The following is a 72089-nucleotide window of genomic DNA, read 5'->3' as shown; positions in this document are numbered from 1 at the left end:
TTTTTAGTTGCTATGGAAAATGGTATCTTTTTCTTGAGTGTCTCTTCAGTTTGTTCATTTCTAGCATATAGAAACATTACTGACTTATGTGCATTAATCCTGTATCCCGCTACTTTGCTAAATTTGTTTATTAGCTCTAGTAGCTGTATCATCGATTTCTCAGGGTTTTCTAGATATAAGATCATATCATCTGCAAACAATGACAGTTTTACTTCTTCTTTTCCAATTTGGATGCCTTTTATTTCTTTGTCTTGCCGGATTGCCCTGGCTAGCACTTCCAGCACAATGTTGAATAACAGTGGTGACAGCGGGCATCCTTGTCTTGTTCCTGATCTTAGAGGGAAGGCTTTCAGTCTCTCACCATTGAGTACTATGCTGGCTGTGGGTTTTTCATATATGCTCTTTATCATATTGAGGAAGTTTCCTTCAATTCCTACCTTTTGAAGTGTTTTTATCAAAAAGGGATGTTGGATTTTGTCAAATGCTTTTTCAGCATCTATTGAGATGATCAATTGATTTTTCCCTTTTGACTTGTTAATGTGTTGTAATACATTGATTGATTTTCTTATGTTGAACCATCCTTGCATGCCTGGAATGAACCCCACTTGGTCATGGTGTATGATTTTTTTAATGTGTCTTTGGATTCGATTTGCAAGTATTTTGTTGAGGATTTTTGCATCTCTATTCATTAGGGAGATTGGCCGGTAGTTTTCCTTTTTTTGTAGCATCTTTGCCTGGTTTGGTATTAGATTGATGTTAGCTTCATAAAATGAGTTAGGTAGTGTTCCATTTTCTTCAATGTTTTGAAAGAGTTTGAGTAAGATTGGTGTCAGTTCTTTCTGGAAAGTTTGGTAGAATTCCCCTGTGAAGCCATCTGGCCCTGGGCATTTATTTGTGGGAAGATTTTTGATGACTGATTGGATCTCTTTGCTTGTGATGGGTTGGTTGAGGTCTTCTATTTCTTCTCTGGTCAGTCTAGGTTGTTCATATGTTTCCAGGAAATTGTCCATTTCTTCTACATTATCCAGTTTGTTGCCATACAGTTGTTCATAATATCCTCTTATAATTTTTTTTAATTTCTTCAGGATCTGCAGTTATGTCATCTTTTTCATTCATTATTTTGTTTATATGGGTCTTCTCTCTTTTGATTTTGTCAGTCTAGCTAGGGGCTTGTCAATCTTGTTGATCTTCTCAAAGAACCAACTTTTGGTGATATTTATCCTCTCTATTGTTTTTTTGTTCTCTATGTCATTTATTTCTGCTTTAATCCTTGTTATTTCTTTTCTTATACTTGGTTTAGGATTGGTTTGCTGTTCATTTTCTAGTTTCTTCAGTTGATCCATTAGTTCTTTGATTTTGGCTCTTTCTTCCTTTTTAATATATGCGTTTAGTGCTATAAATTTCCCCCTTAGCACTGCTTTTGCTGCATCCCATAGGTTTTGGTATGTTGTGTTCTCATTTTCATTCGTCTCTATATATTTAGCAATTTCTCTTGCTATTTCTTCGTTAACCCACTGATTGTTTAGGAGTGTGTTGTTTAACCTCCAGGTATTTGTGAATTTTCTAAGTCTCTGATGGTTATTGACTTCTAATTGTATTCCATTGTGGTCAGAGAATGTGCTTTGAATAATTTCAATCTTTTTAAATTTATTGAGGCTTGTTTTATGTCCCAGCATATGATCTATTCTGGAGAAAGTTCCATGAGCACTAGAAAAGTATGTGTATCCTGGTGATTTGGGATGTAATGTCCTGTATATGTCTGTTAAATCTAATTCATTTATCAGATTGTTTAGGTTTTCAATTTCCTTATTGGTCTTCTGTCTGGTTGATCTATCTATAGGAGAGAGTGATGTGTTGAAGTCTCCCACAATTATTGTGGAAACATCAATTGCTTCCTTTAGTTTTGCCAGTGTTTCTCTCATGTATTTTGTGGCACCTTGATTGGGTGCATAGACATTTACGATTGTTATTTCTTCTTGTTGAATTGCCCCTTTTATTAGTATGTAGTGGCCTTCTTTGTCTCTCAAAACATCCCTGCATTTGAAGTCTATTTTATCTGAGATTAATATTGCTACACCTGCTTTCTTTTGGCTGTAGCTTGCATGAAATATTTTTTTCCATCCTTTCACTTTCAGTTTCTTTGTGTCCCTGTGTCTAAGATGAGTCTCTTATATGCAACAAATTGATGGTTCATTTTTTTTTATCCATTCTGCGAATCTATATCTTTTAATTGGGGAGTTTAATCCATTTACATTCAACGTTATAACCGTGAAGGCATTTCTTGAATCAGCCATCTTATCCTTTGGTTTATGTTTGTCATATTTTTCCCCTCTGTCTATTAATATCCTTTATTGTACCCATACCGAATCTCTTTAGTACTGAACCTTTCTCCAAGTCTCTCTGTCCTTTCTTTGTTTCTCTGTCTGTAGGGCTCCCTTTAGTATCTCCAGTAGGGCAGGTCTCTTGTTAGCAAATTCTCTCAGCATTTGTTTGTCTGTGAAAAATTTAAGCTCTCCCTCAAATTTGAAGGAGAGCTTTGCTGGATAAAGTATTCTTGGCTGGAAATTTTTCTCACTCAGAATTTTAAATATATCGTGCCACTGCCTTCTCGCCTCCATGGTGGCTGCTGAGTAGTCACTACTTAGTCTTATGCTGTTTCCTTTGTATGTAGTGAATTGCTTTTCTCTTGCTGCTTTCAGAACTTGCTCCTTCTCTTCTGTGTTTGACAGTGTGATCAGTATATGTCTCGGAGTGGGTTTATTTGGATTTATTCTATTTGGAGTTTGCTGAGCATTTATGATTTGTGTATTTATGTTGTTTAGAAGATTTGGGAAGTTTTCCCCAACAATTTCTTTGAATACTCTTCCTAGACCTTTACCCTTTTCTTCCCCTTCTGGGACACCAATGAGTCTTATATTCAGACGTTTCATATGATCTATCATATCCCTGAGGTCCATTTCGATTTTTTCAATTTTTTTCCCCATTCTTTCTTTTATGCTTTCATTTTCCATTCTGTCATCTTCCAGGTCACTGATTCGTTGTTCAACTTCCTCTAGTCTTGTACTATGAGTGTCCAGAATCTTTTTAATTTGGTCAACAGTTTCTTTAATTTCCATAAGATCATCCATTTTTTTATTTAGTCTTGCAATGTCTTCTTTATGCTCTTCTAGGGTCTTCTTGATTTCCTTTGTCTCCCGTACTATGGTCTCATTGTTCATCTTTAGTTCTTTGAGTAGCTGCTCTAGGTGCTGTGTCTCTTCTGGTCTTTTGATTTGGGTGCTTGGGCTTGGGTTATCCATATCGTCTGGTTTTTTCATATGCTTTATAATTTTCTGTTGTTTTTGGCCTCGTGGCATTTGCTGAACTTGATAGGGTTCTTTTAGGATTTGTAGACCAATTGAAGTCCTTATCTCTAATTTATCAGATCTACAGCTTCGTGGAGTACACTTTCTCTAACTAACCAGCAGGTGGCGTCCACGAGCCACCTGTTCTCCACAAGCCAGTTCTCCCCTGTTTAGCCTTTTTGGTGAGTGGGGGAGTGAGTCTTGTGGGGTCCAATTGGTGTACCAAGCTTGCGTGTGTAGTTGGTGTTGCCTGCCCTGTATATGGGGCGTGTTTCTGGGCAGTCAGGGAGAGGGGGTGGCCCTAACAATCAAATCTCCCTGGTGATCCTAGAGTTTTAAAGCTGCTGCAATAGTCTAATCCTTCAGTTCAGTCCTGCCACAGTTTGTCTCTGCCACTGACCCACAAGTCCTTGGTATTGGCATATGGCTCCTGAGACTTGCAAGTGGGCCCCTCTTCCAGGCTGTGCACCCCGGGTCCTCTGTTGAGGGATGACTGTGCTATGTCACAGGTGAGTGCCGTCCCCCCAGGGCAGTTCTGGGCTGCTGGGCTGTGTAGGGAGGCTCCCAGTCTGCTGAAATGATGGCTGAATGGGGCTTTGTTAATTCACACTGCTCTACCTTCCCAACTCTGGGACAATCAGCTGAGGTTGCAGGGAAGGCTAATGTCCACGCCCAGTTTTGTGGTGTGTGCCTGTTATTTGAAGCACTTCCGTCACACTGGGTTTTCTGGGGCAGCTCTGGGCTATGGGGCTGGCGATGGGCAGGAGTGTTTCCTGTCCACCAGGATGATGGCTGTGAGCAGACACCCCCCTTTTCTTGGGAAGTTGTGGTGTTTAGTGAATTTTCTCAGCCACTGGATTATTGCCTTTTGTCTCAGAGCTCTCTTAGTTCTGCTCTTGACTTGACCTGCCCAAATTGCAAGTCTTTGAAGCTTTCTGTATTGGGCTTCTTAGAGTACTTGTTTTAGAAAAAGAAAAAAGGATTAAAAAGGATTAAAAAAAAAAAAAAAAAAGGGCCCTCCTCAGAGATCTAATGGGTTATTGAGATGCTAAGAGACAAAGCAACCAGGGCCATTAAGGAAAGGTCCACAGGGCAGAGAGATCAGCTTTTCTTCGGGATTTGCATATGCGCCTTAGGGCCTGAGCTCTGCCCTTCCCCTTTCTATGTTCACCAGAACTCCAAAAATCCTCCGCTTTTATTTTGGAGTTTTTCGTGTTGTTTTTTTTCTATGCCTGTCTCCTCTCTGCTGGGCTGGCTGCTCTCAGATTCTCTGGTGTCTGGTCTCAGTCTATCTATGGTTGGAGTTTGGATCAGTAGAATGAGTTTCCGATAAGGGCTGCCACTGCAGTTCTCCCTTCTCCTTCCCGGAGCTGACAGCCCCTCCTCCCACGGGACTGAGCCTGGCAGGGAGGGGCGCGGGTCCCCTGGCCGCAAAAACTTACAGATTTCGCTGATCTCAGCAGTTCCACGTTTTCATGAGTGTTGTATGAAGTATGCCCAAAGTCAGATTGCTCTGTGGTGTCCAGTACACGCAGTTCCTGGCTTTCTACCTACTTTCCTGGAGGAGTAACTAAAACATACAGCTCACCAGTCTGCCATCTTGCCCCACCTCTCCCAATAAGGGTTTAATATCCAGAATAAAGAAATCCTTCAACACAGCAAAAAGACAAACAACCCAATTTAAAAATGGGCAAAAGGCTCGAATAGACATTTCCCCAAACAAGATATACAAATGGCTGAAAAGTACATGAAAAGATGCTCAACATCATTAGCCATTAGGGAAACTACAATGAGATACCACTTTGCACCCACTAGAATGGCTACTATTTAAAAAAATGGAAAATTATAAGTGTTGGAGGGGATGTGGAGAAATAGGAACACTCATTCTTGCCGGTGGGAATGTAAAATGGTGCAGCCGCCGTTGAAGACCGTTTAACAGTTCCTCAGAAAGTTAAGTTAGAATTACCATATGACCTGGCAACCCCAGTTCTAGGTTTATATCTAAAAGAATTGAAGCAGGGACCTGAACAGATATTTGCACACTGATGTTCATAGCAGCATTATTCACAATTGCCAAAAGATGGAAGCAACTCAAGTATCCATCAACTGATGAAAGGGTAAATGAAATGTAGTGCTATACAAGCAGTGGAATGTTATTTGGCTGTAAAAAGTAATGAAGTTCTGATATATGTGACAGCATGGATGAAGCTTGAAGACATCATGTTGACTGACATAAGCCAGCCACAAAAGTACAAATATTGTATGATATCACTAATATAAAATGATCACAATAAACAAACTCATAGAGACAGAGTCTAGAATATAGGTTACCAGGGGATGGGGTGGGGGTAAGGAATAGGGTATTGAGGCTTAAAATGTGCAGAGTATCTATTTGGGAAGAGGGAAAAGTTTTGGTAATGGCTGGTGCTGATGGTAGCACAACATTGTGAACATAATTAACAGCACTGAATTATATCTTTGAATGCAGTTAAAAGGGGAAATGTTAGGTTGTGTTTATGTCACTAGAATAAAAACTTTTTTAAAAATCCAAGGAATGCACACAAAAAAACCAGGGAACCCTAAGCTAAACCATGAATTATAGTTAACTACATTTATGGAAATGTGCTTTCATCAATTGTAACAAATGTACCACACCAAGGCAAGGTATTAATAATTGGATTGTATATGGGAACCCTGTATTTTATGCATGATTTTTCTGTAAATTCACACTTCTTTAAAAGTGTTTTACTAACACTGACTACACTGATGCTATCTTTGAAGATATGTGCTCCCAGACCTACCTGCTTTTAGGGAGCTCAGTCCAGTGGGAGAATTCTGTTGCAATTTCATACTATGTGATAATAACAATATCCACCACACATTGACTCCCTGTACTGTGCCAGACTCTTTACATATTCAGTAGCCCTTTGGCTTTTGCCTATTCTTATTTCAGTAAATGTTCCACAGCATGTAGCCATTTGTAACTCTGATGAGGCACCGGGAGCTTCGTGTGTGAAAGGAGTCTAACCCGGTACCCAGCATCTGAAGCTCCACGTGGTTTTCTTTTCTCTACCCATTACTGCCCACAGAATAGCTCTAATTAAGGATCCAAAAGTGTCTGCTAGATTTCCCGGTGGTACTTCCTTTTATGGGGGATCCATGTGTTATAGTCCTCTTTAAACCCTACCTCTATGGTTGCAAGTATTCTGGAGCTACAGGTTTCCATCATCACCTCCAACTCTCTGCTCTTCCCAAGTGAGAGACCAGGGCCCTGAAAAAGCTCTTGTACAGGACAGGAGTCGATGAACCGTTCCCCTTCTTTATCCCAAGCACACCCTGCAGACATTTCACAGCTTGAGAACAGAATAAGGAGGGTTAATTTCTACAAGCTCCTTGTGGATTTGAGACCATTGCTGGGGGTGCCCCCCAGCAATTATGGATTCCTTCTTGGGGGGATGGACCCAGACTGGCCCAGCTGCTGAGAGTTCTGTCAGCCCATCTTTCCTCCAGCTTGACTTGCCCTCCAGTCAGCACCACCTCCTCCCCTCTTCTCTTAAGGTCCTGAAACTTTGATATTTAGAAATTAAGTTGTAGGAATGAGACACAGTAACAACCAGCCTGAGGTGGATTCAGACCTCAAGGGGAAAGAATTTTTTAAAATGACTTTTCTTTCAGGTTTTCAAAGGGACTGGTACTGTACTTTTCATTTCACACATCACAAATTTACATCTTCAAAAGCTAGGAAACGTCAACACCTCAGGAAAAGCTGGTGCAAAATATGTAGACATCTGCTCACCTGGAGCAGCAGTAATCACAGAGAAAATTGTAATCTCCAGGACTAGGGAGTCATTAGGCTTTAGTGCTTAGGACCTCACATGACGTAGGGCCATCTTCAACCTTCTTAGCATCATATAACATAAAGGCCCAGCCAGCAAGTTCCCCAAATGAGGCTGCTAGTAAAACCAGAAACTTGTTTCAACTGAAAGTCAACAATGAAGCCGTTGTTTTCCACTGGAGTGAGACAGGGTTGGAGGAGCTCAGGTTCCCACTGTGGTGTAACACCTTCAATGGAGCCCTCCTCTCCAGCCCAGGCCTGCTGGGATGGGAGTCAGCATTCCACAGGTATTTCCTGAGGGCCCCTCGCACAGTTCCCTCTCAACGTGTCCATTCATGGCCGGGTCATTTATCCTGCCTGCCACCTTGGGCTGATGAAAATGTTACTTTGACTTATGACTTGTGCACTTCCTTAGAAAGTTGGGGACCCCTTGTGAGTTCTACCCCTTACTTTTCTCCATGGAAAACTTTTCATTGTTTATAGTCTGTGAAATTTGGATGGCGGCCAATGCTGAAGCCAAGAGGAAGGCTTTCTCTGTGGGATTTTGCCTGCGTTCACTACCATGATAAATATGTGATGCTATTATCAGTACATTTGACTTTACAGAAATGCTTTCTTTGTCTGAGTGGACATCTGTGCAGTTTGCAAGTCAATACGTTGTCCTATGCTGTTAATTGGCAATCTTATTTTCTTTTAATCATTATGAAATTAATGTAACTTCTCTTTGAGCCCTAATACATCACATGGTAAAGAAAATCCAGACTTTGAGTTGAGCAGACTAGCCTGCCAAGAGACCTCTTGTCTGATTCCTTTAAGATGAGCAAACTATACTACGACTTAGCCAAAACACAAACTTATCTATGGGGTGAGGAATAGGTAGCAGATAAAAGGAGAATTATTTGACTTTGAGGACTGCTATCTTTTTAGATAAATAACTGAGGGAGGTGGTCAAATCTTTCTCATAATCTTTAGAAATAATAGAAATAGTCATGGCTGGCATGGTTTAAGCATTGTATTGTTGCAATTTGGGGGAATGCAACAATGGGAGTGCCATCTCAGGTGGTGATGGTGGGCAGGGGTTCTTCAGGGCAGCTTTCTGGTTGAGTCACGAGCTTCTGTGAATTGTGGACCAACTTGGGAACTGGAGAGAATCTATGGTTTGCTCCACACCGCCAAATGCTCACATGCACATATATGTATATTTAAACATAAAATTTCAGGGACTCCATTGAATTTCTAGAGACCTATCCTAAAGGACTGTGATGGGCCTCAGGTTAAGACCTCCAGTTGAGGATCTGGAATCTGGTTCTCAGCCTTCAACTGTCTCAGGGCCCCAGAAGTGAGGCTAGACTCGTGCTAACTGAAATGCCACGACAGTGATATATAAAGTGAAAAGTCAAAGAGTTTATAACATGGTATTCCTCTTTCCAGTGCCCAGAATGCTTTTTTGCCTCCTTCTGAGCATCCAGAGACCTGGCAAGCAGAACCGTTGAGCCAAATATGGCTTGGTGAGCAATGAATCAGAACATGGGAAGCTGGGTGATCCGTCCGGGAGGAATGGTATTTTTAGCCCAGTATTGAGGGAGCTTGATGACTCTGTCCCTGCTCCAGAACAAAGATCATCTGACCCCAGATCCAGGATTTCTCTTCCTTAGACAGTGCTGGATACACATGACAACTTGTACCTCTTTGAACTCAGTTTCCTGTGCTGCTCTGCCCCCTTAGTTGGCACATTCTTTCTTTTGAGAGTACCTATCCCCTTGGGCCCTGGAGCCATTTTTGTCTCCTCCAATTATGGGGTGCCCACAGTCTTAGTTTATAGCCCACAGTACGGAGGTCCCTGAGAGCAGGGAAGGGACCTAATTAGTAGTTTCCATTGCCTCCATCTGTCCCAGGAGCCCACAAAAATACTGGAAGGAACTCCTGGAAATTTGATGTGATTTGTGGCAGACATTTTTCCTTTGTGTATACCCCAGCTCTACACTGGAGCTGGACTTGGGGCAGAAGGCAGCAGTTGTCAAGGCTGAAAAATTCCCAGGTTCAAACTCTTGTTAGGGTCCTAATTAGGGAGGCTGTGATTCCCCGTCCCCTCCAGAGGGTGATTCAGAGAAAATATAAGCTTATTTGAATGTTGTGCATTCCTACTTAGGACCGGCTTTCCAGCCACTTTACTAGAAGTCCGTCTGTAAAATGTGCACCATTGGCTTTTATATTTGATGATGCAGGGTGGCCTGTAGAATGGAATAGTTGAGTGCCAGCTTTGGAGGTCCATAACCTTCTTGAACCATTGATATTTGGGCATTCTCTGATGTCCAAAAATATCCTCATTGCCCCATGTAGTCTAAGATGGCAGAATGATACCTTCCTACTGGGGTGTGAAGACTCTCTGAGCCTTTTCTGAACCCTAATGGGGCAGGGTCATTTGGAATGCAAAGGCCCCTGGCGTAACGTGTATTGTAGGAAAGGAACCCCCTCCCCTCCCCAGCTTAGGTTTTATTCATCAGTAGGTGAGTCAGGTGAGTCAGACATCTGGAAAGATGATAAGTATCTTAGAACAGTTATTACCTCCCTGTCAAAAGTTTGACAGTTGAGCTGAGGCCTAATATTTCTAACAATAAGAGCAAAATGTTGCAAACTAATGACTGGTCCTGGAGAGGAAGGAGTGTCCGTGGCACAGAGCACTCGTCCCTGGAGCACTGCCTTATATTTTCATTCTTTAGAATAGCCTTACACCTCATAAATCTGTCAGTCATTTCAAATAAAATTTCTGTTTGTGTTGGGCAAAGCATTTCTAGCATTTTATATGAAATATCTGGCAAGCTGGTAAGACCAGGAATACTGGATTCTACATTGAAATAAGGAGAGAAAATGAGTTTTTCTCATAACTGATCATTTCTTTGCTACCACTAATGCTGCACACCTATTACAAAGCTAGTGTCACATTTCCTTCAGTTTGGACAATTTCAGTTGAATCTTCTCATTTGGGTTGCCATCTGGTGTGCTACTAACAGTCTCAGAGAGTAAGAGGCCATCTGTTAATACTTTTTCCAGGAAGCTTTTTATAGAGCAATGAAGTGGCAACTCTCAAAAACACATTGTAATGACTTACAAGATCTCAGGTGTCTGCACAAGTTGAGGCTGAGATTTTATTTCTACCAATACTATTTTCTTTCATTGAGGTGGGGCAGAGGGATCAAGAAATAGAGTGTATTGGCATGCAAAAATGCTTGTCTCTAATATGTGGAGGGCCCCAGGGTTAACAAGTTATTGCCTTTAAGGAATTGCAAAAGGAAGATTGTAAATACATATAACGATGATGATGATGTTGAACACTCACTGTCTTCTGGCCACTGTGCCAAGTGCTTTACATGCATTATCTTCTTTTTTTTTTTTTTTTTTTTTTTTCAGTTTTATTGAGATATATTCACATACAATATATGTGTAAAATCAGCTGTTCACAGTGCCATCATATAGTTGTGCATTCATCACCCAATCTATTTTTTTTTTTTTTTACATTTTTTATTGTGAAATATATTATATATACAGAAAAGTGATAACATTCAGAGTATGATTAAACAAGTAGATAGCAAATTTCAAAGAATATTATGGGTTGCAGTTCCATCGCTTCAGTTATTTCCTTATTGTGAAATATAACATATATACCGAAAGGTGATAACTTTCAAAACAAAATTTAACAAGTAGCTATAGAGCAAGTTTCAAAGTATGTTATATGTTACAGTTCCACCTTGTCAGTTATTTCCTTCTAGCTATTACAGTACACTAGAGACTAAAAAAAAAAGATTATTTACATAAAGATTCAGTATTTGTAAGACTTTGTTAAATCCTATCTTTTTTTTTTTTTTTTAATCATCATTTTATTGAGATATATTCACATACCACGCAGTCATACAAAACAAATTGTACTTTCGATTGTTTACAGTACCATTACATAGTTGTACATTCCTCACCTAAATCAATCCCTGACACCTTCATTAGCACACACACAAAAATAACAAGAATAATAATTAGAGTGAAAAAGAGCAATTGAAGTAAAAAAGAACACTAGGTACCTTTGTCTGTTTGTTTGCTTCCCCTACTTTTCTACACATCCATCCATAAACTAGACAAAGTGGAGTTTGGTCCTTATGGCATTCCCAATCCCACTGTCACCCCTCATAAGCTACATTTTTATACAACTGTCTTCGAGATTCATGGGTTCTGGGTTGTAGTTTAATAGTTTCAGGTATCCACCACCAGCTACCCCAATTCTTTAGAACCTAAAAAAGGTTGTCTAAAGTGTGCGTAAGAGTGCCCACCAGAGTGATCTCTCGGCTCGTTTTGGAATCTCTCTGCCACTGAAGCTTATTTCATTTCCTTTCACATCCCCCTTTTGGTCAAGAAGATGTTCTCCATCCCACGATGCCGGGTCTACATTCCTCCCCGGGAGTCATATTCCACGTTGCCAGGGAGATTCACTTCCCTGGGTGTCTGATCCCACGTAGGGGGGAGGGCAGTGATTTCACCTTTCAAGTTGGCTTAGCCAGAGAGAGAGGGCCACATCTGAGCAACAAAGAGGCATTCAGGAGGAGACTCTTAGGCACAAATACAGGGAGGCCTAGCCTCTCCTTTGCAGCAACCGTCTTCCCAAGGGTAAAACTTATGGTAGAGGGCTCAACCCATCAAACCACCAGTCCCCTATGTCTGTGGTCATGTTAGCAACCATGGTGGTGGGGTAGGCGAATACCCCTGCATTCTCCACAGGCTCCTCAAGGGGGCACTACATCTTTTTTTTTTTTTTCCTTGTTTGTCTTTTTTCTTTTTTTTTTTTTTTTTTTAACTTTCCCTTCTTTTTTCAAATCAACTGTATGAAAAAAAAAGTTAAAAAGAAAACAAACATACAATAAAAGAACATTTCAAAGAGACCATAGCAAGGGAGTAAGAAAAAGACAACTAACCTAAGATAACTGCTTAACTTCCAACATGTTCCTACTTTACCCCAAGAAAGTTACATAATATAGCAACATTTCAGTGAACTTGTTCCTACTACATCCATCAGAAATTAACAGACCATAGTCATTTCTGGGCATCCCCAGAACGTTAAATAGCTTATCTGTTCTTCTTGGATTATTGTTCCCCCTTCCTTAATTGCTCTCTACTGCTAGTTCCCCTACATTCTACATTATAAACCATTTGTTTTACATTTTTCAAAGTTCACATTAGTGGTAGCATATAATATTTCTCTTTTTGTGCCTGGCTTATTTCGCTCAGCATTATGTCTTCAAGGTTCATCCATGTTGTCATATGTTTCACCAGATCGTTCCTTCTTACTGCCGCGTAGTATTCCATCGTGTGTATATACCACATTTTATTTATCCACTCATCTGTTGAAGGACATTTGGGTTGTTTCCATCTCTTGGCAATTGTGAATAATGCTGCTATGAACATTCGCGTGCAGATATCTGTTCGTGTCACTGCTTTCCGATCTTCCGGGTATATACCGAGAAGTGCAATCGCTGGATCGAATGGTAGCTCTATATCTAGTTTTCTAAGGAACTGCCAGACTGACTTCCATAGTGGCTGAACCATTATACAGTCCCACCAACAATGAATAAGAGTTCCAATTTCTCCACATCCCCTCCAGCATTTGTAGTTTCCTGTTTGTTTAATGGCAGCCATTCTAACCGGTGTTAGATGGTATCTCATTGTGGTCTTAATTTGCATCTCTCTAATAGCTAGTGAAGCTGAACATTTTTTCATGTGTTTCTTGGCCATTTGTATTTCCTCTTCAGAGAACTGTCTTTTCATATCTTTTGCCCATTTTATAATTGGGCTGTCTGTACTATTGTCATTGAGTTGTAGGATTTCTTTGTATATGCAAGATATCAGTCTTTTGTCAGATACATGGTTTCCAAAAATTTTTTCCCATTGAGTTGGCTGCCTCTTTACCTTTTTGAGAAATTCCTTTGAGGTGCAGAAACTTCTAAGCTTGAGGAGTTCCCATTTATCTATTTTCTCTTTTGTTGCTTGTGCTTTGGGTGTAAAGTCTAGGAAGTGGCCTCCTAATACAAGGTCTTGAAGATGTTTTCCTACATTATCTTCTAGGAGTTTTATGGTACTTTCTTTTATATTGAGATCTTTGGTCCATTTTGAGTTAATTTTTGTGTAGGGGGTGAGGTAGGGGTCCTCCTTCATTCTTTTGGATATGGATATCCAACTCTCCCAGCCCCATTTGTTGAAAAGACCATTATGGCTCAGTTCGGTGACTTTGGGGGCCTTATCAAAGATCAGTCGGCCATAGATCTGAGGGTCTATCTCTGAATTCTCAATTCGATTCCATTGATCTATATGTCTATCTTTGTGCCAGTACCATGCTGTTTTGGCAACTGTGGCTTTATAATAAGCTTCAAAGTCAGGGAGTGTAAGTCCTCCCACTTCGTTTTTCTTTTTTAGAGTGTCTTTAGCAATTCGAGGCATCTTCCCTTTCCAAATAAATTTGATAACTAGCTTTTCCAAGTCTGCAAAGTAGGTTGTTGGAATTTTGATTGGGATTGCATTGAATCTGTAGATGAGTTTGGGTAGAATTGACATCTTAATGACATTTAGCCTTCCTATCCATGAACATGGAATATTTTTCCATCTTTTAAGGTCCCCTTCTATTTCTTTTAGTAGAGTTATGTAGTTTTCTTTGTATAGGTCTTTTACATCTTTGGTTAAGTTTATTCCTAGGTACTTGATTTTTTTAGTTGCTATTGAAAATGGTATCTTTTTCTTGAGTGTCTCTTCAGTTTGTTCATTTCTAGCATATAGAAACATTACTGACTTATGTGCATTAATCTTGTATCCCGCTACTTTGCTAAATTTGTTTATTAGCTCTAGTAGGTGTATCGTTGATTTCTCAGGGTTTTCTAGATATAAGATCATATCATCTGCAAACAATGACAGTTTTACTTCTTCTTTTCCAATTTGGATGCCTTTTATTTCTTTGTCTTGCCGGATTGCCCTGGCTAGCACTTCCAGCACAATGTTGAATAACAGTGGTGACAGCGGGCATCCTTGTCTTGTTCCTGATCTTAGAGGGAAGGCTTTCAGTCTCTCACCATTGAGTACTATGCTGGCTGTGGGTTTTTCATATATGCTCTTTATCATGTTGAGGAAGTTTCCTTCAATTCCTACCTTTTGAAGTGTTTTTATCAAAAAGGGATGTTGGATTTTGTCAAATGCTTTTTCAGCATCTATTGAGATGATCAATTGATTTTTCCCTTTTGAGTTTTTAATGTGTTGTAATACATTGATTGTTTTTCTTATGTTGAACCATCCTTGCATGCCTGGAATGAACCCCACTTGGTCATGGTGTATGATTTTTTTAATGTGTCTTTGGATTCGATTTGCAAGTATTTTGTTGAGGATTTTTGCATCTATATTCATTAGGGAGATTGGCCAGTAGTTTTCCTTTTTTGTAGCATCTTTGCCTGGTTTTGGTATTAGATTGATGTTAGCTTCATAAAATGAGTTAGGTAGTGTTCCATTTTTTTCAATGTTTTGAAAGAGTTTGAGTAAGATTGGTGTCAGTTCTTTCTGGAAAGTTTGGTAGAATTCCCCTGTGAAGCCATCTGGCCCTGGGCATTTATTTGTGGGAAGATTTTTGATGACTGATTGGATCTCTTTGCTTGTGATGGGTTGGTTGAGGTCTTCTATTTCTTCTCTGGTCAGTCTAGGTTGTTCATATGTTTCCAGGAAATTGTTCATTTCTTCTACATTATCCAGTTTGTTGCCATACAGTTGTTCATAATATCCTCTTATAATTTTTTTAATTTCTTCAGGATCTGCAGTTATGTCACCTTTTTCATTCATTATTTTGTTTATATGGGTCTTCTCTCTTTTTGATTTTGTCAGTCTAGCTAGGGGCTTGTCAATCTTGTTGATGTTCTCAAAGAACCAACTTTTGGTGATATTTATCCTTTCTATTGTTTTTTTGTTCTCTATGTCATTTATTTCTGCTTTAATCCTTGTTATTTCTTTTCTTATACTTGGTTTAGGATTGGTTTGCTGTTCATTTTCTAGCTTCTTCAGTTGATCCATTAGTTCTTTGATTTTGGCTCTTTGTTCCTTTTTAATATATGCGTTTAGTGCTATAAATTTCCCCCTTAGCACTGCTTTTGCTGCATCCCATAGGTTTTGGTATGTTGTGTTCTCATTTTCATTCGTCTCTATATATTTAGCAATTTCTCTTGCTATTTCTTCTTTAACCCACTGATTGTTTAGGAGTGTGTTGTTTAACCTCCAGGTATTTGTGAATTTTCTAAGTCTCTGATGGTTATTGACTTCTAATTGTATTCCATTGTGGTCAGAGAATGTGCTTTGAATAATTTCAATCTTTTTAAATTTATTGAGGCTTGTTTTATGTCCCAGCATATGATCTATTCTGGAGAAAGTTCCGTGAGCACTAGAAAAGTATGTGTATCCTGGTGATTTGGGATGTAATGTCCTGTATATGTCTGTTAAATCTAATTCATTTATCAGATTGTTTAGGTTTTCAATTTCCTTATTGGTCTTCTGTCTGGTTGATCTATCTATAGGAGAGAGTGATGTGTTGAAGTCTCCCACAATTATTGTGGAAACATCAATTGCTTCCTTTAGTTTTGCCAATGTTTCTCTCATGTATTTTGTGGCACCTTGATTGGGTGCATAGACATTTACGATTGTTATTTCTTCTTGCTGAATTGCCCCTTTTATTAGTATGTAGTGGCCTTCTTTGTCTCTCAAAACATCCCTGCATTTGAAGTCTATTTTATCTGAGATTAATATTGCTACACCTGCTTTCTTTTGGCTGTAGCTTGCATGAAATATTTTTTTCCATCCTTTCACTTTCAGTTTCTTTGTGTCCCTGTGTCTAAGATGAGTCTCTTGTATGCAACATATTGATGGTTCATTTTTTTTGATCCATTCTGCGAATCTATATCTTTTAATTGGGGAGTTTAATCCATTTACATTCAACGTTAAAACCGTGAAGGCATTTCTTGAATCGGCCATCTTATCCTTTGGATTATGTTTGCCATATTTTTCCCTCTCTCTATTAATATCCTTTATTGTACCCATACCGAATCTCTTTAGTACTGAACCTTTCTCCAAGTCTCTCTGTCCTGTCTTTGTTTCTCTGTCTGTAGGGCTCCCTTTAGTATCTCCAGTAGGGCAGGTCTCTTGTTAGTAAATTCTCTCAGCATTTCTTTGTCTGTGAAAAATTTAAGCTCTCCCTCAAATTTGAAGGAGAGCTTTGCTGGATAAAGTATTCTTGGCTGGAAATTCCTCTCACTCAGAATTTTAAATATATCGTGCCACTGCCTTCTCGCCTCCATGGTGGCTGCTGAGTAGTCACTACTTAGTCTTATGCTGTTTCCTTTGTATGTGGTGAATTGCTTTTCTCTTGCTGCTTTCAGAACTTGCTCCTTCTCTTCTATGCTTGACAGTGTGATCAGTATATGTCTCGGAGTGGGTTTTTTTTGGATTTATTCTATTTGGAGTTCGCTGAGCATTTATGATTTGTGTATTTATGTTGTTTAGAAGATTTGGGAAGTTTTCCCCAACAATTTCTTTGAATACTCTTCCTAGACCTTTACCCTTTTCTTCCCCTTCTGGGACACCAATGAGTCTTATATTCGGACGTTTCATATTATCTATCATATCCCTGAGGTCCATTTCGAGTTTTTCAATTTTTTTCCCCATTCTTTCTTTTATGCTTTCATTTTCCATTCTGTCATCTTCCAGGTCACTGATTCATTGTTCAACTTCCTCTAGTCTTGTACTATGAGTGTCCAGAATCTTTTTAATTTGGTCAACAGTTTCTTTAATTTCCATAAGATCATCCATTTTTTTATTTAGTCTTGCAATGTCTTCTTTATGCTCTTCTAGGGTCTTCTTGATTTCCTTCATATCCCGTACTAGGGTCTCATTGTTCATCTTTAGTTCTTTGAGTAGCTGCTCTAGGTGTGTCTCTTCTGGTCTTTTGATTTGGGTGCTTGGGCTTGGGTTATCCATATCGTCTGGTGTTTTCATATGCTTTATAATTTTCTGTTGTTTTTGGCCTCGTGGCATTTGCTGAACTTGATAGGGTTCTTTTAGGGTTTGTAGACCAGTTGAAGTCCTTATCTCTAATTTATCAGATCTACAGCTTCATGGAGTACACTTTCTCTAACTAACCAGCAGGTGGCGTCCACGAGCCACCTGTTCTCCACAAGCCAGATCTCCCCTGCTTAGCCTTTTTGGTGAGTGGGGGAGTGAGTCTTGTGGGGCCCAATTGGTGTACCAAGCTTGCGTGTGTAGTTGGTGTTGCCTGCCCTGTATGTGGGGCGTGTTTCTGGGCAGTCGGGGAGGGGGGGTGGCCCTAACAATCAAATCTCCCTGATGATCCTAGAGTTTTAAAGCTACTGCAATAGTCTAATCCTTCAGTTCAGTCCTGCCACAGTTTGTCTCTGCCACTGACCCACAAGTCTTTGGTATTGGCGTATGGCTCCTGAGACTTGCAAGTGGGCCCCTCTTCCAGGCTGTGCACCCCGGGTCCTCTGTTGAGGGATGACTGTGCTATGTCACAGGTGAGTGCCGTCCCCCCAGGGCAGTTCTGGGCTGCTGGGCTGTGTTGGGAGGCTCCCAGTCTGCTCAAATGATGGCTGAATGGGGCTCTGTTAATTCACACTGCTCCCCCTTCCCAGCTCTGGGACATTCAGCTGAGGTTGCAGGGAAGGCTAATGTCCACGCCCAGTTTTGTGGTGTGTGCCTGTTATTTGAAGCACTTCCGTCACACTGGGTTGTCTGGGGCAGCTCTGGGCTATGGGGCTGGCGATGGGCAGGAGTGTTTCCTGTCCACCAGGATGATGGCTGTGAGCGGACAGCCCCCTTTTCTTGGGAAGTTGTGGTGTTTAGTGAATTTTCTCAGCCACTGGATTATTGCCTTTTGTCTCAGAGCTCTCTTAGTTCTGCTCTTGACTTGATGTGCCCAAATTTCAATTCTTTGAAGCTTTCTGTATTGAGCTTCTTAGAGTAATTGTTTTAGAAAAAGCAAAAAGGATTTAAAAAAAAAAAAAAAAAAAAAAAAAAAAAAAAAAAAAAAAAAAAACGGCCCTCCTCAGAGATCTAATGGGTTATTGAAATGCTAATAGACAAAGCAACCAGGGCCATTAAGGAAAGGTGCACAGGGCAGAGAGATCAGCCTTGCTTCGGGATTTGCATATGCGCCTCAAGGCCTGATCTCCGCCCTTCCCCTTTCTGTGTTCACCAGAACTCCAAAAATCCTCTGCTTTTATTTTGGAGTTTTTCGTGTTGTTTTTTTTCTATGCCTGTCTCCTCTCTGTTGGGCTGGCTGCTCTCAGAGTCTCTGGTGTCTGGTCTCAGTCTATCTGTGGTTGGAGTTTGAATCAGTAGAATGAGTTTCCGATAAGAGCAGCCACTGCAATTCTCCCTTCTCCTTCCTGGAGCTGACAGCTCCTCCTCCCCCGGGACTGAGCCTGGCAGGGAGGGGCGCGGGTCCCCTGGCCGCAAAAACTTACAGATTTCGCTGATCTCAGCAGTTCCACGTTTTCATGAGTGTTGTATGAAGTATGCCCAAAGACAGATTGCTCTGTGGTGTCCAGTCCACGCAGTTCCTGGCTTTTTACCTACTTTCCTGGAGGAGTAGCTAAAACATACAGCTCACCAGTCTGCCATCTTGCCCCGCCTCTCGCATTATCTTCTTTTATCCTTACAATAATCCTGTGAAATAGAGGCTGTTATTATACAATTTATAAATGAAAAAGAATAGGTGCTCAGAGCTAGTAATAGCCAGGACTTGGAACAAAGTGCCCTTTCTTCCTCCCTCCCTCCCTCCCTCCCTTCCTTCCTTCCTTCCTTCCTTCCTTCCTTCCTTCTTTCCTTCCTCCAAAGCCTGTGCTATTAATTATGAGCCATTCTTCCTCACTGTGCTGTGAAACTTAGAGCAGGCTCCTTTTTGTCACCCTCTGGACACCAGCAACCGAACTTTCTATTGCTACCACTAAGAGTTTAGGTGAGTTTGATCAAGGACACCTGATGCTTTGGATTAGTAACTGTGTGAGCTGATGTGGGTTAGGTTTTGCTGCAGTTACAAATAACCCCACAATCACAGCAGGTTTAGCACACAAACGTATTCAGTGCCCAGGCTGCGTGCCTGACCTAGCTTGCAGGGGTGGGGGGTAGGGTGGGGTGGGGGGGCCTCTGCCCGTTCAGGTCGCTGGCGCTGCTGGTGGCTCCAGCCTGACATCGGCTTCACTTCCTCTCACATTTCATTGGCCAAAGCAAGTACTTGACCAACTCAAATGGGAAGATCCAATTTAAATTCTCCAAATGGGTTGGGGCATTCCTATCCTATCACGCTTGTGCCCAGAAGGAGGAGAACCAGAATATTTGGGACCAGCAACTTGTAGCAGCACATGGGAAGCCCTTTGCTCCCTGATTTAGGGCCTTTTGCACCCTGAACATTTTTCAAATTGAAATTAACAATGAATGGTCCTAAAACCCACCTTCACATTGAATGGGCTACAATATGTTTCCATTGTTTTTTGGCTTTGTTGTTCTGATGTCATTAATTGTCCTTTAGGGATCAAACCTTGTCTGAACTGGCCTCCTTTCTATCTAGCAACTATCTGAGTTCTCTCTCAAATCTATGTTCTATAAACATAAGAGGTTGCTGCTATACACAAATCATCCCAATATCTTTTTCATCCAACTGGAGTATACTTCAAGGGTGATTTCATATCATATCACTGAATTTTCTCTTTTTTCAGTATCATAGTATTTCAATTTCAGTTATGTTTTAAAATTTTTGCTTTTAGCAGGTCTCCAGTGCATTCAAAATGGACTTTTTGGTTGCATTTGAGGTAAGCCGGTGGGGAAGGTATTTATGTCTTGGCATAAACGTTTAAAAGAAAGACTGAAGAGCGGTTTGGACAAGGCTATTGCTCAGGTGTCCCTGTGAGTTGGAACCTGCTACATCAGACTTCAAGAGTGAGGCATGCATAGGAACCGGAAAGTAAGCTTGCCGTTGTTCAACAGGATGACTTCTTGGGAATTGGCAGACTAAGCAGTAATATTTAACATATCCCTTTTATCGTATTTTTGTTAGGTTTTTCTTTTACATTTCCTTTACATAAAATACCATTAATTTTTTTTATAATTATGACAGTAATACATGTTCATGGCTGACATTTGGGAAAATATAGAAAAAGTGATAAGGAAAAATCATTAGTAATCACTAATGTTCCTATTTTAAAATACTTTTAATGTTTTGGAAAACAGCTTTTAGTTTTTTTTGCATGCCCTGCCTATCTTGCTTCCCTCCCAACAAATCAGCCCCCATCCTTTATGTCCTGTAGTAGTAATATTTCTTCAAGGTACTTATTGACAGCTGGAGTTATATTATATTTATGTGTGTATTTATATGTTGCATACATCTGCTGCACCAGAACATAAATGCCACGAGGATGGGTCTGTGTTCTTGTTCATAATTGTATCCCCAGAGCCTACCACAGTGCTTGCCAGAAGATTGGTGCCTGATCAATGCTTATTGAATGAATGAAGGAATGGAATTTTCTTTTTTTTCAATATCACAGTATTTCAATTTCAACTGTTTTAAAATTTTGCTCTTTGCAGGTTCCCAGTACATTCAAAATATACTTTCTTGTTACATTTGAAGTAAGCCAATGTTGGAAGTATTTACACACATATATATGTATGTTTATATACATATTTAGAACAAATTGGGATCATGTTTTATTACTGTTTCCTAACATACCTTTAAAATACTTTATACTATGTTCTATTTTACTTAACAATATATTGTACTTAATAATTATTTTTCTGTGACCTAATTTTTGATGGCTGCATGGTATTTTATCTTATAGATAGATGAGCTAGTGTTTATTTAACTGCTTCCTTAAAGTTGGCTATTTATACTATTTTCCATAGTTGGCTATTATAAGTGCTACTGTTTATTATTCATACTTTCTTGGGAATAGTTTTGATATATCCCTAGGATAATTGGAAGTAGTGGATCAAAGTGAGTGAATATCTTTAAGGATCTTGTTATATTGTCAATTTGCATTTCAGAAAAATTGTACTAATTAATATCATCATCATCCACAGTATATTATGGGAGTGTCCTTATCTCTGCATTCTCATCAACCTCAGGTATCATAATTCTTTTTATTTTTTGCTAATTTATAGATGAAAATACTATTTCATTCTTTTCATTTGCATTTCTTTGTTTACTAATGAGGGCAAACCTCTTTCTTCCTTTCTCTCTCACTCTCTCTTTTTCTCTTTCTTTTACCATTTATCATTTTCCTTTCATTACTTGTCCATCTTGTCTCTTAACAATTTCTTCTTCTATTGGGGTTTTTGTCTTTTTCCTGCTAATTTGTAAGAGATTTTTATATATTAAGGGTATTGACCCTTGTCTTTCATATAAATTGCAATTTTTTTCAAATTCTTAATTTCTCTTTTATTCTTATTCATGGTGTTTGTTAAAATAAATTTAAAATTTCATGTAATCAAAACTAGCAGTCTTTTCCTTTATAGTATCTACCTATTTTTGCTTAGAGAATTTTTTCTTCTCCAAGATTAAATAAATATTCATCTATATGATTTCTAGCTTATTTCCCCCCACTGGTTAAGCATTTTAGATTTAACTATTTAATTTATAGGACATTTATGATAATATATGGTGGAAGACACTGATTCATTTTATTTCTTCCCCATATTTAACCAATTCTAGCAACTGCCTTCAAACTCCTTACTAGATAGATTTCAAATCTCTCCTACTAGAATGGGATCTTCCTTTAAAATTGTATCTTCCAACTTGTTATTCCTGGCATGTAGAATACTGGAAATGCTGTACACTTATTTTGTCACCACCAAACTGAATTACTGAATTCTTTTAGAATTACTGAATTCTTTTAGTAGATCTTATAGTTGATTATTTTGCATTTCCTAGATAAAGGTTGAGTGAGATAGCATCTACCAAATAATATGATAATTTTGTCTTCTTTCCAATGTTACCTTATTTCTTTTTCTTGCTTTGCTGTGCAAATATCTATGACTAGATCATACAAAATTGGGATCATAAAGAACACACTATATACATTTATTATAGTGTGAGCATTTCCTCATTGGTACCTTATTACTTTAAGGTAACCTTCATTTTAATATTTGTATAAATTTCTATTGTATAAGATGCACTATAATTTATGACTCCTTATAACTTTTGGTTTCTTTAACTCTATTTCGTTTTTCCTTTTTAAATAATTGCAGATCTACAAAACTTTGCAAAAGAGTACAAAGAATTCTCACTACCCTTCATCCAGCTTCCTCAAATGTTAACATCTTACATAACCGTAGTACAATTACCAAAACCAGGAAATTAGTGTCAATACAATACTATTAACTAATCTACAGACCTTATACAAATTTTATCAATTGTTTCATTAGTACCTTTTTTTATGTAGGGGGTGTCCAGGATCCAATCCAAGACCACACATTGCATTTACTTGTTGTGTCTCCTTGGTCTTCTATAATCTGGAACAATTCCTTAGTCTTTGTATGTTAATGATTTTGAAACTTTCAAAGAGTACTTGCCATTTATTTTGTAGAACGTTCTTCAATTTGAGTTTGCCTGGGACTTTCTCATGATTAAACTCAGATTTTGCATTTTTGGCAAGAAACCACAAAAGTGGTGTTGTGCACTTCTCAGTGCATCATGTCAGGAGGCACATGATGTCTGTGTGTCCCAGCAATGGTGATGTTAATTTTGATTATTTCTTCACTGTAAAGTTATTATTTTCCACTTAGTAATTATAAGCATCTTGTGAGAGATACTTTGAGACTATGTAAATACCCTGTTTCTCATAATACTTTTATCCACTAATTTTAGCATCCATTGTTGGTTTTTCTGTGGTGTTGTCAAATGGTGATTTTCTAGGTCCATCATATCTTCCATATTTATTAATTGGAAGAAATTTCCCTTCTCCCTCATTTATTTATTTATTTGATCATTTATTTATAGGTGTCATTATTTTATACTTTGGGTTCTAATATATGCCCTTTTTTTGCTCAAATTGTTCCAACTTTAGCCATTGGGAGCGCTTTCTGGTTGGTTACTGAGTCCCTTTGGCCTATCTCCCTCCTTTTGTTTTTTCAGCAATTCTTTACTTTCTGGCAGTACAACATGCTCCAGGCTCATATTGTACATTTCCTGGCCCTGTCCATATCTCCAAGGAGAATGGTATGTAGAAACAAGATATGGGAGCTAGATTTGCTCAGTGCTCTGGGATGTCATTGCTTCTAGGCCCTCTCAGTGAACAGAGCTAGGAAATAAAAGCATGTATGCACACATGTATGCACACATTCAGCTGTATATTGCATGTCCTCCTAAGGAGATGTCCTTATCACACTTTATTAAGACTATTTATTAGGAGTGCAAATGGATCTTATCAAATGCCCTCCTGACCCCCTTTAGCTCTGTCATGAGGTTTTGATACAGATGTCATGATGTCATAGATTTACTAATAAACACCTATGCATGCCTAAAATAAAGTCTGCCTAGTCATGGTGTACTAGTCTATTCATATTTATTATTATTTAAGATTTACTTTTCCAGTATTTTATGTAGAATATGTTTCTGTATTCATGAGATAGGTAGATCAGTTTCTAGTTCACATTTTTGGTGCTTTGTCAGGTTTTGGTATCAAGGTTGGGGTGGCTCAGTAAGGGTAAGTGGATAAAAGTTTTATTATTATTATTTTTAAATTTGGAACCAGAGTTTCCTTTTATTCATGGAAACCTAAAACTTGAGTGTGAGGGCTCACATATTGCATGGCTCACTTTAAATCACTGGTGTTTGTAAGCACTATATTTCAATCTTTGGCAATCCCTTATTATTTGGGTTATTTGGTACATCAACCATCTTTACAGTTTTCCCGTTGGTTAATTGTGTTTTCCTCATATATAAATCTATAAATCACATCTAATTATATTACTCAAAAGCGTATATATGTCAATCTATGCAGCAGGGTATGTGTATGATATAGACAGATAAGGTTATAAATAGTGGCATCTGGCAATAAGCTGACATCTGGTGTGTACTACTAACTTTATTAATTGATTTATGTTCATAATTTGCTTATGCCTACTACATAAAATATCACTCTTCTTTTTAGTTAAAAAATTAACCATACATTTGCAATGGCCTTAATCATGATTAAACTACTCTAACCAGCTCTCATTATACTAAGGAGCTGCTATTTTCACCACATGCCATAGAAAGTCAGCCTCCATTTTCAGTCCTGATACTGTCCCCAGAGGGGCCCTTCAAACTGGTAAGATGAGTTGAATTTCAGTGGACATAGAAGTCTTCTGCCAGCCCTAGGTAATAGCCTGAAGAAAGCCAAGAAGATCAATGAGCAGGGTTTGGCAAGCCCTGCAAGGAGCATGTGTGACAGACCATGAAGTGGGAGACAGAGTCCGTGGGCTGAGGCCAACTCTAAGGGAGGCCATTTTGTGAAGGGTTTGCAGGAGGAGAGTGACATAAGTCAAGTGGATTCTGCAGTGCAAGCCCCTGCCTTCTCTTGCAGAGACCACTCACATAGCCCATATCTTTCTTATCTTTTGTTTTATATTCAGCCCTGCCAGCAATACAGGTGATGCTTTTTTATTACTAATTTTTTTTGCAAGAGGATTACATCCCAATTTGCAGCCTTGAACTCTGAACAAGGAAGCGTAAGAGAGAAACCCGTGGCTCTTGGAGGCTCATCTGGCTGAGAGGGGCATTTAATCCAACCTCAACCAGACCCTTCCCTCTCCACTTTTTAAATAAACACATGCTTAATTGATGCTTGATAAGCTAATACTTCTTGATTTCCTCCCCTGTACCTAGCATAGGGCCGAGTGCATGGTAATAACTGGCTCCCACTTTCTTTAGCACCTGCTATGTACAGTTTGCTTACATAGTAGGTAACCTGCCTTATCTCACTCCACCCTCACAATAAAAGAGGATGACACCAACCTCAGAAGCTACTGTGAGGGTTAAATGGTAGAATCCCTGTAAACCACTTAACATAAGGAATAGCTATTTTGGGGCCGATTTTAAAGATGAGTAAATGGAGGCCCAGAAAGGTTAAATAATTTGCCCAAAGTCACACAGTTAGGAAGTAATAGAGCTGGGATTCCAGCCTGGCTGTATCAGGCTTAAAGCCCATGCTTCTCTCACTGTCCTATGCTAGAGGGAGGTGGGTTAACCCATGTGGAATAAAGAGACTCTTTAAAGGCTGTTTATCCCAAGAGCACATTAAGCTGGTTATTTGGCTGCACTGTTTTGCAAATTAATTTGGTACTTGCTTAAGACCAATAAAAATGATGATGGTCAAGTTTTACAGCTTCCAGAAGGAACACTGTTTAAATCAGGCACAGTGGAGTAAGTGGGGGAGAAGAAAAAGAAATGTAGAAGAAAGGAAGCAGAGGCCTCTATTTTATTGCCATATGCCTGTTTTTCAAATTAGACATTCCTAATTCTTCCATCAGGGCAGTTTGGTGTGTCTAGCCAGGCAGTTTTCCACTGCTTGGAAAAGACACAAAAGCTTTTGTTCATCATGAACGAGTTTTCTCATTCCCACCTACAGTTATTGCCAAGAATGAGATCAGTTATAGCCCTTCTGAAGACGAAGGCTTGCATTTCTTTGTGTAATGCCACATAGTAGATTTCAGGGTGAACTTGAGATGTCGCAGAAGCAGTAGAGGCTGTGGCCTATGTGGGTCACGTTGCTGTGGTTTAAGAGGCATGCTTGGGTTTCCTTTCAGATCCTGATGAGTGCTTATAAGCATCTCTCTCTGGGGAGAGTCCAGGGTGCTTCCACAGCCATAAAGGACTGTGCACATTCGGACAGGGCTATACACCCCTCTTTTTTCCCAGATGTGAAACCTGAAGCCCAGAGAGAGGGGATTGGCCCTATTTCACACAGCAAGTTAGTGGCAGAGCCAGGAGTTAAACCCAGATCTTCTACCTTCTGTGGGGAAACTGAACTTAATCTAACCTCACTGAGGAATGTTGAAGGATGTGAGTAATCATATATGCTAGATACACTGCCCAGGGCCACCACAGGAGGTACTGATAAAGAATTATGAAGAACAAAACATCAGAGTAAGCCTGATAGAGAACTGGGAAAAACAGGACATAAGAGTAAACTTGATGTAACTACTGTAAATTGAGTATCTGTTGTTTACTAAAAGTGGGATGATGTGTAACAAATGTAGCATTAATTCCATATAAATAGAGTTGAAAATCCACTACAGTTTTGTAGCCACTTGCTGGCTACCTGCGTGGATTCAGGGTATTTGCTTTGCCCAAGAATCCAATCAGCTAATTCATGAAATGGCATGCTCCTTTTGGTCTTGACTTGTTTTTGTTTCCTCCACCCCCACCCCAACCTTCCAGGCCAGTTCACTGCACCTCAGGCAGCCTTTTCACTTCTTGCTTATTTGCTGTTAAGGACCCAACAGTTTTCCAGGTAATGAGGCTGTGGTCCTGGCAAAAGAAAACAAAACTGAACCCATCTTTCCCCACTTCCCCAACCACTAGTATTCTCTCAGTTGTGTCATCTGGTTTATTTGGGTGCCTAGCATGCCCTGCTGCACACTGGGTGGCCCTCTCCCCCAGGAATTAATGGATGTCAGGACAAATAACATGTAGGCAGCAATGGGTGCTGTGGTTGGGTGAAAAATGAACCCCCAAGATATCAGGTCCTGATCCCTGGAAACTGTAAATGTGACCTTCTTTGGATAAAGGGTCTTTACAGATGATTTTGATCTTAAAGATCTTGAGGTGGCAAGATTATCTTGGATTACCTGATTAGGCCCTAAATGCCATCACATGTATTCTCATACGAAGAAGGTAGAGGGTGCTATGGCACACGCACATAAGAGAAGGTGATGTGAAGACAAAGCAGAGAGATTTGAAGATGCTGACCTTGAACACTGGAGTAATGTGGACTCAAGCCAAGAAATGCTGGCAGCTACCAGAAGCTAGAGGAAGCAAGGAATAGATCCCCCTTGAGAGCTTCAGGGGGCAGCATGGCTCTGCCACCACCTTGATTTTGTCCCACTGATACTGATTTTGGACTTCTGGCCTCCAGAAATGTGGGAGAATAAATTTCTGTTGTTTTAAGCCACCGAGTTTGTGGTAATTTGTTACAGTAGCCACAGGAAGCTAATACAGATGTGAAATAAAGTTTATTATACATGTACTAAATGGCAAAAGGATTCCCCAAGGAGAAAGGCTCAGGTTTAGTCTGCAGTGAAACAAGAGCTCCAGGAGGGGTGGGTGGCTTTGGATTTTTATTGTAGTTTGGGGGTGGAGACAGGGTGGGGATTTGTGGGTAGGGCCTGGGGCTTATGTGGTTTGAAATTTCCACTAGTGGCAAGGAACAGAGCACCCAGGCTTTCTTATCAGCTTGCTCAGATGCGAGGCAAAGGAGGAAGGGCGGGACTTAGCTCTCACCAAAGATCAAAAATGAAGTTAGAGCCTCTATTACTTATAGTTGTGAGGATTAATGTGTTAAAACAAATAAAGCCTCCAGTACAAATTAAGTGGCACAAATTGTGTCTAATAATTATGAAATATTATTATTGTTGTCCTTTTTAGAAATCACACTTTTTTTTTCCATTTCCCAAGCTGGTATTTGAGTACTCAAGAGCTTGATTCCAAATTCTTTTCTTTTCTCACTCTATACTTCCTCCCCAGGGTGATTTTATCAATGCCTATAGCTTTAAATGATATACACATTTACCTCTTGTATTAGTCAGGGTTCTCCAGAGAAATAGAATCAACAGGATATATATATATGTGTGTGTGTGCATATATATATGATATATATATATATATATGTATACATACATGTATATATACAGAGATTTATTATAAAGAATTGGTGCACATGACCATAGGGGCTGGAAAGTCTGAATTCTGTAGGGCAGGTGGCAAGCTGGAGACTCAATATAGTTGATGTTGAAGTCCTTAGCCTGAATTCCTCAAGGGAAGTTGATTGGATGGAAATTCTGACAAGAACTAATGCTGAAGCTGAGTCAGAATTCCTATTCTGACCTCTGAAATCCTCAGTTCTGTCTTTTTAACTCCTCCAACTGATTGGATGAGGAAACTCCCCACATTGTTTAGGGCACTTTCCTTTGTTGACTGTAGATGCAATCAACTGATTATAGATGCAGATTCATCCCCATACATTAACAAGCAGGTCCGTTCTGACCAAACAACTGGGAACCATAACCTAGCCTGGTTGGCATATCAAATTAACCATCATACCTCTGCAGCAGATCTCTCTCCAAGCTCCAGACACCTAGATCTATGCACTGTCTACAGTGCTACAACTGTCTATGCACCATCTTTTCATGGATGTCTAATATGCATCTTAAGCTCCACACGTCTCCTAAACTGAACTCATGGTCTTTTCCTGCAAATATTGTTCCTCTCTCCAGTCTTTTGCACCTCATGGAATCACACTACCATCCTTCCGGTTGTCCAAGCCAGGAACCTGGAAGTTACCTTGTTCCCCCCCCCCCCCACAACCATCTACTTCATTTCAGTCCCTTAAAATGCATCAGCCCTGACAACTCCATCAAAATCCCCCAAGGGGACATGCACACTAGCTCTGAATCTCTCTAGATCAGTGGTTTTCTACCTTAGCTCTTGTGCTGGTTTGAATCTATTATGTACCCCACAAAAGCCATGTTCTTTTAATCCAATCTGGTGTCCAGACCAATTGTGGGTGGGAACTTTTGATTAGGTTGTTTCCATGGAGATGTTGTCCCAGCCATTCAAGGTGGGTCTTAATTAGTTTACTGGAGTCCTTAAGAGAAAACTGGGAGAGAGAGAAAACTAAGAGCTGACACAGACCCAGATGCTTGGAGATGCAGACAGAAAGACGTTTGGAAATGTTAAGCTAAGAGATGAAGCCCAGGGACATGGAGAAGCTAAGTGAGAACCCACAGATGCTTAAAGAGAAGGCCACTGGAATCAGAAGCTGAAAGCAACACAACCCAGGAGCAAAGGACCAGCAGATGCCAGCCACTTGACTTCCCAGCTGACAGAGGTGTTCTGGATGCCATCAGCCTTTCTTCAGTGAAGGTATCATCTGTTGATGCCTTAGTTTGGACACTTTTATGGCCTTAGAACTGTAAACTTGTGAACTAATAAACCCCCATTGTAAAAGACAATCCATTTCTGGTATTTTGCATTTTGGCAGCTTTAGCAAACTGGAACAGCTGTACATTAGAATTGCCTGGATTTTTTTAATTACCAATACCAAAGCCACATCCCAGACAAAGTAGGTCAGAAGCTCTAGGGCTCAGGTGGCAGTGGTTTTTAAAGCTCCTCAGATGATTCCAATGGGCAGATAAGGGAGAGGATCATGGTGCTGGTATTCAGCTGAGAAGCTGGACCCTGATATCTCAAGAGTACATGAAGGAGATGGATTTTAGAGTTGCATTAGTCCTACATGGCTTCCCAGCTGCCGCTCTTCTGGCTGATTGTAGCTCAACAGTAAAAACTCCTTCCGTGAAGTCTCTGTTATTTGTGACATAAAGAGGCTTAGCAGGGGTGGAGCAAGATGTCAGACTGGTGAGGTGTAGAATTTAGTTACTCCTCTAGAGAAGCTGGTAAATAGCCAGGAACTGTCTGGAACAGCTCTTTGGGAGATTTCTGTGACCAGTGTGGAATGGGTGGAATGGCTGAGATTGCAACAAAGAATTAAGTGGAAATGTCCTCACATAGATTGTAGTAGTGATTGCATAACTATATGATTATACTGGGAATCACTGATTGTTTATTTAGGATGGAATGTATGGTGTGTGAATAAAACTGTTTAAGAACTAAACAGAGGGATACAAGTTCTGGAGAAAATATGGAGAGAGGGAGGTAACTATTCACTGTTGGTGGGGAAGTAGAATGGTGCAGCCTATCTGGAGGGCAGTGTGGTGGTTCCACAGGAAGCTAAATAAGGGGTTTCCATATAGTGCTGCAAGAATATCTGGCTAATTTCACTCATTCGGCCTTTGGGCATCAGCCTGGGAAGTTTGTCACTAAGGAAACCTTCTTTGTTCTATTTGCCTCCACACTTTACACATGGGCACAGATAGACTTGATCTTTCTAAAAGCTATGGAGCTGAAGCTATGAGGGTTCTGGACCCTCTAAGTGAGATCACAGGATGTGTATGGCCCTGTTTCAGTTTGCTAATGCTGCCATTTGAAAACCACCAGAGATGGACTGGCTTTTATAAAGGGGGTTTATTTGGTTACACAGTTACAGTCTTAAGGCCATAAAGTGTCCAAGGTAAGGTATCAGCAATCTCTTCACTGGAGAAAGGCCACTGGCATCCAGAAAACCTCTGTTAGCTGGGAAGGCACATGGCTGGCGTCTGCTTGCTCCCAGGTTGTGTTTCAAAATGGTGTTCTCCAAAATGTCTCTGTATCAGCTTCCTGGGGCAAACTCTGGGCTAGTACCTCCAAAGCATCAGCAAAACTCTACTTTCAATGGCCATCTTCAAAATATCGGTCTCAGTTGCAGCAGCAAGCTCCTTCTGTCTGAGCTCTTATATAGAGCTCTAGTAAACTAATCAAGGCCCACGCTGAATGTGCAGGGCCACACCTCCATGGAAATTATCTAATCAGGGTTATCACCTACAGTTGGGTGGGGCACATCTCCATGGAAACAACCTAATCCAAAGGTTCCAACTTAATCAACACTAATATGTCTGCCCCCACAAGATTGCATCAAAGAACATGGCATTTCTGGGGTACATAATATATACAAACTGGTACATTCCACCCCCTGGACCCCAGAAAAACATGTTCTTTCCATATACAAAATACAAACATCCCATTATAATAGCAAAAAATCTTAAATCATTTCAGTAACAATAAGAAAGTACAAGATCCCATCAAAACTAGTCATGTGTGGTCTGTCCTAAGGCAAAATTCCCCTCTAGCTGTGGACCTGTGAAACTCAGAACAAGTTATGTACTGCCAATATACAAAGGAGGGACAGTCATAGGATAAACATTCCCATTGCCATAGGGAGAAACTGAAAGGAAAACAGGGTTTAAGGGACCAAAACAATTCCTGAAACCTGCAGGACAAACTCCATTAGATTTCAAAGTTTTGACAGTCATTTAGAGAATGACATTTTATCCTTGGGGCTTGAGAGAGCAGGAGTCTAACCCTTCCTAAGGGCCTCTGTGGCAGCCCTTTCATCTCCAAACACTGGGGTGAGTGCTCCAACATATCCACACATTGGGGAGACCACTTTCTTGGCCCCACCCTCCTCAAACATCTTGGTGTCACCCGGACTTTGCCTCTCTGTGGCAAAGGCTCTCTCTGAACAATGGGGTGGTAGCCAGGCCCTCCCCAATCCCCGGGGAGTGCTCTACCCTCTCTGGGGCCTGGGGTGGCAGCACTCCGCCTGAGCATTGAGGCAGAAGGCCCACCCTCTGCCTCCATGGCAAACTCACCCTTTCCACGTGCATGGGCCCCTCTGCTCTCCCAGCCTGGGACCTCTTGACTCCAGACCTCAACCTCCCCTCCAAGGGTCTGTCTTTGAAGAAAGTTTTCCTTCAGTTTGTTCCTTCTTCATTTTCTCCAGTTCAGACCAGCAATGATTCCATTTATACAGATTTCCCCCAAATTCTGTAGGTTTGGCATGCAGTTTACAGGGGTCAAAACCATTAGACAATAGGACTTTCCACAAATCCTTTCTGGATAATTCCATCTCCAATCCTTGCTTGTACTGAAATGGTGGTCTGTTTCTATGTTTGTTTAAATCCTCACGTGGGGCTGTAGCTTATGGGGTCTCACTTTCTGGAAGCCTGGCATTTTCCGAACTATCAGTTTCTGGTTTCTTTGTATCCCAGAGTTCATTTCTCAGCTTATCTCTGTCCTGTTGGATTTTACTATCAGCTGCAAGGAGAAGCCAAGCTATATCCTCAACATGTAGTCTGGAGATCTCCTCAGCTAAGTCACTTGCACTCCCAGCTTGTCACTTTCAAATTCTTCTTTCCATCTGACACCAGGACTCAATTTTGCCAAATTCTCTGCCACTTTAAAACAAGGATCACCTTTCTTCCAGTTTGCAACAACACATTCATCATTTCTGTTCAAGGCATCGTCAGAAGTATCTTTAGAGTCCGTATTTCCACAGTCTCTTCAAAGCAGTTTATGCCTTTTATATCAAGCTCCTCACAATTCTTCCAGAGTCTTCCCTTATCCATTTAAAAAGCCATTCCAACATGTTTGGTATTTGCAAACTCAGCAGCACCAGCACCCCACTCAGTACCAAAATCTGTTCTGGTTTGCTAATGCTGCTGTTAAGCCAAATACCAGAAATGGATTGGCTTTTAGAAAGGAGGTTAATTTGGTTACAAAGTTGCAGTTTTAAGGCCATGAAGTGCCCAAGGTAAGTCAACAACAATTGGGTACCTTCACTGGAGGATGCCCAATGGCTTCTGGAAAACCTGTTAGCTGGGAAGGCATGTGGCTGGCGTCTGCTCCAAGTTCTGGTTTCAAAATGGCTTTCTCCCAGGACGTTCCTCTCTAGGCTGCAGTTCCTCAAAAATGTCACTCTCAGTTGCTCTTGGGGCATCTGTCCTCTCTTAGCTTCTCCGGAGCAAGAGTCTGCTTTCAACGGGCATCTTCAAACTGTCTCTCATCTGCAGCTCCTCTCTCAGCTTCCGTGCATTCTTCAAAGTGTCCCTCTTGGCTGTAGCAAGCTTGCTCTTCTTCAAAATGTCACTCTCAGCTGCACTGAGTTCCTTCTGTTTGTCAGCTCATTTATATGGCTCCAGTGATTTAATTTAGACCCACCCTGAATGGGTGGGGTAACACCTCCATGGAAATTATCCAATCAAAGGTCATGCCCACAGTTGATTGAGTCACACCTCCATGGATACATTCAATCAATAGGCTCCAACCTAATCAACAATAATACATCTGCCCACAGAAGATTGTATGGTGGTCATGTCCCATGTAGGGAGCAGGAACATGGCATTTTGGGGGACATGATACTTCAAACTGGCACAGGCCCCAAGACCAACCAGATTTACATAGCCTGGGGTGGCATCACAAGCTGCTCAGTGGTGGGAAAGGCCATCCTGCTGATGACTATTGACCACTGTGTCTCAAACTTTTAATGAACATCATCTGGGGATCTTGTTAAATTGCTGATGCAGATTCAGTGGTTCTAGGGCGTGATCTGTGAGTTTGCATTTCTAACAAGCTTCCAAGTGAAACGAATGCTGCTTATTCAAGGATCTCACTTTGAGTAGCAAAGTGGAGCAGAACTGCTAAGTGTGGTTTATAAACCAGCAGCAGCAGTAGCAGCATCAACTGGGAACTTGCTAGAAATGCAAATTCGTGGGCCCCATCCCCGGCAGACTGAATCAGAAACTCGGAGGGGAGCCACCAATCTGTGCCTTAACAAGCCTTCCAAGGGATACTGCTGCATACTCAACTTTGAGAAAAGCCTGGTTTAGAGCCCTGGTTCTCTAGTCTCTCCTCTTTAGCATCCAAAGTTTTTAACTGTAGCATCTTATAAATATGACTTAAGTCAGGTAGAGAATGTTGTATTATTTTATTGGCTTCTTTTGTCTACTTTTCCTATCAATTGTTGAGAGATACTGGAAAAATCTCTAACAATGATTGAGGAGTTGTCTATTTTATCCTTTTATTCTGTCAAGTTTGATTCAGGAATTTTGAGGTTTTTAAAAATTTCTTCTAATGCATTTACACTTTTATCATTATGAAATGTCTATATCTGGTAATTCTCTTTTCTGTGAAGACTATTTTATTGGATATTAATATTGACATGCTAACCTTCTTAAGCCTGTTCTCTGCATAGTATATCTTTTTATATCCATTCGCTTTCAAATTATGCATGTCTTTTTATATTTAAAGTACATGTTTCATAGACAATGAGTAGCTGAGTCTTGCTTTTTTCCATTTTGACAATCTCTGTCTTTTAATTGGAGTGTTTAGCCCATTAATATATTTTCCACATGTATCTTTATCTTATTACTCATCTAACCATACACTAGATAAAGGGTGTCAGTCACAAGGTTTTTACACTCACACAATCATAAGATAAAAGCTTTATAGTTAAACAATCATTATCAAAGATCAAAGCCACTGGGTTACAGTTCAACAGTTTCAGGTATTTCCTTCTGGTATTCTAATACATTAGAAACTAAAAAGAAATATCTATATAATGATTCAGTAGTCATAATCATTTGTTAAATCCTACCTTCTCAGTTATAACTCCTCCCTTTAATTTGATCATTCTGTCAGTCTTCAGGGATATCTGGGCAATGACCATTCTAACTCCTTTGTGCTGGAAAGGAGTATTGACCTTATGGGGTAGAGGAATGGAACTGGTTGATGTTCTGGGAGAGACTGGTACCTCTTGATTTCAGGGCTTATTTGGCATAGGAACTATTTGGAGGCCTTATGTTTCTGAAAAAATAAACTTAAAAAGTAAAACTTTTATAGAGTCTTAGATAGAGCCCAGGGTATTCTTTAGGGTTTCAAGAATGCTGTTGCTTGGGGCTTGGCATACTGTGGCAATTTACAATATCTGGTTGAAGCTTGCATAAGAGTAACCTCCAGAATAACCTCTTGACTCTATTTGAAATCTCTTAGCTACTGAAACTTTATCTTATTTCATTTGTTTCCCCTCTTTTGTCAAGAAGGCTTTCTCAATCCCATGATGCTGGGCCCAGGCTCATCCCTGGGGTCACTTCCCACATCGCCAGGGAGACTTACACCCCTGGTGGTCATGTCCCATGTAGGGAGCAGGGTAGTGAATTTATTTGCAGTGTTTTAGACCATTAGTATTTAATGTATTTATTATTGTGATTGCATTTGTATGCCGTTTTATTGTCTTCTGTTTCTTTTCTCTGTTTTTTTTTGTTTTGTTTTGTTTTTCTCTCTCCTTTACTGCCTTATTTTAGATTTATTGCATATGTTATAGAATTTCATTTTCATTTATTTGTTGGCTTTTTAGTTATACCTTTTTGCATTATTTTTCCATTTGCTCTGAGGATCACAATATACATCTTTTCACATTCTTGAGTTATATTGTCATATTGTTTCACTGCAAATAATATGTAGAAACCTTGTAACTGTGTAGTTCCATTTATTTCATTCCCTGCTCTATATGCTGTAGTGTTTTTAAGCAGCTTTGTTGAGATATACTACATACATCATAAAATTCATCCATTTAAAGTGTACAATTCAATAGATTTTAGTATATTCACATATATGAGAAACTGTTGTCAGAGTCAATTTTAGAACATTTTCATCACCTCAAAAGGGCAAACATTAATACTGACCACACAGACATATAAATACTATAAGAAGATGCCATGAACAACTGAATGTCAACCATTAGGTAACCTAGATGAAATGGATAAATTCCTAGAAATATGTAGCTTACCTAAACTGAATCAAGAAGAAATATAAGACCTCAATTGACTAATAGCAAATAAAGAGATTGAATCAGTAATCAAAAACCTCCCCCAACCCCACCCCCCAAACAAAAGCCCAGGGCCAGATTACATCACTGGTGAGTTTTACCAAACATTTCAAAAAGAATTAGCACCAATCTTACTCAAACTCTTCCAAAATATGAAGAAGAGGGAACACTTCCTAAATCATTCCATGAGGCCAGCATCACCCTAATACCAAAGCCAGGTAAAGATACCACAAGAAAAGAAAATTATAGACCCACATCCCTTATGAATATAGATGCAAAAACCCCCAATAAAATACTAGCAAACCAAATGCAACAGTAGCCCAGGAAACTAAAACAGAAAAGTAGGTGCTGCTACTGCAAATACCAAAAACTGTGGAAATGGCTTTGGAAATGAGTACCGGGTAGAGGCTGGAAGAACTGTGAAGTGCTTGACACAAGAGGACTGAATTGCTCTGAAGAGACTATTGGTAGAAATATAGAAGCTAAATGTACTCCAATGAGGCCTTAGAAGAAAATGACAAATGTGTTATTGGTAACTGGATGAAAGGTGATCCTTGTTTTAAATTGGCAGAGAACTTGGCAAAATTGAGTTCTGAAGTCAGAAGGAAGGCAGAACTTGAAAGTGATGAAGTTGGTTATTTACTAAGGAGATTTCCAAACTAAATGTGGAGAGTGTGGCCTGGTTTCTCCTTGCAGCTTATGGTGAAATGAGAGAGGAAAGGGATGAGCTAAGAACTGAATTCCTGGGCACAAAGAAATGAGAAATTGATGGTTTGGAAGATTCTGAGCTCCCAGAAAGTGGAACTCAGAGAATTGTGCTCCATATGAGGGTTTAACTGAACACAGATCCAGTCAGCCATTTCAGTGCAAGTCAGGATTGGAGGTGTAGCTACCCAGGAAGGATCTCTTGAAAGTTCTGCTGTCTGATGGTTTGGACCCCTGTGAACTACATGCAAAACCAAAAGTTTTTTGCATTATTTGTATGAACAGAACCACTGCCAACCTGGACTGAAAGGGGCAGAGAAGGGATGAACTGAAGGAAGAATGATTTCAAGGGCAGAACCACAGAAGCAGAGGTTCTGACCAAAGAGATTTCCTCGGGCCAAGAGAGCGGGCTTACCCATGCCTGTGGAAAGGGTGGGTGTGCCCTGGAGCTTGGAGGGGGCAGGCTTTCCACCCCATTGTTCAGGAAGAGTGCTGCCACCCCAATGCTCAGAGATGGTGGGGCCTGTGTCCTAGTGTTCATGGAGAGCTTGACCGCCACCCTGATGTTGGAGAGGGTGGAGCCTCTGCCCCAGCATTCAGGGAGAGCCTGGCTGCCTTCCTGGTGCTCAGAGGCAGAGGACCCCCTACCCCAGTGTTTGGGGAGAGCACAACTGCTGCACAAGCACTTGGAAGGGGTGTAGCTGCCACGCCATCAGGCCCAGAGGACAAAACTTCCATCTATAGATGACTCTCAGAACTTGACATCTAATGGAGCTTTTCCTGCTGTTTGGCACTCTTGACCCCTGTTTTCTTTCCAATTTCTCCCTTCTGGAATGGAAATGTTTATCCTATGCCTGTCCCTCCTTTGTATATTGGAAGCAGATAACTAGTTCTCTAGATTTCACAGGTCCACAGCCAGAGGGAATTGTGCCCCAGGACAGACCACAACCATAACTGATTGTGATGAGACTTTACACATAGCATTGTTATTGAAATGACTTCAGGCTTTTGGGATTTGTAATGTAATGAATGTATTTTGCATTTAGAAAGAACATGTCTTTCTGGGGTCCAGAGGGTGGAATGTGGGGGTTTGGAACTGTATGTACCCCAGAAAAACATGTTCTTAAAGTTAATCCATTCCCATGGGTGTGAACCCATTGTAAGTAGGACCTCTTGATGAGGTTGCTTCAGATAAGGTGTAGCCCACCTCATTCAGGATGGGCCTTTATTCTATTACTGGAGTCCTTTATAATTATAGTGAAATTCAGACACAGAGAGAGAGAAAGCCACAGAGGGAGCAGCCAGAAGTTGAACATGAACAGAATCCAGAAGAGGAGGGAGAGACCAGGAGATGCTGCTATGTGCCTTGTCATGTGACAAACTAAGGACCCAGGATCACCAGCAGCCAGCCCCCAAATGCCACTCTTTGATGATGCCTTGATTTGTACCTTTTTCCTAACCTCAGAACCCTGAGCACATAAATTTCCATTGTTTAAACCCAACCCATTTCATGGTACTTGCTTGAGCAGCCTGGGAAATTAAAACAGATGCCAAGTCCACTCAGTGCAGAAAGAATAGTCTCTTCAACAAATGGTGCTGGTAAACTGGATATCTATATGCGAAAGAATGACCCCCTACATTATACCATATACAAAAATTAACTCAAAGTGGATCAAAGACCTAAATATAAGATCCAAACCCATAAAACACCTAGAAGAAAACTTCAGAAACATCTTCAGATCCTTATGTTAGGTAGTGCATTTTTGGACTTTACACCAAAAGCACAAGTAACAAAAGAAAAAAAGTAAATGGGACCTCATCAAAATTTAAAAAAATTGTGCATCAAAGGATTTTACCATGAAAGCAAAAAGAAAACCTATAGAGTGGGAGAAAATATTTGGAAACCAGATTTCAATAAGGGTTTAATATCCAGAATATATGAAGAAATCCTACAACCCAATAACAAAAAGACAAATGGCTTAATTAAAAAATGGGCAAAAGACTCAAACATTTCTCCAAATATATACAAAAAACCCACAAAACATGTAAAAATATGACCAATATGATTAGCCATTAGGGAAATGCAAATCAAAATCACAATGACATACCATTTCACACCCATTAGAATGGCTACTATTAAAGAAAAACAGAAAATGACAAGTGTTGGCAAGGATGTAGAGAAATAGGAGCACTTGTTCATTGTTGATGGGAATGTAACATGATGTAGCTGCTATGGAAAATAGTTCCTCAGAAACCTAAGTACAGAATTACCATATGACTTGGCAATCCCACTTCTAGGTATATACCCAGAAGAATTGAAAGTAGGGACTTGAACAGATATTTGCACACTGATGTTCATAAAAGCATTATTCACAATTAGCAAAAGATGGATGCAACCCCAGTGTTTATCAACAGATGAATGGATAAACAAAATGTGCTATACACATACAATGGAATATTATTGCATCCTAAAAAGGAATGAAGTCCTTATACTGGCTATAACATGGATGAACCTTGAAGACATAATGTTGAATGAAATAAGCCAGACACAAAGGGACATTATTGTATGATCTCACCTATAAGAAATAGTTACAATATGCAAATTCATAGAGTCAGAAACTAGAATACAGGTTACCAGGAGCTAGAGTGGGGACAGCGAATGGGGTGTTAATGATTAATTGGTATAGCGTTTCTGTTTGGGGTAATAGAAAAGTTTCAATAATGGATGGGGTGATGGTAGCAAAACACTGTAAATGTAAATAACTCCACTGAATTATATATTTGAATGTGGTTGAAAGGAGAAATTTTAGGTTGTGTATATGTTACTAGAATAAAAATTTAAAAAACCATAGAACTGTACATCATAAACAGTAAAACCTTATAAAATATGGACTACAGTTAATACTATAATTGTAATATTTTTCATCAATTTGTAACAAAAGTACCACTCTATTGCCTTGTTAATAGGGAAAACTGTGTGTAGTGTGTGTGTGTGTGTGTGTGTGTGTGTTTGGTATATGGGAACTCTAATTTCTTTCATGAATTTACTGTAAATCTGCAACTTCTCTAATAAAAATATGAAGAAAAAACCCTCTACCCTTTGGCTATTACCCCCTATCATTTCATGTGCCCCAGCCCTAAGCAGCCACTAATGCACTTTCTGCCTCTATTGGTTTTCTAGACATTTAGTACAAATGATATCATATAAAATGGGTATTTTTGTGACTGTTTTCTCTCACTTATGTTTTCAAGGTTCATGCATGTTGTAGCATATATCAGTATTTATCTTTTTATGGTTAAATAATATTCCATTGTATGGATATACCACATTTGTTTATCTGTTCATTAGCTGACGGCAATTTGGGTTGTTACTAAATTTGGCTATTATGAATAATACATCTATAGACATTTATGTGCACATTTTCACATGAACATATGTTTTCATCTCTTGGGTATATACCTAGGTGTGAAATTGCTGGGTTATGTGGTAACTCTATGTTTAATTACTTGAACTGTCAGAACATGTTCCAAAGTGGCTGCACAATTTTACATTCCCACGAGCAGTTTATGAAAATTCCAATTTCTCCTCAACCTTACCAACACTTGTTATTTTCTCTCTCTCTCTCTCTCTCTCTCTCTGTGTGTGTGTGTGTGTGTATGTGTGTGTGTTTTAACATTATAGACATCCTAGTGGGTGTAAAGTAATATTTCATTGTGGTATTGTTTTGCATTTCCCTGATGAATAATGATGTTAAATATTATTCCATGTCTTCCTTGGAGAATTAGGATTCTTTGCCCTTTTAAAAGTTGGGTTATTTGTCTTACTGAGTTGCAAGAGTTCTTTATATATTCTAGATACAAGTCAATCATCAGATATGTGATTTGCAAATATTTTCTCCATTTCTGTTAGTTGTCTTCACTTTCTTGATTATGATCTTTTGGGCACAAAAGTTTTTGATCCTGGTGAGCTAGGATTTATGTATTTTTTTCTTTTATTTCTCATGCTTTTGGTGTCATGTTTAAGAGGCCATTGCCAATACTAAGGCCATGAAAATTTACCCCTATGTTTTCTTCTAAGAATTGTATAGTTTTAACTCTTATATTTAGGTCTTTGGTCCACTTTGAGTTATTTTTGTATATGGTGCACAGTAAGCGTCCAACTTTATTCTTAGTTTTAAGTGCAATTTTATTGAGATATACTCACACACCATATAATCCATCCAAAGTATACCATCAATGGCTCACAGTATCATCAGATAGTTGTGCATTCATCCCCACAGTTAATTTTAGAATATTTTCATCACTCCAAAGTAAAGAAAAAAAGACAATTAAAAAAAAAACACCCAAACATCACCCCATACCCCTTATCCCCCTGTGTTTTATATATATATATATATATAATATATATATTGTATATATATATATATTCATTATTTTATTACTCATCTATCCATGCACTGGGTAAAGGGAGTGTCAGTCACCAGGTTTTCACTATCACACAGACAGAGGTTAAAAGCTATATAGTTATACAATTATCATCAAGAATCAAATCTACTGGATTCCCATTCAATAGATTCAGGTATTTCCTTCTAGCTATTCTAATACTCTAGAAACTAAAAAGGAAAATCTATATAATGTGTAAGAATAACCTCCAGATTGATCTCTCAACTTTATTTGAAATCTCTCAGGTGCTGAAACTTTATTTTGTTTCATTTCTCTTCCCCTTTTTGGTCAAGATGGCTTTCTCAATCCCATGATGCCAGGGCCTCATTGCCAGGGAGACTTACACCCCAGGGAGTCATCCCCTATGTAGGGGGGAGGGTAGTGAGTTTACTTGCAGAGTTGGCTGAGAGAAAGAGGCCACATCTGAGCAACAAAAGAGGTTCTCTGGGGGTGACTCTTAGGCATGACTGTATGTAGGTTTAGCTTCTTTGCAAGAATAAGTTTCATAAGGGCAAGCTCCAAGATTAACTTATTAAGTTGGGATTCCCTAATGTTTGTGGGACTATCAGGAATTCCCCAGGTGGGGAAGTTTAATATTTCCACATTTCCCCCAGTCCCTCAAGGGGACTTTGCAAATACTTTTTAATTTTCTGCCTAAAATACCCTGGGGTGCATCAGGGTATCATATTAACCTGTACAGAATAACAAGACCTCATTCCCCATTCTAGGTTCCATGCAACATGTCGTGTAAATAAACTGACCATACAGGTTATATTAGAAAGTGTGTTACAGAGAATATAAATTTTGTACTTAATAAACATCTCTTAAATAACAGTGAAAACTCAGGAATAGATGTGACTGCTGTAAGAATTTACAATCTAGTTAACTTTACAACAAGCCTCGTTGAACACTCTGCACTCTTGCATCCCAATCACTGCCCAATCTCTGCCCCTGTTCTATCTTGTGATACCTATGCACTCCTATTCCATTCTCAGCATTAGCTCATTATAGTTACTTTATATTAGTGAGGCCTTACAATATTTGTTCTTTCATTTCTGGCTTATTTCACTCAACATAATGCCCTCAAGCTTCATTTACTAGTTGCATGCCTCACAATTTCATTCCTTCTTGCAGCCATTCAATCTTCCATTGTATGTATACACCACAATTTGCCCTTCCATTCACCTGCTGAAGTACCCTTAGGCCACCTCCATCAATTGCAAATCTTGAATACTGCCGCCATATACAGCAGTGTGCAAATGTCTATTCGTGAACCTGCTTTCAATTCTTCCAAGTATATACCAAATAATGGAGTTGCAGGATCATATGGAAACCCTATACTTAGACTCCTGTGGAACCACCACACTGCCCTCCAGAGGGGCTGCACCATTTTTCATCCCTACCAACAGTGAATAGGTATATCTCTCTCTCCACATCTTCTCCAGCACGTATATCTTTTTGTTTATTTTTTAAAGAGTTTTATTTACACAACATGCAATCTATCCTAATTAAATACTCAATAGCTCCTGGTATAAACGCATAACTATACTTTCACCACCACAATCTATATGACAGCATTTCCATTTCTTCTGGAAATAAAGAAGAAGGGGGAGAAAAACAGAAAAGATATAAAAGAATAAAGAATAAAAAATAAAATAAAAAGGAGAAACAACAACACCGTCATCAACAAGTATCCTATACCTCTCCCTTATATCCACCTTTGTTGACATTAGCATTGGTGTATTGCCTTTGTTACAATTAATGGAAGAATATTACGATGCTGTTGTTAGCTATAGATCCTAGTTTTCACTGATTATATGTTTTCCCATACACCATACCATTTTCAACGCCTTGCAATGTCGACATTCACTTGTTCTCCCTCATATAAAAACTTTCTTACTTTTCTATGTTTGCTCACCATCACGTTCCACTCTAGTGTTTGCTAAGTTATGCAGTCCCAGTTTTATCCTCTGTCTTTCCTTCTGGTGTCATACGTGCCCCTAAGCTTCCTCTTTCAACCATTCTCACACTCATCTTTGTTCAGTGTACTTACAAAATTGTGCTATCATCACAGAGTATTGTGCTATCCATTTCTGGATCTTTATAATCAATCTTGTTGAACATTCTGTACTCCTTCAGCATCAAATGCACAATATCTACCTTCTTTCTACCTCCTGATAACCCGTGTACTTAACTTCAACTCTCAGAGTTTGCTCATTATAGTTAGTTCATATTAGTGAGACCATACAGTATTCGTCCTCTTGTTTCTGGCCAGTTTTGCTCAACAAAATGTCCTCAAGACCCATTCACTTTGTTATATGTGTCATGACTTTATTTTGCCTTAGAGCTGCTTAATATTCCATTGCATGTATACACCATAGACCATTCATTCACCCATCCATTGATGGACATCTGGGCTGTCTCCATCTCTTGGCAATTGTGAACAATGCCACTACAAACATTCATCCACAAATATCCATTCATTTCCTAACCTTCAGTTCCTCTGAGTATTACCCAGCAGTGGGGTTGCTGGATCATATGGCAATCCCATATCTAGCTTCCTGAGGAACTGCTAAACCACCTTCCAGTGTGGCCGCAACACTCTACATTCTCACCAACAGTGAACAAGTGTACCTCTTTCACCACATCCTCTCCAACACTCACAGTTTTCTGTTTTTTGATAATGGCCATTCTAGTAGGTGTGAGATGACATTGCATTGTGGTTTTGATTCACATACCTCCAACAGCCAGTGCAGTTAAGCATCTTTTCATATGTTTTTGAGCCATTTGTATTTCCTCTTCAGAAAAGTGTCTGTCCATGTCTTTTGCCCATTTTTAATTGGGTTGATTATCTTTTTGTTTTTGTATTGCAGGATCTCTTTATAGATTCTGGATATTAAACCCTTATCTGTTATGTGGTCTCCAAATATTGTCTCCCATTACATAGGCTGCCTTTTTTACTTTCCTGACAAAGTCCTTTGATGTGAAAAAGTTTTCAATTTTGAGGAGATTCCATTTATCTATTTTTTCTTTCATTACTCAGGGTTTAGGTGTAAGGTCTAGGAAACCAGCTCTTATCACAAGATACTTAAGATATTTCCCTACATTTTCTTCTAAGTGTTTTATGGTCTTAACTCTGATGTTTAGCTCTTTGATCCATTTTGAGTTATTTTGTATAAGTGGGAGGTAGGAGTCTTCTTTCATTCTTCTGGTTGTGGATATCCAGTTCTCCAAGCACCAGTTGTTGAAGAGGCTGTTCTGTCTCAGTTGAGTTGACTTGACCACTGTGTCAAAGATAAATTGTCTGTAGATGAGAAGGTATGTTTCTTAACACTCAATTTGATTCCACTGGTCAGTATATCTATCTTTGTGCAAGTTCTCTGCTGTTTTGACCACTGCAGCTTCATAGTATACATTAAAGTCAGGTAGTGTGAAACCTCTCAATTCAGTTTTCTTACTGAAGATATTTTTAGCTATTCAGGGCACCCTGCCCTTCCAAATAAATTTGATTTTTGGTTTTTCTATTTCTGCAAAGTAAGTTGCTGGGATTTTAATTGGTATAGCATTGAATCTATAAATCAGTTTGGTTAGAATTGATGTCCTAACTATATTTAGTCATCCAATCCATGTACACAGTATGTTCTTCCATTTCTTTAGGTCTTCCTTGACTTCTTTTAGCAAGTTTTTGTAGTTTTTTGTGTATAGGTCTTTTATGTCCTTGGTTAAATTTATTCCTAAATATTCAATTTTTTTTGGTTGCTATTGTAAATAGAATTTTTTTTCTTGATTTCCTTCTCAGATTGCTCCTTACTAGTGTATAAAAACACTACTGATTTTTGCTCACCGATCTTGTATCCTGCCGCTTTGCTATACTCATTTATTAGCTCTAGGAGCTTCATGGTAGATTTTTTGGAATTTTCTACATATAGGATCATGTCATTTGCAAACAGTGAAAGTTTACTTCTTCTTTTACAATTTAAATGCCCTTTATTTCTTTTTCCTGCCTAATTGCTATAGCTAGTACTTCCAGACAATGCTAAATAATAATGGTGACATTGGGTATCCTTGTCTTGTTCCTGATCTTAGAGGGAAAGCTTTAAGTCTTTCCCCATTGACTACTATGTTAGCTGTGGGTTTTCATATATTTCCTTTATCACGTTGAGGAAGTTTCCTTCTATTACTAGTCATTGAAGTGTTTTTATCAAGAAAGGATGCTGAATTTTGTCAAATGCATTTTCTGCATCAATTGAGGTGATCATGTGGTTTTTCCTCTTTAATTTATTGATGTAGTGTATTATGTTAATTGATTTTTTTAGTTGAACCACCCTTGCATCCCTGGAATAAAACCCACTTGGTCATGATGTATAATTCTTTAATGTGCTGCTGCATTGGATTTGCAAGTATTTTGAAGATTTTTGCATCTATATTCATTAAAGAGATTGGTCTGCAACTTTCTTTTCTTGTGGTATCTTTGTCTGCCTTTGGTAATAGGGTGATGTTGGTTTCATGCAAGGAGTTAGGAAGCTTTCTCTCCTTTTTGATATTTTTGAAGAGTCTGAGCAGCATTGGCAGTAATTCTTTCTTGAATTCTTGGTAGAATTCACATGTGAAGCCATCTGGCCCTGGATTTTTCTTTTTTGGGGGATTTTTTTTTTTTTAGGGATGTAATTTTTTTAAAAAAATTTTATTGAGATTGTTCACATACCATACAATTATCCAAAGATCCAAAGTGCACAATCAGTTGCCCATGGTACTGTCATATGGCTGTGCATCCATAACCACAATTATTTTTTTCTGAGTTTTTAGAACATTTTCATTACTCCAGAAAAGAAATAAAGACAAAAAAAAGAAAACTCAAATACTCCCATACCCCTAACCACCCCCCTCTATTATTGACTCATAATATCGGTATAGTACATTTGTTACTGTTGATGAAAGAATGTTAAAATACTACTACCTGTAGTACATAGTTTGCAATAGGTATTTTTCCCTATATACCCTTCTATTATTGACTTCTAGTTATAGTGTCACACATTTTTTCTAGTTCATGAAAGAGATTTCCAATATTCGTACAGTTAATCACAGAGATTTTCCACCACAAGATTCACTGTTTTATACATTCCCATATTTTAACCTCCAACTTTCCTTCTGGTGACATAGGTGACTCTAAGCTTCCCCTTTCCACCACATTCACACACCATTCAGCACTATTAGTTATTCTCACAATAACATGCTACCATCATCTCTGTCCATTTTCAAACAATTATGTTCAACCTAGTTGAATATTCTGCTCATAATAAGCAACCACTCCCCATTCTTTAACCTTATTCTATATCCTGGTAACTTATATTTCATGTCTATGAGTTTACATATTACAATTAGTTCATATCAGTGAGACCATGCAATATTTGTCCTTATGTGTCTCACTTATTTCACTCAATAAGGTGCCCTCAAGGTTTCTTCATCAATCTGTTTTTTAAAAGGTGGTTTTGTTCACCCACCATACTTTCTGTCCTAAATAAATAATCAATGGCTCCCTGTATAGTCATATATTTATGTATTCACCACCATCACCACTATCTATATAAGGACATCTCCATTTCTTCCACAAAGAAGAAGAGTCAAAGAAGGTAGGGAGACAAAAGAAAAAGAAAATGAAAAAAAAAATGACAGCTAAAAAGCAACAAAAGGAAAGATAGAGTTAACCTAAAGTAGAATAAAAGAGTCAGACAAATCACCAATGCTAAGAGTCGCATACCCCTCCCTTATGTCCCCTTCTTAAAGGCATTTAACTTTGGTATATTTCCTTTGTTACATTAAAGGAAGCATAATACAATGTTTCTGTTAACTATAGTTTCTAGTTTGCATTGATTTATTTTTCCCCAATGCCACCCCATTTTTAGCTCTTTGCAAGGTTGATATTCATTTGTTCTCCCTCATGTAAAAACATATTTGTACACTTTAGCACAATTGTTGAGCACTCTAGGTTTCACTGAGTTATACAGTCCCAGTCTTTATCCTTCCTCTTTCCTTCTGGTGTCTCACATGCTCCTAACCTTCCTCTTTCAACCATACTCACAGTCACCTTTGTTCAGTGTACTTACATTGCTGTGCTACCATCACCCAAATTGTGTTCCAAACCTCTCATTCCTGTATTTTTCCATCTGTCTGTAGTGCTTCCTTTAGTATTTCCTGTAGAGCAGGTATCTTGTTCACAAACTCTGTCATTGTCTGTTTGTCAGAGAATATTTTAAACTCCCCCTCATATTTGAAGGAGAGTTTTGCCAGATATAGGATTCTTGGTTGGTGGTTTTTCTCTTTCAGTATCTTAAATATATCACCCCACTTCCTTCTTACCTCCATGGTTTCTACCAAGAAATCTGCACATAGTCTTATCAAGCATCCTTTGTATGTGATGGATTGCTTTTCTCTTTCTACTTTCAGGATTCTCTCTTTGTCTTTGATGTTTGGTAATCTGATTATTAAGGGTCTTGGCACAGGTCTTTTCAGAACTACTCTGTTTGGCATACACTATGCTTCTTGGATCTGTAATTTTATGTCTTTCATAAGAGATGGGAAATTTTCATTGATTATTTCCCCTATTATTGCTTCTGTCCCTTTTCCCTTCTCTTCTCCTTCTGGGACACCCATGACATGTACATTCATGCACTTCATGTTGTTATTTGATTCCCTGAGATGTTGCTCATATTTTTTCATTCTTTTCCCTATTTGTTCTTTTGTGTGTATGATTTCAGGTGCCTTGTTCTTCAGTTCCTGAGTGTTTTCTTCTGCCTCTTGAGATCTTCTGTTGTATGGCTCCACTGTGTTTTTCATCTCTTGTGTTGTGCCTTTCATTTCCATAGATTCTGCTAGTTGTTTTTCAAACTTTTGATTTCTATGTTATGTCCACCCAGTTTTTTCTTTACATCTTTCATCTCTTTTGCCACATCTTCCCTGAACTCATTAATTTGGTTTTTGAGTTGATTTAGCATATTTCTTTAAAAATATTTAATTGATTTAAAGTGAGATAATATCTCAACTCTATCTTAATTGAGGTGTAAGTTTATTCCTTTGATTGGGCCATATCTTTATTTTTCCTAGTATAGATTGTAGTTTTCTGTTGTCTAGACATCTGGTTTCCTTGGCTATCCCAATCAGATTTTACCAGACCTGAACGGGTTCAGGTATCAGAATGGGGTTATTTTCAGGGTGTATCTTAGAAGAATGACAGACTTTTCTGTGAGGTTTCCAGTTGCTGTGCTTTCTGTAACCTGCTCAGCAGGTAGTGCTTGTCAGCCTGTTGCTCCTGACTGGTGTAAGAGGATGTGGCCCCTTCAGTTTCTGTTTTGGCTGTTTTCCCTCAGGCTCTGTGTTCTGTTTCTGAAGGGGAAGCTGGGCCCTACCTCCTTACTCTTAGGGAAGACACCTCTTAAGGATTTATCATCTGCATTTGAATAGTGTCTCTGACTCTGTTATCTCCACCTCTGTCTGGGTCACAGGGCTGCAAACTGAAAATGGCTGTGGCTCCCTCCTCTGAGCCCCTCAGGTTGAGAGAGAGAAAAAGGGACAGAAAGCCCCCTGTTAGAGCCAGTTTCACTCATCAGCCAGAGGTAACACCTGGTCTTCTGAGCTCACCCTCCCAGGCAAATGAGTCTTCTGGTTCTTTAAGGTCAGTCATCATTAATAGCCTCTGTCTGCTTGTTGGGGGTTTATAGTTTGTATTCATCAGTCCACATTTGTTAATTAAAACCCCAGTTGGAGCTTGGTTGAGCTATATTTGCTTGCTGGGAGAATGCTGCTCTTTACCACTGTGATGTTTTGCAGCTAAGCTTGCCATGGGGGTTGGGAGCTCCTGGCACAGTTCCACAGTTTTTACTTACAGATTTTTTGCTGTGATCTCAGGCATTCCTCCCAATCCAGGTTGGTGTATGATGTGTGGACAGTCATGGTTGACCCCCAGCATTTATTCCAAATTATCTCCTAGTTGTTCATAGTTGTTCATTAGTTGTTCCAGGGGACTAACTAAATTCCACTTCTCTCTATGCTGCCATCTTGCCCCTAATGGTTTATTTTTAATTAATCTTTATGCAAGGTGCTAAAATTATATTTTAAGACATGTCAAGTTCAATGTTTCTTGTTTCTGTTAGATCTTGGCCATCTGATAGTTCAGTTTTGAGGCTGAGAAAATTTCCAAATCAAGGAATCATCAAGGCAATGCTTTCTCCCCAAAAATCGGCTACCAGAGATCCTTGGCTTATCTCTCATGGCAAGACAAAAGGTAGCATCTGCTGTTTTTTCCAGCTGTAGGTTTTTTGTAGATGCCTTTTATCAGGTTGAGGAGGTTTCCTTCTATTCCTAGTTTTTTGAATGTTTTTACCATGAAAGGGTATTGGATTTTGTCAAATGATTTTTCTCTATTTATTGAGATGATTATGTGGTTGTTTTCTATTCTACTGATATGGTGAATTACATTAACTGATTTTTAGATGTTAAGCCAACCTTGTATTCATCAGATAAATCCCATTTGGTAATGGTTTATAATTTTCTTTATATATGTTGCTGAATTTGGTTTGCTAGTATATGGTTGGGGATTTTTTGTCCAAATTCATAAAAGATTTTGGTCTGTAGTTTTATATTTTTGTGATGTCATTGTCTGGTTTTAGTTTAGGGTAATGTTGGCCTCATAGAATGGATTAGGAAGTACTCCCTCTCTGTGTTTTTGAAAAGTTTATGAGGAATTTGTGTTTGTGAATAATTTGTGTTAAATCTTCTTTAAATATTTGATAGCATTCATCAGTGAAGCCTTCTGGGTGTATCTTTTCTTTGTGAGTAGTTTTTTGATTACTAATTCAATCTCTTTACTTGTTATACTTCTAATCACATTGTCTATTTTTTCATGAGTCAGTTTTAGCAGTTTGTCTGGAAATTTGTCCATTTCATTTAAGTTATCTAATTTACTGGCATACAGTCATTCATAGTGTTCCTTTATAATCCTTTCCATCTCTTTAAGGTCAGTATTAATGGCCCTTCTTTTATTGTCAATACTGGTAATTTGTCTTCTCTCTTTATTTGTGTCAGTCTAGCTAAGGTTTGTCAATTTTGTTGATTTTTTTTAAAAAAACTTTTTTTGGTTTAACTGATTTTCTCTATTATTTTTCTATTCTATGTTTCATTAATTTCCATGCAACTACTTATTATTTCCTTTGCTCTGCTTGCTTTAGGTTTAATTTTCTCTCCTTTTTCCAGTATTAAAGTAGAAGGATAGTGTGCCAGTTTGAATGTATTATGTCCCCCAAACACCATTATCTTTGATGTAATCTTGCATAGGCAGACCTATCAGTGTTAATTAGATTGTAATTCTTTGAGTGTTTCCATGGAGATGCACCCCACCCAGCTGTGGGTGATAGCTCTGATGAGATAATTTCCATGAAGGCATGGCCCTACCCATTCAGGGTGGGCCTTGATCAGTGGAGCCATATAAATGAGCTGACAAGCAGAAGGAACTCAGTACAGCTGTGAGCGATGTTTTGAAGAGGAGCTACAGCCAAGAGGGACACTTTGAAGAAAGCACAGGAGCTGCAGATTAGAGACAGTTTGAAGACAGCTGTTGAAAGCAGACTCTTGCCCCAGAGAAGCTGAGAGAGGACAAATATCCCAAGTGCAACTAAGAGTGACATTTTTGAGGAACTGAAGTCTAGAGAGGAATGTCCTGGGAGAAAGCCATTTTTAAACCAGAACTTTGGAGCAGACGCCAGCCACGTGCCTTCCCAGCTAACAGAGGTTTTCCGGACACCATTGGCCATCCTCCAGTGAAGGTACCCAATTGCTGATGTGTTACCTTGGACACTTTATGGCCTTAAGACAGTAACTGTGTAAGCAAATAAACCACCTTTATAAAAGCCAATCCATTTTTGGTGTTTTGCATTCTGGCAGCATTAGCAAACTAAAACAGATAGTTATTGATTTGGGATCTTTCTTCTTTCTCAATATAGGCATTTACATCTAGAAATTTCCCTCTAAGCACTGCTTTAACTACATTCCTTAAATTTTGGAATGAAGGGTTTTCAATTTATTTCATCTAAAAAATTTATAATGTCACTTTTGATTTCTTCTTTGTCTCATTGGTTATTTGGGAATATGTTGTTTAAATGTCACATATTTGTGTGCTCCCAAATTTCTTTCAGTAATTGATTTCCTAATTTCATTCTATTGTGGTCAGAGAAAATATTTGTATTATTTGTTGAAGTTTGTTTTTTGGCTTAGTTTATCGTCTATCTTGAAGAATGTTCCATGTGGCACTTGAAAAGAATATAAACTCTGCTGTTTTTTGGGTGGAGTGTTTTATAGATGTCTGTGAGGTCTAGTTGGTTTATAGTATTGTTAAAGTCTTCTATTTCCTTGTTGATCTTCTGCATAGTTGTTTTGTTCATTATTGCAAGTGGGGTATTGAATTCTCCAGCTATTATTTTTGAATTATTTATTTTAATTCTATCAGTTTCACTTCATATGTATTTTGTGTACTCTTGTTACATGCATATATTTATAGTTTTTATATTTTTCTCATGGATTGACCCTCTTATCATTAGAAAATGTCCCTTTTGTCTCTAGTCACATTCTTTTGCTTTAAAGTCTGTTTTATGTGAAATGAGTATAGCCTCTCATGCTTTCTTATGGGTGTTGTTTACATGATACATATTCTTCCATCTTTGCACTTTTTAAATGAATTTTATTGAGATATATTCACATATCAGACAACCATCCAAAGTGTACAATTAATGGTTCATGGTATCATCATATAGTTGTGCATTCATCACCAAAATCAATTTTCGAACATTTTCATTGCTCCAAAAAAAATAAAATAAAAATAAGAATAAAAATTAAAAACATCCAAAATATTTCATACCCCTTATCACCCCCTATTATTTATTTATATTTGTCTTTTTTTCTTAATCATCTGTCCATACACTGGGTAAAGGGAGTGACAGTCACAGTTTCCACAATTGCACAGTCACATGGTAAAAGCTGTATAGTTATACAATAATCTTCAAGAATCAAGGCTACTGGATTTCAGTTGAACACTTTCAGGTATTTCCTTCTAGTTATTCAAGTACAGCAAAAACTAAAAAAAAAGGATATCAATATAATGCATAAGATTAACTTCCAGAATGACCTCTCAACTCTATTTGAAATCTCTGTCACTGAAACTATTTTATTTCCTTTCTCCTCCCCCTTTTGGTCCAAGAAGCCTTTCTCAATCCCACAATGCCAGGGCCAGCCTCATCTCCAGGAGTCACGTCTCACATTGTCAGGGAGATTTACAGCCCTGGGAGTCATGTTTCACATAGTGGGGAGGGCAGTGAGTTTACCTGCAGAGTTGGCTTAGAGAGAGAGACCAATTCTGAGCAACAAAAGAGGTTCTCCAGGGGTGATTCTTAGGTACAATTATAAGTAGCTTTAGCCTCTCCTTTGCAGTAACAAGCCTCATAAGGGCAAGCTCCAAGATTTAGGACTTGGCCTACTAAATTGGTAGTCCCAATGCTTGTGAGATGAATTCCCCAGGTGGGGAAGTTTAATATTTTCACAATTTTCCCCAGTGCCTCAAGGGAGCTTTGCAAATACATTTTAGTTCTCTGCCACAAATACTCTTGGATGTATCAGGGCATCACACTAACCTGCACAAACCAACAAGATCTCACTCCTTATTCAAGGTTCCATGTAATTATGGTGTTCAAATAAACTGTCATTACAAGTTAAATTATATAGTGTACTACAGAAAACACGGATTTTCCACCAAATAAACATCTCTTCCTTTGGTCTCACAAAGAAGTTGAAGTTTGAAAGCACAGTGAATATCATCTTTTACCCTTTAGTCTGATTTCCCTTAGTCCTAACCAGATTAGCTTCAATCATACCTCTAATTGAAGTCTGATCTTTCAGCTTTTTTTTTTAACAGTTAGTGTATGGGGTAATACTGACTTTCATAGCTGCGGAACTCTAGCTCTAAGTCTCAGTTGTCACACAGATACCTTAAGTTCTAGGGAACAACCAGGTTGTACACAAATAGCTCAGAATCTCAGAATTTAGAAATAACCATTACAACTCAGGAATAGGTGTAAATGATATAAGAGCTTACAGTCTAGGAACCTTTACCATAAGCCTTTCCCTGATAACCTGTGCTCTTGAATTCAATTCTCAGAGTTTGCACATTATAGTTAGTACATATTAGTGAGGCATTATAATGTTTGCCTTTTAATTTCTGGCTTATTTCACTCAACATACTGTCCTCAAGGTTCATTCACCTAGTTGCATGCCTCCCAACTTCATTCCTTCCTATAGCTGCTCAATATTCCATTGTATGCATACATCTTGGTTCACACTTCCATTCATCAGTCAATGTATCCTTAGACCACCTCCATCCATTGCAGATTGTGAACAATGCTCCCATAAACACCAGTGTGCAAATGTTCATTAGTGTCCCTGCTTTCAGTTCTTCAAAGTATATACCTAATAACAGGGTTGCAGGACCATATGGCAACCCCATACTTAGCTTCCTGTGGAACCATCACACTGCCCTCCAGATGGGCTGCACAATTCTACTTCCCCACCAACAGTGAATAGGTATACCTCTCTCTCCACATTTTCTCCAGCACTTGTATCCCTCTGTTTATTTTTTTAACAGTTTTATTCACACACCATAGAATCCACCCTAAGTAAACAATCAACAATTCCCAGTGTAATCACATAATTATGCATTCACTACCACGATCTATACGAGGACATTTCCGTTTCTTCCCCCAAAGATGGAGGAAAAGGAAGAAAAAATGAATACAAATACAAAAGACAGAGGAAAAATAAAAGTAAAATACAATGAAAAGTTCAGACAACACCACCACCACCAAGAATCCCATATCACTCCCCCTATATCCCCCTCTTATAGACAGTTAGCTTTGGTATATTGCCTTTGTTACATTTCATGGAAGTATATTACCATATTACTGTCAACTATAGACTCTAATTTGCATTGATATTATTTTTCCATATACATCCCATTTTCAACATCTTGCAATGTTGACATTCATCTGTTCTCCTTCATGTAAAAACACTGTTATATTTGTACATTTAATTACCATCTTTGTCCTCTCTAAGTTTTGCTAAGTTATACAGTCTCAGTCTTTATCTTCTGTCTTTCCTTCTGGTGTCACACATGCCCATATACTGCCTCTTTTAACTGTACTAACAGTCATCTTTGTTCAGTGTACTTACAATATTGTGCTACCATCTCACATTATTGTGCTATCCATTTCTGGATCTTTACAATCAATCCTTTTGTACATTCTGTACTCCTTCAGCATCAAATGCTCAATCTCTACCCTCTTTCTCTCTCCTGATAACCTGTGTTCTCAGCTTTAACTCCAAAAGTGTGCTCATTAATGTTAGTTCATATTGTGCCTTGGCTAGAGGCCACAGAGCATTTAGGTTGACAGTCTCACTGAACTGTTTCCAGTGTGGGAATAAATTTCAAACCAGAAAATTGAGATGTTATTACCAAAAGAAGTGCTCGAATCTTTTCAATCAATTATACTTTTACTTGGGCAAAATCCCAACATATTACCATGAGCAACCAGTCCCTAGATGCCCTATTTCCATTGCCTCTCTAATCTCAACTCCCACCACTCTCCCTCCCCCGCATCCACTCTGATGCAGCTGCCCTGGCCTCCTTGCTGCTCCTCAGACAACTTGAGTTCATTCCTGCATCAGGGAGCTTTTACCTGCTGTGCCCTCTGCCTGGAATGCTCCTTCTCCAGATCTTTGTGTGGCTTTCTCCTACTCAACATTCAGTTCACAGCTCAATGATTATTTCTTCAGAGAGGTCTTATCTGACTACCCTCACTCCAGTCACTTGCCATCTTGCCAGTTTGTCTTCAGTTTTACATTTATGGATTCACTTCTATCTTAACCCTTTTTCATGATAGAAAGTAAATCCTTTGAGATCAGTGACCACCCCTATTCCTTTCATCATGATATCCCCAACACATTTCACAGGGCCCACCATATAGTAAGTGTTTGTTAAACCACTTCTTCATTTAGGATCCCCAAATTTACTGCAAATGCCCTTCATACACCATATGCTATCCTCATAATTTTTTTACAAAGGGCAATGGAAAGGAAAGTGGGTGGTGAGCCAAATCCTGGAGAGAAAAACTAGAAAATTCAGGGCTTGATTATAATCAAGCTATGATGTAGTAGCACTAGAACTTCCAGAAGTCCATCAAAAGTAGAAATCAGGGCTCTTCATTTTCATACTCCTGGTTTCAATCCTCCCTCTCTCTATGTTTCTATAATATAAATGAATCTAATTAGGAGCAAATTGGGGCCTTGGCAGCTCTAAATTTCTTTGCTCATGAAAACCCCTGTCCACAACACTGGGTACGATTCAACTCCATTTCATCTCCCTCTGGGAAATATTTCCAGTTTCTGCCTGTGTATCCTGTGCTGCCTGGCATTAGTTGCCCAAAAAGATCTTGTTTGTCGTCCTTCTTCCAGAGGTAGCTGTCTTCTGTAAGATTCCAACACAGCATAGCTCAAGTGTCTATGACAATCAATGAAATGATTACCTTGCACATGGCTCAGAGTCTCTAGCCAAGCTTAGAAAGGCAACACAAGAAGGTGTGTGACTGATGACAGATTGCTGCTGCTAAGTTGGCCCCAAGCCCTGGGCCAGCCCTTGGTCCTGAGTGAATGACAGTCATATGTTCCACCTGCACCGGGGAATTGAAACTCATAAACAAACTCATTCATGGGCAGTGCAGACATGGATTCTCCCCTGCATTGCACTACCTCCCTATCAGCAGCCTGCACATGCATGAATAAACAGAGTTGCTGGCTCTGCTCAAACAGGGCAGATCATTGTGAAGGTGGGAATGTGCTGAGACTCTCTGTTCTGGGAGGGACTTTATGCCATCTGCACCATGAGGGGAGCCATTACTAAGCAGTGGTCTTGGTGCCAACAAGATGAAAGCCTGGAGCCAGGAGGTCCTTGCTCTAGAATGGGACCCTTGCTGTCCCAGTCATAGGGCCTGGAAGGCACATACACAGCCCTGTTAAGCCACAACTCTCTGCTTGAGATTGTGGGAATCCAGGCTGCAATCTGGGAAAAAGAATAGAGGACAGTGGAGGCAACTATTAGCCCAGGATGGCAAGGCCCAAATCTGAGTCATTCCCTCTGAGGTGGTTTCTCTACTTTGTCTCCATGGAAATGGGTTAATTGGTTACCCTGTTGGCACAAATTGCCCTGGCTGCTCATTTCTGTTTGCAGGGTTGGATAGGAGCCTTTGAAAGAACAGGGTGTCTTATGGGCAAGGCCCTGAGACCACTGGCCATGTGTTCTCCTGTATAATTCCTCCCCTTGAGTATTTGGCAGACTTATTATGACACTTAGACCCTTACAAGGAGAGCCCCTCCTCTGGTCTTACCCCATGCTTTAGAAAGCCTCACATTGAGGAGGAGACAGTGGGATTTAAGGAGATGTGTCCACATAATGTTCATGAACTGCCCCTTCTAGACCACACAATAAATAACTGGGAAGTAGGAATTCCCTGCCTAAATGGAATGCCAACTTCCAGAGCCTCCACAGGCCCCTTTCCTGGGTCTACTCCCCTGGGGCACATGGTTGGTGTAAGCACCTGTATGCCTGAGGGATGGCCAGGAGGCAGCTGTTTGCTGTTTGAGGGGAATGTAAATGGAACTAGAAGTATGGGCCTGCAAGTCCATATATGCATGTGTGAGGTTTCTCCTGGTGTGGGTGAGTCCAGCGTGGGAGGAGAATGTATATAGATGGTGAGCCAGGTGTTCAGCGCTGGCTCTCCCTGTGTCTCTACATTTAGATGCACAACTCAAAGGAGTCCGAGAATTTTAAATTTGAACCCAGCCTTCCAGCTTGTTATGAAGGTATATTTGCTGAGGTAGAAGGATAGGACACTTTATTAGCTTAATTTAAAAATTTTAAATATTTAAATATATGGTATTTGGGTCTGTATTAATACTTTTGTCTGGAGCCCTGCAAATGTTAGGAGCTGGCCTAGCAGGTTCACCTTTCACTCTCACCATGTACTATTCTGCTTTAGGGTCTTTCTAGATCCAGAAGAGTTTTCTAAATTCTTTGCCAATCTCATTTCTGGAAAAAGTGAAAAGGGCCTATCTAGTCTTCTTTAAAAATTACATTCATTGTTGATAACAGGCTGGGAGTAGCAAAAGCGCTACTCTCTATCCAGTTTTACCTTTCATTCCCTCAGTGAGGAGGTCCTGATGAGTGCTCCTCCAGCTGCTTCTCAGGATTGTTTCAGTCTACAGAGGATATTCCAGTCCTCCAGTCTCAAGTGCAATTCCCTGTGTGTCAGGAGAATCTCTGAACAGGTGACCACTCAGTTTGCAAACATGGAAAGAATGCATGAATGGCAACATGATCCAGTAGAATGAATAATGGGCTTGAAGACAGAAGACGTGAGAGTGAATCTCAGATCTGTCACTTCTTATGACTGACCTTGAGATTGTCACTCTGCTTTCTGAGTAACTTATGACTCAAAGAAGAAATCAAAGGGAAATTAGAAAATATGTTGAGATGAATGAAAGGAAGATATAACATATTAAAACTTATCAGAAACAGCTAAACAGTGCTTAGAGGCAAATTTTTAGCTTTAAATGCCTATTTACAGAAGAAGAAAGATCTCAAATAAATAAGCTAACCTTCCACATTAAGAATCTAGAAAAAGAAGAAAAATTGAGCTCACATCCAGAAGAAGGAAGGAAGAATAAAGATTAGGGGGGAAATTAATGAAATAGACTATAGAAAATTAGAGAAAATCAACAAAACCAAAAGTTGATTCTTTGAAAAGATCAAAAAATACTTAAAATCTTTTAGATAGATCGACCAAGAAAAAAAGAGAGAAGACTCAGATTACTAAAATCAGAAATGAAAGAGGGACATCAGTAGTGACCTTACAAAAATAAAAAGGATGATAAGGCATACTATGAACAATGGAATATCAAAAATTAGATAATTTAGATGAAATGGACAAATTGCTAGAAGGACACATACTACAAAAATTGACTGAATAAGAAATAAAAAATGTGAATAGGCATATGTGTTGGTTTGTATATATTATGTCCCAAAGAAAGAGCCATCTTCTTGAATACAATCTTGTGGGGGCAGACATATTAGTGCTGATTAGGTTGAACCTATTGATTATTTCCATGGAAATGCGACTCAATCAACTGTGGGCAAGAAATTTGATTGGATAATTTCCATGGAGATGTTATCTTACACATTCAGGGTGGGTTTGAATTAAATCACTGGAGCCATATAAATGAGCTGACAAACAGAAGGAGGCCAGAGCAACTGAGAGTGACATTTTGAATAGGAGCTGCAGCTAAGAGAGGACAAAACACCCCAAGAGCAACATTTTGGAGAACACCATTTTGAAATGCAACCTGGGAGCAAGCGGACACCAGCCATGTGCCTTCCCAGCTAACAGAGGTTTTCCAGACTCCAATGGCCATCCTTCTGTGAAGGTACCCTATCATTGATGCCTTACCTTGGACACTTTATGGCCTTAAGACTGTAACTTTGTAACCAAGTAAACCCCCTTTATAAAAGCCAATCCATCTCTGGTGTTTTGCAAATGGCAGTATTAGCAATCTGGAACAGCATATAACAAGTAAAGAAGATCAAATTAATATTTTTTAGAAGTCCATGAATAAAGCACAGGTCCAGATGCCTTCACTGTTGAGTTCTACTTAGCACTTAAAGAGGAATTAATATCAATTATTCACAACTTCTTCCAAAAAATGGAAGAGTAAGAAATACTTCCTGACTCATTGTACCTGTCCATTTTTATCCTGATACCAAAGGCAGAGAAAGAAATCATAAGAATATAAAACTACAAACCAACAGCCCTCATAAATGTTGTTGCAAAAATCCTCAATATAACATTAGCAAATTGAATCCAGCAATATATTAAAAATATTATAGCCTTATGACAAAGTGAAAATTTTTTTCCAGGGATGCAAGGCTGGTACAGCATATGAAAATCAGTCAGTGCAATATAGCATGCTAATAGAATAATATTTTTTGTCTCAATGTATTTATTAGAACTGCCTGTCAGAGGAACCCTGATTCCCACCACAGAGCAGGACCTGGGTGATGGAGGGATGGAGTAAGTAATGGACAGAGGCATGAGTAGGGCTCCCTCATTGGTGAGAACTGAGCTGAGCCCAGCCTATTCACCCAGGCTGGGGCAGGCAAAGTGGAGGGCCAGGCAGGGCTGGATTCAGGCAAAGAGCTGGAGTAACAACATCAGGGCCAGGCTGAGCAGGGGAGGCTGGGTCCCATGGAGCACAGCCCCAGCACTCACTGCTACAGCCTCTATGTATGCAGCATAGAACTTGGCCACCTCCTTGTTGGGGTTGCCCTGGGCCGGGTTGAATGACATCTGGATGCAGCGACTGCTCCCTCGGCTGTAGTTGCTGACCTTGAAGGAGTGACTCCAGATACCCTCACACAGGGTGGCAGGCATGGGGAAGTAGGACTCAAATGTGCAGCAGGCAGCCCTGGCTGGACACTTGTTAATTCCTTAGGTCCAGTCCCAGCCTTTGTGCCAGTTGCTCTTGGAGGTGTAGGAGGTGCGGTTGTCCTTCCACCAGTGCTCACAGTTCTCCTTGCACAGAGGTACATTCAGGATCCACTCTTTGTGCCAGCTCTGGTCCACCTGCTGGATCCAGGGTCCAGGTTGGGAGAGCACTCATAGAGACAGTTGGTCCTGAATGAAATGGTGCTTACAGGCAAGCTCCATCTTGCTGCAGTGTTCCCAGCTGAAGTCATTACACAGGGCGGAGGTGGCCTTGTGCAGCTCCTGGCTGGTGTTGACAGAGCAGCAGGCCTTCTTCCTCCATGGTGTGCATTTGGGGAAGGTGAGTGGATTACAGGAATAACTTTCCCCCACCACAACTGTCTGCCACCTCCAGCCTCTCCCCATTTGGTTCTTGTTCCCCATCTTGGGGGAGACACAGTTGCAACAGTGTGGTCAAGGGGCTTTGGGAGCCCAGAGAAAGCCCTGTCTTGGGGGACAATAGCTATCATTTATATAGCGCTTAACACTTCTAAAAAGTTGTTGTATTTATTTATTCATTTAAAAAAATTATTGAGCACCTACTGTATGCCAGGCAGTGTTCTAGATGCTAGGAAATAGCAGAGAATGAAACAGACAGAAATACATTCCAGACAGGGGAAACAGACAATAAAAAACCAAAAAGAAATACATGGTATGTCAAGATATGATAAATGATATGGAGAAAATTAAAGCAAGGAAATGGGGAGTATGGGGGATTGTTGAAACTTTAAATAGGGTGATTGGGAAAAGCCTTACTGAAAGATGACATTTAGGCAAAGACTTAAAGGAGAAAAAGGAGTGAACTGTGTAGTAATCTATGTTGAATAAATTTATTCTTCTGGGCAAGTATTAAGATCTGTGTCCTCAGGGGCTAGACCAGTACCAGACACACAGAAGGGCTTCAAAAATATTTGCTGAAAACATAAATGAAAAACCTATCTATAACTTCCTAAATCTAGAACCTAACTCCATCTGATATATAGACATACCATATTTTAGCAAGTTTTTTTTTAAATTAAATTCAGTTTTATTGAAATACATTCACACACCATACAATCATCCATGATATACAATCCACTGTCCACAGTATGATAACATAGTTATGCGTTCATCACCACAATCTATCTCTGAACATTTTCCTGACATCAGAAAGAACCAGAACAAGAATAAAAAATAAAAGTGAAAAAAAGACACCCAAATCATCCCCCCATCCCACCCCATTTGTCCTTTAGTTTTTATCCCCATTTTTCTACTCATCCATACACTAGCTAAAGGGGGTGTGATCCACAAGGTCTTCACAATCACACTGTCACCCCTTGTAATCTACATTATTATATAATTGTCTTCAGGAGTCCAGACTGCTGGGTTGGAGTTTGGTAGTTTCAGGTATTTACTTCTAGCTATTCCAATACATTAAAACCTAAGAGGTGTTATCTATATAGTGCATAAGAATGTCCACCAGAGTGACCTCTCGACTCCATTTGAAATCTCTCAGCCACTGAAACTATTCTGTCTCATTTTGCATCTCCCTTTTGGTCAAGCAGATACTCTCAGTCCCACAATGCCGGGTCCACATTCATCGCCGGGAGTCATATTGTGCATTGCCAGGGAGATTTACACCCCTGGGAGTCAGGTCCCATGTAAGGGGGAGGGCAGTGAGTTCACCTGTCGAGATGGCTCAGTTAGAGAGAGAGAGGGCCACATCTGAGCAACAAAGAGGTACTCAGGGGGAGACTCTTAGGCACCATTACATGCAAGTTTAGACCCTCCTTTGCAGTAATGAGCGTCATAAGGGCAAGTCCCATGATTGAGGGCTCAGCACATCAAACCGCCAGTCCCAATGTTTGTGACAACATCAACACCAGTCCAGGTGAGGATGTCCAACACATATGCACCTTCCCCCAGATCCTCAGGGTTGGGGAGGGGGAGGCTGTAAATATATTTTTTATTATCTGCCCAAATTACTCTGGGATGTATCACTATTTCACTCCAGCCTATACTAACCTACCGTATCTCACTTCCTATTCAAAGTTCCATGCAATTGTGGTGTTTGAACAAATCGACTGTAGAGTTGTACCGTTTAGAAAATTTAGATCCTGTACCAAATAGATATCTCTTCCTTTTGGTCTCATATGGAAGTTGAAGTTTTAAAACACAATCAGTTTCAACCTTTACCCTTTGGCCTGGCTTGCCCTGGTCTTAACCAGACCTGCTTCATTCATATCACTAATTGAAGTCTGGGCTCTTTTTCAGTTTTTTTTTTTTTTTGACAGTGGCTGTATGCACTAATACTGACATTCATATCTGCCGAGCTCTAGCTCTGAGTTTCAGGTGTCTCAGAGATATGCATTGTTCCAGAGACCAATCAGGTTATACGCCAGGGGATCAGCATCTCAAAGTTTAGAGATAGGCATTACAATTCAGGGATAGAGTTAACTGCTGTAAGAGCTTACAATCTAGGGACTATTACAATTATTATGTCCATGTTAGACTATGTTCTAAGATTCAATTCTGAGTTTACACATTGTAGTTAGTCCATATTGGTGAGGCATCATCCCTCTCACCATGTTTTCTCCAACACTTTTACTCCTATATATATATTTTCCTACAATTTTATAGAGTTATATTCACATACCATACATTTATCCACAGTGTACAATCAGTTGTTCATGGTATCATCATAAAGTTGTACATTTATCACCACAATCGGCACTTGAACATATTGATTACTACAAGAAAAATTGTTTTTTTTTTAGCAATAAGAAAAAAATGATAAAAAGAAAAATAACATGTCATACAATACAATATACTAGTAAGGACAGCAAATAACACCACTACCAAGAATCCCATATTCTTCCCCTATATCCCCCTCTCATATACATTTAGCATTGGCATATTGCCTTTGTTACATTTAATGGAGGTATATTACAATGTTACTGTTGACCACAGACTCCAGTTTGCTTTATGTTTTTTCCTGAATACCATCCCTTTTTCAACTCTCTACATGGCTGACATTCATTTGCTTTCCCACATGCAAAAACATTTTTATATTTGTATATTTAGTAACAGTCATTGGCCACTCCAGTTTTTGCCACGTTATACAGTCCCAGTCTTTATCATCTATCTTTACCTCTGGTGTCATACATTCTCCTATCCCACCTCTTTCAGCTTTACTCACAGACATCTTTGTTCAGTGTACTTACAATACTGTGCTACCATCACACAGCTTTATGCTATCTATTTCTGGATCTATGCAATCAATCCTAAGCATTCTGTAGTCCTTCAGCATCAAATGGCTGATCTCTGCCCTCTTTCTATCTCCTGGTCGCCTGTGTTGTCAGCTTTTAACTCCCAAAGTTTGTTCATTAATGTCTGTTCATATTAGTGAGACCATACAGAATCTGTCCTTTTGTTTCTGGCTAACTTCACTCAACATAATGTCCTCAAGGTTCATCCACATTATTACATGATCCATGTCTTTGTTCTGTCTTACAGCTGCATAATATTCCATCATGTGTATATACCACAGTTTGTTTATCCACTCGTCCTTTGATGGACATTTGGGCTGTTTCCATCTCTTGGCAATTGTGAGTAATGCTGCAATAAACATTGGTTTACAAATGTCTGTTTGTGTCTTAAGTTTCAGTTCCTCTGAGTATATACCCAGCAATGGAATAGCTGGGTCATATGGCAAATCTATATTTAGCTTCCTGAGGAACCTCCACACGGTCTTCCAGAGTGGTTGCACCATTCTACATTCCCACCAACAATGAATAAGTGTGCCTCTTTCTCCACATCCTCTCCAGCACTTGTCATTTTCTGATTTTTGGATAATGGCGATTCTGGTAGGTGTGAGATGATATCTCATTGTGGTTTTGATTTGCATTTCCTTAATAGCCAGTGAAGTTGAGTATTTTTTCATATGTTTTTGAGCCATTTGTATTTCCTCTTCAGAAAAATGTCTGTTCATGTCTTTTGTCCATTTTTTAATTAAATTCAGTTTTATTGACATACATTCACACACCATACAATCATCCATGGTATACAATCCACTGTCCACAGTATGATAGCATAGTTATGCGTTCATCACCACAATCTATCTCTGAACATTTTCCTGACATCAGAAAGAACCAGAACAAGAATAAAAAATAAAAGTGAAAAAAAGACACCCAAATCATCCCCCCATCCCACCCCATTTGTCCTTTAGTTTTTATCCCCATTTTTCTACTCATCCATACACTAGCTAAAGGGGGTGTGATCCACAAGGTCTTCACAATCACACTGTCACCCCTTGTAATCTACATTATTATATAATTGTCTTCAGGAGTCCAGACTGCTGGGTTGGAGTTTGGTAGTTTCAGGTATTTACTTCTAGCTATTCCAATACATTAAAACCTAAGAGGTGTTATCTATATAGTGCATAAGAATGTCCACCAGAGTGACCTCTCGACTCCATTTGAAATCTCTCAGCCACTGAAACTATTTTGTCTCATTTTGCATCCCCCTTTTGGTCAAGAAGATACTCTCAGTCCCACGATGCCGGGTCCACCTTCATCCCCGGGAGTCATATTCTGCATTGCCAGGGAGATTTACACCCCTGGGAGTCGGGTCCCACGTAGGGGGGAGGGCAGCGAGTTCACCTGTCGAGATGGCTCAGTTAGAGAGAGAGAGGGCCACATCTGAGCAACAAAGAGGTACTCAGGGGGAGACTCTTAAGCACCATTACATGCAAGTTTAGACTCTCCTTTGTGGTAATGAGCTTCATAAGGGCAAGTCCCATGCTCGAGGGCTCAGCACATCAAACCGCCAGTCCCAATGTTTGTGACAACATCAACACCAGTCCAGGTGAGGATGTCCAACACATCCGCACCTTCCCCCAGATCCTCGGGGCTGGGGAGGGGGAGGCTGTAAATATATTTTTTATTATCTGCCCAAATTACTCTGGGATGTGTCACTATTTCACTCCAGCCTATACTAACCTACCATATCTCACTTTCTATTCAAAGTTCCATGCAATTGTGGTACTTGAACAAATCGACTGTAGAGTTGTACCGTTTAGAAAATTTAGATCCTGTAACAAATAGATATGTATTCCCTTGGTCTCATATGGAAGTTGAAGTTTTAAAATACAATCAGTTTCAACCTTTACCCTTTGGCCTGGCTTGCCCTGGTCTTAACCAGACCTGCTTCATTCATATCACTAATTGAAGTCTGGGCTCTTTTTCAGCTTTTTTTTTTTTTTTTGACAGTGTTTCACCCATTTTTTAATTGGATTGTTTGTCTTTCTGTTATTGAGATGCAGGATTCCTTTATATATTAGGGATATTAAACCCTTATCTGATGTGTGGTTTCCAAATATCATCTCCCATTGTGTAGGCTGCCTTTTTACTTTTCTGATAAAGTCCTTTGATGTAGAAAAGTGTTTAATTTTGAGGAGATCCCATTTGTCTATTTGTTCTGTGGTTGCTCGCGCCTTGGGTGTGAGGTCTAAGAAACCACCTCCTATCACAAGATCTTTAAGATATTGCCCTACATTTTCTTCTAAGAGTTTTATGGTCTTGGTGCTAATGTTTAGGTCTTTGATCCACTTTGAGTTAATTTTGGTATAAGGTGTGAGATGGGCATCCTCTTTCATTCTTTTGGAAATGGATATCCAGTTCTCCAAACACCATTTATTGAACAGGCTGCTCTTTCCCAGTTTTTAGCAAGTTTTTAATATAGACTGGATTTCCAGGACTACAAAGGCTGTACTATACATTTTGTTTCACTGGAATTACTCACTATTTCAGAAAATTATGTCATCAGTGGCAATACTGTTTATAGTATCTTTTTTAATTGCATTTTTACTGAGATATATTTGGATAACATACAGTCCTTCAAAATGTACAATCAGTTGCAGTCCTTCAAAATGTACAATCAGTTGTTCATAGTTGTGCATTGATCACCATAATCAATCTTTGAGCACTTTCTTTACTCTAAAAAATGAAATAAAAAATAGAATAAAAAAGAACATCCAAAACATTCCATTCCCCTCCTCCCCTCATTGTTCATTTACTTTTTTTTCACACACATTCACTTTTTTACCTTTATCAAAAAATTTTTAAAAAATCAATAAAAGTACATTTCAAACAAAACCAAAACAAAGGAATAAGAAAAAGCAAATAACCTAAAATAACTACATTTCTGCAAACTTGTTCTTACCATACCCCCCAAAATTAACAAACCATAGTAGGTCCTGAGCATTCCCAGAACATTAAATTTACCCTCCATAACTTATCTGTTCTTATTAGATTATCATTCCCCCTTCACTATTTGTTGTTTAACGCTAGGTCCCCTATATTCCACAGTATAAACCATTTATTTTACATTTTTCCCAGTGTTCTCTTTTTGTGCCTGACTTATTTTGCTCAGCATTATGTCTTCAAGGTTCATCCATGTTGTCATATGTTTCACGACATTGTTCCTTCTTACTGCTACATAGTATTCCATCATGTGTATATACCACATTTTATTTATCCACTCATCTGTTGAAGGACATTTGGGTTGTTTCCATCTCTTGGCAATTGTGAATATTGCTGCTGTGAACATTGGTGTGCAGATATCTGTTCATGTCACTGCTTTCAAATCTTCCAAGAATATACCTAGAAGTGCAATTGCTGGATCGAAGGGTAACTCTATATCTAGTTTTCTAAGGAACTGCCAGACTGTCTTCTAGAGTGGCTGTACCATCATACAGTCCCACCAATGATGAATAAGAGTTCCAATTTTTCCACATCCTCTCCAGCATTTGTAGTTTCCTGTTTGTTTAATGGCAGTCATTATAATTGGTGTGAGATGGTATCTCATTGTGGTCTTAATTTGCATCTCTCTAATAGCTGGTGAAGCTGAACATTTTTTCATGTGTTTCTTAGACATTTGTATTTCCTCTTCAGAGAATTGTCTCTTCATATCTTTGGCCCATTTTATAATTGGGCTGTCTGTACTATTGTCATTGAGTTGTAGGATTTCTTTATATATGCAAGATATCAGTCTTTTGTCAGATACATGGTTTCCAAATAATTTTTCCCATTGAGTTTGCTGCCTCTTCACCTTCTTGACAAATTCCTTTGTGGTAAGAAGCTTTTAAGTTTGAGGAGTTCCCAATTATCTATTTTTTCTTTTGTTGCTTATGCTTTGGGTGTAAGATCTAAGAAGCTACCTCCTAATACTAGATCTTGAAGATGTTTCCTCCATTATCTTCTAGGAGTTTTATGGTACTGTCTCTTATATTGAGGTCTTTAATCCATTTTGAGTTAATTTTCATGTAGGGTGTGAGGTAGGGGCGCTCTTTCATTCTTTTAGATATGGATATCCGGCTCTCCCAGCCCCATTTGTTGAATAGACTGTTATGTCCCAGTTCAGTGGCTTTGGGGACCTTATCAAAGATCAGTCAACCATAGATTTGGGGGTCTATCTCCGAATTCTCAATTCAATTCCATTGACTGATATGTCTATCTTTGTGCCAGTCCCATGCTGTTTTGGCTACTGTGGCTTTATAATAAGCTTCAAAGTCAGGGAATATAAGTCCTCCCACTTTCTTTTTTAAAGTGTTTTTAGCAATTCGAGGCATCTTCCCGTTCCAAATAAATTTGATAGCTAGCTTTTCCAAGTATGAAAAGTAGGTTGTTGGAATTTTGATAGGAATTGTGTTGAATCCATAGATGAGTTTAGGCAGAATTGACATCTTAATGATATTTAGCCTTCCTATCCATGAACAAGGAATATTTTTCCATCTTTTTAGTCCCCCTTCTATTTTTTTTTTAGTAAAGTTATGTAGTTTTCTATATATAGTTTGTTTACATCTTTGGTTAAGTGTATTCCTAGGTACTTGATTTTATTAGTTGCTATTGAAAATGGTATCTTTTTCTTGAGTGTCTCTTCAGTTAGGTCATTTCTAGTGTATAGAAACATTACTGACTTATGTGCATTAATCTTGTATCATGCTACTTTGCTAAATTTGTTTATTAGCTCAAGTAGCTGTGTTGTCAATTTCTCAGGGTTTTCCAGATATAAGATTATATCATCTGCAAATAATGGCAGTGTTACTTCTTACTTTCCAATTTGGATGCCTTTTATTTCTTTGCCTTGCTGGATTGCTCTGGCTAGCACTTTTAGCACAATGTTGAATAACAGTGGTGACAGCCAGCATCCTTGTCTCATTCCTGGTCTTAGGGGGAAGCTTACAGTCTCTCACAACTGAGTACTATGCTGGCTGTGGGTTTTTCATATATGCCCTTTATCATATTCAGGAAGTTTCCTTCAGTTCCTACCTTTTGAAATTATTTTAACAAAAAAGATGCTGAATTTTGTTGAATGCTTTTTTAGCATCTATTGAGATGATCATTTGATTTTTGTCTTTTGATTTGTTAATGTGTTGCATTATATTGATTGATTTTCTTATGTTGAACCACCCTTGCGTGCCTGGAATGAACCCTACTTGGTTGTGGTGTATAATTCTTTTAATGTGCCTTTGAATTTGATTTGCAAGTATTTTGTTGAGAATTTTTGCAACTACATTCATTAGGGAGATTGGCCTGTAGTTTTCCTTTCTTATAACATCTTTACCTGGTTTTGGTATTAGATTGATGTTAGCTTCATAAAATGTATTAGGTAGTGTTCCATTTTATTCAATGTTTTTAAGGAGTTTAAGTAAGATTAGTGTCAGTTCTTTCTGGAAAATTTGGTAGAATTCCCCTGTGAAGCCATCTGGCCCTGGGCATTTATTTGTGGGAAGCTTTTTGATTATTGATTGGATCTCTTTGCTTGTGATAGGTTGGTTGAGGTCTTCTATTTCTTCTCTGGTCACTCTAGATTGTCCATGTGTTTCCAAGAAATTGTCCATTTCCTCTATATTATATACTTTGTTGGCATACAGTTGCTCCTAGTATCGTCTTGTAATTTTTTAAATTTCTTTGGGATCCACAGTAATGTTACCTCTCTCATTTATTATTTTGTTTATTTGGGTCTTCTCTCTTTTTGATTTTTTCTGTCTAGCTAGGGGCTTTTCAATCTTGTTGATCTTCTTGAAGAATCAACTTTTGGTGTTATTTAGTCTCTCTATTTTTTTTTTTTTTTTTGTCCTCTATGTCATTTATTTCTGCTTTAATCCTTGTTATTTCTTTTCTTCTACTGGGTTTAGGATCAGTTTGCTGTTCATTTTCTAGCTTCTTCAGTGTCCCATGAGTTCTTTGATTTTAGCTGTTTCTTCCTTTTTAACGTATGCATTTAGTGCTATAAATTTCCCCCTCAGTACCACTTTTGCTGCATCCCATAGGTTTTGATATGTTGTGTTCTCATTCTCATTCATCTCTCTATATTTAGCAATTTCTCTTGCTATTTCTTCTTTAACCCACTGATTGTTTGGGAGCATGTTGTTTAACCTCCAGGTATTTGTGAATTTTGTAAATCTCTGATGGTTATGGACTTCTAATTGTATTACATTGTGATCTGAGAATGTGCTTTGGATAATTTCAATCTTTTTAAATTTATTGAGGCTTATGTCCCAGCATATGATCTTATTCTGGAGAAATTTCCATGAGCACTAGAGAAGAATTTGTATCTTGGTGATTTGGATGTAATGTTCTATAGATGTCTGTTAATTCAAATTAATTTACCAGATTGTTTAGGTTTTCAATTTCCTTATTGGTCTTCTGTCTGGTTGATCTATCTATAGGAGAGAGTAATGTATTGAAGTCTCCCACAATTATTGTGGAAGCATCTATTGCTTCCTTCAGTTTTACCAATGTTTGTTTCATGTATTTTGGGGAACCTTGATTGTGCACGTAGACATTTATGATTGTTATTTCTTCTTGTTTAATTGTCCCTTTTATTAGTATATAATGACCTTCTTTGTCTTTTGTAACATCCTTGCATTTAAAGTCTATTTTATCTGAGATTAATATTGCTACTCCTGCTTTCTTTTTGCTGTAGCTTGCATGAAATATTTCAATTTCTTTGTGTCTCTGGGCCTAAGATAAGTCTCTTGTAAGCACCATATTGATGATTCATATTTTTAAATCAATTCTGCCAGTCTATATCTTTTAATTGGGGAGTTTAATCCATTCACATGCAGTGTTATTACTGTAAAGGCATTTCTTGAATCAACCAGATATCTTTTTCCCTCTTTCTCCTTATTTTCTTTAATGCACCCTTGTTCATTAGTTCTGAGCCCTTCTCCATACCTCTTTCTTTTCTTTGTTTCTCTGCTGGTAGGGCTCCCTTTCTCTTGCAGGCAGGTCTCTTGTCAGCAAATTCTCTCAGCATTTGTTTGTCTGTGAAGATTTTAAGCTCTCTCTCATATTTGAGGGAAAGGTTTGCTGGATAAAGAATTCTTGGTTGGCAATTTTTCTCTTTCAGAATTTTAAAATGTCATACCACTGCCTTCTTGCCTCCATGGTGGCTGCTGAGTAGTCACTACTTAGTCTTATGTTGTTTCCCTTGTATTGTGGTGAATTGCCTCTCTCCTGCTGCTTTCAGAACTTTCTCCTTCTCTTCAGCATTTGACAATCTGATCAGAATATGTCTTGGAGTGGGTTTATTTGTATTTATTCTGTTTGGAGTTTGTTGCATGTCTATGATTTGTGTATTTATGTTGTTTAGAAGGGCTGGGAAGTTTTCCCTGACAATTTCTTTTTATACTTCTCCTGGACCTTTACCTTTCTCTTCCCCTTCTGGAACACCAATGATTCTTATATTTGTGCACTTCATGTTGTCTGTCATATCCCTGAGATCCATTTTGAATTTTTCAATTTTTTCCTCCATTCTTTTTATGTTACGTTCACTTTCCAGCCTGGACTCTTCCAGTTTGCTTATGCTTTCCTCAACTTCCTATAATCTAGTACTGTGTGTATCTCCAGAATGTTTTTGATTTGATCAACAGTTTCTTTTATTTCCATAAGATCATATATTTTTCTATTTACTCTTGCAAATTCTTCTCTTTATGCTCTTCTCCAATCTTCTTCATGTCCTTTATATCCTGTTCCATGATCTCATTTGTGATTACTTCATTGATTAATTGCTCCAAGTACTGTTTTTCCTTTGATTTTTTGATTTGGCTGTTTGGGTTTGGGTTATCCATATCTTATGATTTCTTCATATACTTTAAAATTTTCTACTGCTTTTGGCCTGTTGGCATTTGCTTATCTTGATAGGGTTCTTTTAGGGTATTCATGCTTATTTGAACAATTATCTGTAATTTGCTGGAGCTACAGCTTCTTGGCATGCACTTTCCCTAACTTACCAGGAGATGGCACCCCCAAGCCACATATTGCCCTCAAGCCAGTTCTCCCCAAATTCATCTATGCAGTGAGTGGGGGTCCAAATCTTGTGGGGGTCCTATCAGTGCACCAAATTTCCTTGTACAGTTGGCACAGCCAGACCTGAAGATGGGGGTGTGCCCTGTGCAGTTAGGGAGGGAAGGTAGCTTTAAGACTCAACTCTCCCAGCCATTCCTGGAGACTTAAAGCTGTTGCAGGAGTCCAACTGTTTGACTTAGACTCCCCACAGTTTCTCTCTGCTGTGGGCCCACAAGTCCCTGGGATTGGTGCAAGGCCTTTTGGACTTCCACATGGGACCCACCTCCAAGCTGTGAACTCTGTGGGCCTCACAGAGGGAAGACTGTGCAATGTCACAGATGAGCAGAATCCCCAGAGGTAGCTATGGGCAATGGCACTGTGCAGGGGCATTCCCAGCTCACTGAAAAGATGGCTGTATGGGGCATGGTAACGTCCCACTTCCACAGACCTCCACCTTCCCAGCTCTGGGACAATTAGCTGCAGGTGTGCAGATGGCTATCATCTGTGCCAGATACTGAGACAGGTGCCTGGGGCATGCAAAGCACTCCCCACCACCCTGGACTGCATGACTCTTGCTTCCAGATCTGCATCCACTTTGGGGTTTTTAAACTAACTCACTTCCATACACCAACCCCAGTTTTCTCCACACCATTTCCCCAGCAGCCTCACTCACTCATTTCTGACTGCAGACTCTCAGTTTCACCAAGTGCACAGTCACTGTGGATGTAGCAGACTTTGTCCAGCCAGTACAGCCCTGGAACTGGTATTCTGGAGCATTTTCTACCTTTTATCTAGTGTTTTTCATGGAGAAGTATTTTTCTCTGTCTCTCTTAATATGCCATCTTGGATTCTCCCCAGCCTGGTTCTTAACTCACTAGAATAAATTTTACAAACCACATGATCATCTCAATAGAAGTAGAAAAAGCATTTGACAAAATCCAGTACTGCTCTTGATTGAAACTCTCAACAAACTATGAATAGATGGGAGCTTTTATGAAAAATCCACAGCTAACATCATACTTAATGGTGAACAATGAGTGTTTTTTCTTTAAAATTAGGAAAAAAGCAAGGATGTCCATTCATTCCACTTCTATACAACATTGTACTAGAGGGTCTAGCCAGTCCAATCAGACAATAAAAAAAAATAAAAGCATCTGGAGTATGAAGGAAGGAGTAAACAT

At 39.2% G+C, this 72089-nt stretch overlaps 1 pseudogene; it reads right to left on the bottom strand.

The window, feature by feature from the left end:
* Nucleotides 1-59236: 59236 nt before the first annotated feature.
* Nucleotides 59237-59863, bottom strand: LOC119522516 (annotated as a pseudogene).
* Between the last annotated feature and the right edge of the window lie 12226 nt (nucleotides 59864-72089).

Source organism: Choloepus didactylus, chromosome X (assembly GCF_015220235.1).
Source record: "Choloepus didactylus isolate mChoDid1 chromosome X, mChoDid1.pri, whole genome shotgun sequence".
NCBI lineage: Eukaryota > Metazoa > Chordata > Mammalia > Pilosa > Megalonychidae > Choloepus > Choloepus didactylus.
This window is presented reverse-complemented; position numbering and strand designations above follow the sequence as displayed.